Here is a 72,089-nt window from a genome sequence, read left to right on the forward strand (position 1 = left end):
GGAGGTGGTCAAAGAGCCAGCCACTGAGTTCATGTCAGAGACAGTCCCTGTTCCCATTACTAAAGAACCCACTTGGATACTGAGCTGCCATGGGCTACATCTGAGCAGGGGTTCTAGGTTATATCCATGAATGGTCCTTGGTTGGAGTATCAGTCTCAGAAAAGACCCCTGTGCCTGGATTTTTTGGTTCTGTTGCTCTCCTTGTGGATCTCTTGTCCTCTTCATGTCTTACTATCTCCCCCTTCTTTCAAGATTCCCTGCACTGTGCCCAAAGATTGGTTTTGAGTCACAGCATCTGCTTTGATACCCTGCTGGGTAGACTCTTTCAGTGTCCCTCTGTAGTAGGCTCCTGTCCTGTTTCCTGTTTACTCCCTCTTCCACTGTCTATCCCATTTGTCTTTCTGAGTGAGGATTGATCATCTTACCCAGGGTCCTCCTTCTTGTTTAGCTTCTTTAGGTGTACAGATTTTAGTATGATTATCCTATATTATATGCCTAATATCCACTTATAAGTGAGTATATGCCCTGTGTGTCTTTCTGCTTCTGGGATACCTCACTCAAGATGATATTTTCTGGATCCCATCATTTGCCTGCAAATCTCATGATTTCCTTGTTTTTAATTGCTAGGTAGTATTCCACGGTATAAATATACCACAACATTTGTGCCTATTCCTCAGTTGAGGGATATATGGGTTGTTTCCAGGTTCTGAATATTATGAATAAAGCTGCTAGGATCGTGGCTGAGCAAATGTCCTTGTGTACTTGAGCATATATTGGATATATGCCTAGGAGTGGTATAGCTGGATCTTGAAGAAGCATTATTCCTAATTGTCTGAGAAAGTGCCAGCTTGATTTCCAAAATGGTTATAAGTTTACATTCCCACCAGCAATGGAGGAGGGTTCCCCTTTTTCCACATCCTCTCCAGCATGTATTGTCACTTAACCATTCTAATGGGTGTAAGGTGAAATCTCAGGATCATTTTGATTTGTATTTCCCTGATGACTAAGGACTTTGAGCATTTCTTTTTTTAAATTAAACTTTTATTTTTTATATTAGTTACAGTTTTTTTTCATTTTGTATCACAGCTGTAGCCTTCTCCCTCATTCCTTCCCCATCCCACCCTCACTCCCTCATCTTTTCCCATGCCTTTCTCCAAATCCACTGATAAGGGAAGTCCTCTTCCCCTTCCCTCTGACCCCAACATATCAGGTCTGATCAGTACTGGCAGCATTGTCTTCCTCTGTGACCTGGCAAGACTGCTTCCCCCTCAGGGGGAGGTGATCAAAGAGCCAGCCACTAAGTTCACATCAGAGACAGTCCCTGTTCCCCTTACTAGGGAACCCACTTGGATACTGAGCTGCCATGGGCTACATCTGTACAGGGGTTCTAAGTTATCTCCATGAATGATCATTGGTTGGAGTATCAGTCTCATAAAAGACCCCTGTGTCCAGAAATTTTGGATCTGTTGCTCTCCCCGTGGAGCTCTTGTCCTCTCCAGGTCTTAGTATCTCCCCCTTCTTTCCTAAGATTCACTGCACTCTGCCCAAGATGCTGAGACTCATAATCAAATGTTGAGCATTTCTTTAAGTGTTTCTCTGCAATTCGGTATTCCTCAAATGAGAAGTCTCTGTTTAGCTCCGTACTGCATTTTTTGATTGGATTACTTGATTTGTTGCTTTTTAACTTCTTGAGTTCTTTTATATATTCTGGATATTAGCCCTCTGTCAGATATAGGTTTGGTGAAGATTCTTTCCCAGTCTGTAGGCTGTCGTTTGTTCTGATTACAGTGTCCTTTGCTTTACAGAAGCTTTTCAGTTTCATGAGGTCCCATTTATTGATTGCTGATCTTAAAGGCTGTGCTGTTGGTGTTCTCAAGTTCTGTGTTTTGTAAGAAAGCAGGCTGAACAAGCCCTCAGTGGTAAACCAGAAAGCAGAACCCCTCCGTTAATTCTTGCCTCCAGGATCCTGCCTTGTTTGAGTTTCTGTCTTGACTGCTGGTAAACTATTATGTGGAAGTGTTAGTAAAATAAACCCTTTCCTCCTCAAATTTATTTTGGTTAAAGTATTTCATCACAGCAATAGTAACCCTAACTAAGACACCCAAAATATTATTGTTCTATGTCCCTACTTTTGGGTTCTAATATATGTGCTATGTTAATAAGCATAAAGGCTCATTCTATAATAAATGGAAAGATACCATCCAGTGCCTGCTATGAATCAGTTTCATTAAGCATATAATGCCTTTAAGGTTACTATAGATACAATGGATATCTATATTAATAATATATATACTATATAATACTAATAGCTAGAATAGCTAAATATAATAAATATAATAGCTAAAATGGAAATTTAAAGCTCAGTGAGCCCTGGCTTCAAAATGTATTTGTATTGGTTCCATTATCTGTTCTCTTTCTATTGTATGCTATCTTAATTAGTTACCCATACTGTGTAACACAATTTACATATTAACAAAGATTAACAATGCCTAAACTAAAGGAAATGACCACAACACAGAGGCATAGTGGCTGGTTGTTGGTAGGACTGCTTTTAGAGTTGCTCCAATTTTGGAATATTTTACCACTTAGGCTGTCAGCACATAGGATCACTTATTGTTGTAGTTATTTTTACTGTGATAAGGGAAGAGGGTTGTAATTTAAGCAATGAGAGTGATGTGTTTAACTGAGTAGACCTTAAAAAAGTTTATATCAAAGTATAATGTGATTAAGTAAAACACATCTTGACTTCTTAGATAAAGGCTGAACTACTTGGGTTTTGTTTTATGTAGATAAAATACTAGCTGTAGAAGTCTTATATATGCTTATATATTTCTGCTGAGGAATATGTGGGGGATTTCAAAAGCTTCAGACTCATGTCTTAAAATAGGGGATAGAATTGATACTTTAAAAATCAATCATGTTGCTAATATATGCCAAAATGGCAAAGACACATGATCTTCTTAGCACATGCTTTGCAAAGTCTCAGCACTGTTGCTAGTAGATTCTGTGTGGTACAGGCACTGTGGCTAACACTGGAGTGGTTTTCTCACCTCTGATACACAATAGAATGATTGCAACAACTAACACTAAATTTCACGATACTGCACATTCTTAGCTTGTAACTTTGTGAGGTTCCATTTCTGTGGTACTGGATACTGAACTGGGGACTTTGTACATGTTCTACTGACTGAGCTGCATTCTTATTGACTATCATGTTTATTATTTTTTAATGTCGAAAACCAATGCAGCAGGTATAGAGAATATTGTCACACTACTTAATATCTCCAGGTCTCTTTGAACAGTTCCTTAAGTATTATTCCCTGTTGGTTCATTGTTGGAAGCATTTTCTTCAGTGTACCTAATGATTCCTGTACTAGATTAGATCTTGGCCCATCTCACCTGGCCACTTGAAGGTATAAAGGATTGTGGAATGAGACCATATCTTTTCACCTGTCAATTTTACAGGTAAGTAATGCCAGTGGAAATCTCAAGTCTCCTTTATTTCTTTAAAGATAAGTGAACAACAGATATTTGTGGCAGCCTTGCTGTAAGTTGAGCTTATACTTGTACTCAGTGAAAGTAACTGTTATTATGTAAGGTAAGTACCAAATAGTAGTTTGCCTCTTCATTAATTTTCCCATCACATTCTTAGCCTGTAGATTTCAAGTCTTGAAAGAATCTGTGTCTCGAATGGCATCAAACAGTAAATGATTATTCTCATTTAAATTTGAGAGCCTACGTAAAGTTTCATCATACAAAGTAAATGTAATTGTAACAAAAAGTAATCATTCTAACATTTTATATAGGTTTTTTAGTGAGAATCCAGTTAATTTTGTAAACACAGACAAATCATATACTAGCTAGCCGTATTCCTAGGCTTTTTGTGATCAAAATTTGCCAGCACTTCCCAATTTTGTGTTTTGTTTTTTGAGACAGTCTTACTCTGTAATCAAAGATGACTTCAAACCTGTGTCAATCCAGTCTCAGCCTCCCAAGTGTAGGGATTATTTTTTGAGACAGGGTTTTATGTGTAGGCTTGGCTCTCCTGGGCTTGCTTTGTAGACCTTTCTACCCACTCGACTTTAAGATCTTTCTCAAAAAACAACCCAAAATCCCAATACAGCAAAACACTCAAAATCTAGAAAACAAAATACAGCATCACCCCCCAAAACAAACATCAAACACACAACCAAACACCCCACCAAAATATAACCAAATATAAGTACACACAAAAAAACTGTGCATTCCATTATTTGTTGGTCAACTACTCCTGAACATGAGGCCTGCCCTGGAGTGGTTGATATACCCAGTGTCACTTTATTGGTGAAAAGTGATTTTTTTTTCTCTCTCTCATCAGTTATAAGTGACAGTTCTGTTGTTATAACAATGAAATTGGACAATAGAAACCAAAAGAAGGAAAAGAGTCCAGGAGAAGGCACAAGAATCAGAGACCCAGTCATTCACACACTCAGAAATCCAACAAAAACACTAAACTCAAAGCTATAATTTAACCACAGAAGACCTGGTGCAGATCTGTGCCTGCTGCTTCAGACTCTGAGTTTGTGAGTGTGTGTGTGTGTGTGTGTGTCTGTGTGTGTGTGTGTGTGTGTGTGTGGGTGTGTATCCTATTGATTTAGAGGGCCTTGTTTTCTTGGTGTCTTCCATCCTGTGTAACTCTTACACTATGCTTCCTCCTCTTTTAGGTAGGTCCATGAGCCCTTAGGGAGGGTTTTGATCTAGACTTCCATTTATGGCTGAGTGGTCAAAAGTCTTTCACTCTCTAAGTGATGTCTGTATTTGTTCCTATCTGCTGCAGGGAGAAGTTTCTCTGATGATGGCTGAAGAAGACACTAATCTGCTTCCCTGACAGGAGTTGATAGTTCTAAAACATCAGAGGTTTCTTAAAATTATTTAGGTAACACACACACACACACACACACACAGCACTTTAATCCAGATTAAGTTCTGGTGCTGGAACTTTTGTAGCTTCTGAGGGGGGTGGTGTAGCAGATGAGTCTAGCTTTTCAGATGAGAAGCTAGTGTCTAATTTAAAATAAAAATATATCCCACCAGGAAATAAAAGGTGCAAAAAAGATGACTCAGTTAATTGCTATCTGGAAGTAACTGGGCCAAAGAAGCCAAAAGATATATTTATGGGTAGCTAAGGAGAGATGTGTGAAAAGTTGTTTTTGCAAACAAGAATGAGGCAGACCACTTGGTAAGCACTGGTAAATGATCATGTAAGAGGAGTCAATGACAAAAATGGTATACTCTTGGAATCAAATTAGAAGCCACACTCTTAGAAGGGAAGGAAAGAATAATGTTAACCAATTGTCAGGTACTTGTTTTGATTTATATGCACTAAGAGGAATGTGGGAGACATCCTACTGTGAGCTACTTGAGGACATGTACTATGTTTTTCTTCTCTCTAACCTAAGTGCCAATTGTTTTATCTGACATACAATAGAGGTCATTAGTAGCTGGAATAATGATAATAATATTTAACAGGTTTAAATGTCTTCTCAATCTCATAGCTAAAAGCTCTTGAGCATCTGTTAGGTTTCAGGCAAACTGGATATGTCATCTTCTTTATATTCACAGAAAAAAATAAGTAAAACTGCCAAGGGCTTGCCTTCATTTGATCTAGAAAAGGAGAATTGAGCACTGGCTTTATCTGTGTAGCAATTTCTGACTTGGACAGAAGATACCTAGATTATCTACTTTCCAATTTTTAAGAAATATTTTCTCTATGGTTTTCATGGCTGGTTTTAAATTTCTGGGCTCAATAAATTTTCCCAAATGCTGAACTACAGTCATGTGCCATTGAACCTGGCTAGATCATTTCAGCACCAGAGTACAATTATTTTGGATGGATGGATGAATAACTCATGATGATCCATATTCTGGGCCCAGAAACCTGAACAGCAGACCATCCAAACAAGATATTTCTAAAGCATACTAACAAATGAAGACTAGAAGCCCAGAAACATGCAATTTCAGCTAGAATTAGATTTCTTTGAATTTAAGATAGAGATAAAATTAGGCAAAGTAGAGGAAGTAACTATACATAGCAAACAGAAAGATAAAAACATTATTACATCAAGTAGGTTGTATATGTTCAGAATAAAAATTGAGTTACGTGTAGTATTGCTGTGCTTTGAGGACTCCACCCTTTTCTCTATCATAGCGTGTACTTTTGTAGTGCTATGATAAAATACTTGACATGAATAATTTAAGTCTGGAATAATTTGCCTATGGTTCCAGAGAACTAAGTGAGGTACGAGAGTGTGGAGGAGTAATGCTGATTACTTTATGGTGGATGGGAAATGCGGTGTGAGATGGTGAGGAATATGGAGAGGTGGAGGAAGAAAGGGAGACTGAAAGGGAGAGAGAGAAAATGAGAATATTTGACTTGGAATTAGATGTACCTTTCATAAGCATATGTCTAGTGACTTACTTTGTTTAAATTGGCTCCATGTCTTAACATTTCTACCTTTTCCAAAAATTGCACCACCAGATGGGCACCAAGCATTCAACACAGGAGCCTGAATGTAGCTGTCTGTTTACATCATACTGTGAGCTACTTGAGGACAGGTACTGTTTTTCTTCTTTCAAACTTGACAACCAACTATTGTATCTGACATACAACAGAAGGTTATTAGTAGATGGAAAAAAAAATATTTAACAGGTTTAAACAAATAGCCCTAGCATTCTTGTGTCTGCTTTCTCTCTTTGAAGAGAACATTTCAAAATTATTAACCTTATAAATAAATTTAGGTGTTAATGAAAGGAGGTACTCTCTCTCTTTTTAAAAGACTATTTTTTTTTCTTATTCTTGTAAAGGAAGTACAAAAGAATGTGCCAAGAGAATGTGTAAACTCACCACATCATAACATAGTCACAGGAGAATTCACACTTTTTAGATAAGCTGGTAGAAGAACAAAGATAGTTTTGAAAGGTTAGAGAAAAAGATTATGAAATGTCATATCTACTCTACAGAACTGACCACCCTTGGCATCATTCTTTTAATCTACCTGGGCTCCAAAATAGCCTAGGGCATTTGGAATGTAGACAATTAGCACCTCAGACAGAGCATCCACATGCAAACTCCTGTCACTTCTCAGAGATCTCAGGAGGTGTCAAGTTTAGATAAGAAGACCTTTTCAACCTTGGCTGACAGTTTTCCTAGCTTTCAATGTTTTTGTGTTTGATTTAAATGGCATCTATATTCAAAAAGTTTTCTTTAAAACATAAAGCTCTCTTCCTCTGCTATGATTTTTATTTCTTAGATTTTTTAAAAAAAAACGAGAACATATTGAGATTCCAAGATTTTGTTTCTTCCACAGAAATGAGCTACCCCTCTGTTATTCTCAACTTTAATTAATTAATTAATTAATTAATGCTTTTGTTTAGAGCACAGACCTTTAAGGCCGGAAATGACTACTTAGGGGTCATCTGGCTCAATTTCATTTGACAGATGGAGAAAATAAGGCTCAGAGAGAGGAAGCAATTTAGTGGTAAAAGGTGGAGTACAATTCAGATCTCATAATTATTTCACTCACTAGTGCTCTTTCCAATTCACATTGCTGTTTCTAAGGGGAGCCAAAGGCATGTAAAAGCATTGTGTGTGTGTGTGTGTGTGTGTGTGAGAGAGAGAGAGAGAGAGAGAGAGAGAGAGAATGAGAGAGAGACAAAGACAGACAGAGACAGAAAGAAGGAGAATTTCAGATTGTTTTCTTGACAGCTTTAATTTCAGCCGTTTATTCATTCACTAAAATGTATATATTTAGCATCCACTGTGTGTCAGTCACTGAGGATACAGTAATAAAAAAAGCTGTTATGGTCAAGTGGCAGAAACAGTCAATAAACAAGCAAATTCTTCTTCTCAAAAGTGGTAGTCCATTCCTTCATCTATTAGCACCTCTATTATCTTCCCCTTTCCATTATATGATCTTTGTTTTTTTGTATTGTGGGTACAGGGTATTAATAGTTATTTAAAAATGATGCCACATACACAACAGGTATTATATGAAAGGTTTATTGAATGGAGGTGGAGAGATAGAGAGCAAAAGGAAAGAGAGACATGGTGGGGGGAGGGGACACTCCAACAGAGAAAGGAGAGAAAGCAAGAGAGGGGGAGGGCCAGAGAGGGGTTGTAGTGGATAGATTACTGTGTACCTGGCCCAGATGATGTCATAGGATGCAGGTACTGACATAGGACATTGTCAGGACCCTAATGGTCCCTAAGCAAAGGCCAGTTGAATTTCCTGCACAATATAACAAAGGGACAGAGAAGGGAGAAAGCTGTTTCATTTCCTCTGTTTTCTACACCTCAAGCTCTGTGTGAAGTCTGAATTTGCCAAAGTCAGATTTAGTGCCTGTGTAGCAGGAGAGTGAAGATGTAAGTACTTTTCATCAACACTGCACTAGTGGGCTGGTCACCTGTCAGCTTGCTTGTAAGGTGACAATAAGGTCCTGGATGTGAGAGTTGTACCATTAGCTTATAATTTAACTGTTCTTTCTTTTTTATGATTTTAGTTGGGCTGAACCTTACTGTACCTGTCTGCTTTGACAAGTGTGCTATTTTAGCCATGCAGAATAAAAGAGAAAAAAAAAGAATGTATGGTATGCTTACACTGTCAGATCCAGGTAACTCTGTTCCTAAGTTTGCAGATGTTCAGAGACTGAAAAAAAAAAAAAGTTAGGTTTTATTTTTTAACCAATGTAACACTGAATGTTCCAGCAGTTACACGATAGGTGGGGTGCTGACTCAATAAAAGAGGATTCCCCTTCCCTTTCATATTTGATATGAATGCCATAATTGTAATTAACTTCCAAAGTAGTAACTATTCTCAAATACAGGGTTCTGGTTAAGTTAACTTCTGATGTCTTTAACATTGATGTAGGCATTTATGTATGCGAATAGAAGTTATAGTTATCAACAGTTGCACAATAATATAAAATAGATTTTGTATCTAAAACATTTGGGCTTACCTCTATCACCATAGGGCACATAGATGTTCACATACAACACCGATGGACATACCAAATTGGACAGAAAAAGCCCATGAGATGGCAACTCCACTTGAAGAACTTAGGTGGCTGAGTAAAGCTGAGAGTAGAGGAAGTGGTCTCCCCAGGGAAGAGTACACTAATTGGTTGTCTGATGCCAAATGGCCATCCCTGAAAACATACATACGTATTTGTATTTGCATTATACACACTTAACAGGTTGTGTTTAGGAATCATACACATATACATATATGCATGCAATAACAATGTTGAAGGAGAGCAGGGAGGATTATATGGGAAGGTTTCAGAGGTGAAAACAGTAAGAATAAATGCTGTAATTATATTGTAATCTTAATAATTTAAACAAAAGCAGCACCAAAAAAGGATTTGTTCTTCCTAAACTCTTCAGCTAGATTTATGTGAAATGTTTTTTTTTAAACACAATTACATTTTTTGTGACTAAACTGATATGTTTGGATCTTAGACAAAATATTAAGGTAAAAATTAATATTTGCAGGGCCTAAACTTATTCAAGGAGTTGACATATGGCTTAGTGGTAGATGACTTCATCTGTGAGGTCCTGGATTCTGTCATCTTGAAGAAAAAAAAAATGCTTGTTCAGCAAGATCTATTCCCAAAGTCCATAAATAGTTTAACAGTACTTGGTGATGCTATAGAAGCCTCATGGCAATGTTCTGCTGTGATTTTGTAGTTTTAGTGTTTTTATTCATTTTTCAGTCCGTCATTTTCTGTTCCTCATGATGACATGTACCATTTGCTTCTATCACCAATTCTTTTGTATACTAGTCAAGCCAAGTCATTGCTGATGGCAGGTTACAGGAACTACACAAGAACAAAAGCACTATCAAGTTTCTCATCTTTGTGCAAGGTCGGTCTGCATTGCTGGCACAGCTCAACTATAACAAGTGTTCATCTTTGCAGTGTGCCCCCTCCCCCACCGTGAACCATGTGTTGGAGAGCAGGCGATCAAACTCCATGACAAGTCTGAAGCTGCTAAAATGCTGAGTTGGCCTTAGTTGAAGTGTGAGAAGAGGTTTTAAGACAGGTAGACAACATCCTGTTGTTGGGTGCTCATCTCTTTTCTTTTTTTTTTTTTCATACTGGCTGCCCTGGGAGTCAGGTGGCTGATTGTGCCAAGCAGCAGCAGCAGCAACAACAACAACAACAGTAACAGCAGCAGCAGCAGCAGCAGCACTAGCAGCAGTAATCTTTCCCTTTTGCCAACTTTCTTCTGAGACCATCAAAGAGTCCACTAGGCATGGATTCAGTGACTGTGTACCACGGAAAAATCAGCAGAGAAACCGGGGAGAAGCTCTTACTTGCAACAGGGCTGGATGGAAGCTACCTGTTGCGAGACAGCGAGAGTGTCCCTGGAGTGTACTGCCTGTGTGTTTTGTGAGTACATCTGCTGCGAGACTGCGAAAGTGTCCCTGGCATGTACTGCCTGTGTGTGTTGTGAGTACATTGTGGTAGTGGTAGGCTGGTAGCACGTATAGCCTGACCTCGCAGGGAGGGCTGGAAGGAATGCAGGGGGTTACAGCTTTTGGCAAAGGTTCTCAGGGACACAGGCAACAGGAACTCTGAGTACTCTTCCATCTCTCACGCATGGTCCCAACCTTCCCCAGACTCAGCCCAGGGCTGTGTTGTGCAGTACTTGGGTGTACGTTCCTCACCAGGGATTTCATCTATTGGGTTTAAACAGTGTATTTGGGGAAACTTTACTGAATAGCCTTTAGAGTGGAAAACCATGGCCTAGAATTTACCGTTAATTTAAGAAAGAGCCATGCTCTGGGCTTCTGCTCTGATTTCAAGTAGACACCAGGATGGTGAAGCCCTGAGAAGTTGGGCTATTCATATTCTGGGCCATGAGTTAAGGAAAAGGAAGAACTCTCTCTATATAATTTTCCACAAACGTGTTTGGAAGTGGTACACCAAAAGAAAAGCATCTAGAAAGTGCTTGGAGAAGTGGCCAACCAGGACATGGAATTCATCATTTTAAGAATGCAGCACAAGAGAAGGCAGAAGCAAGCAGACCTGTGTGAGTAACACGTAGCTAGCCTCGTTTACATAGCCAGTCACCATGCCAGCCAAGGCTACACAGTAAGATCATATTAAACATCATCATCATCGTCAACAACAACAACAACAACAACACAAAAAGCAGTACAATATTGAGGAGGATGCGTGTGAAAGAATACAGATGGCTTTCTGGAGCTGATGAGTTACTTTGCTTTATGAGAGGGGTCAGGAGTTTTAAAACGTGGGATGTCTAATGAAAGATAGGGCTGGCAACAGTTTTAAAGAGCACAGAAAGAAAACACCATTGTGATGATTCCACTCTGCTCTTTGCCTAGACTGTTCTTAGCCTCTTGCTTCATTTTGAACCAGATGCAGCTGCATCTTGGTTCGCAATCTCCCCTGCGCAAGTAGATCTGAGATTGAATCCTACTGTAGTTAAGACTGTAAATTTGTTATCTCAGTAAACCAATCTTGTAGCCTTTGAGTTTAAATTAATTCCATATTGCAAGGGACTGTGACGATTAAACACTTCCATGCATTAAAAAAAAAAGTGAGCGTTGGGCTTGACACTCTGCAAAAAGTTCAGCAAGGTTGGCTTATTATTAATCTCTTTTTTGGACAATTTATTTCAGTACTCATAGAGGCATTCTACAGAAGGACTTATTTCAAGCATTACTGTAAGCAGGATAGGAAAAAAACCTCTCAAAAAAAACCTCACTCTAGCACAGTAAAGTCTACATTGAAACAAAACTAAGAAAAATGCTTGGTAGTGAGTTCTGAACATGATGATAACACTGCAAAATTTTGAAGTGCTTTCTGGGTCAGAAAATAAAGATTAAATAGAGGACTGTGTTAAAGGATCGTCATTGTATATTGATTTTAAAAAATGCCCTAAGTTTATTTGTGGCAGTTTTCAAATTATGCTAAATACATTCATCATAAAGGTTTCAAGAAAAATATGTGGAAAATAATTTTTCAGTTTTGGGGACAGAACCCAAAATTTTGTATGTGCCTGAAAAAAAAATTTTTTTTTTCTTTCTGAGCTAGCTCTGGGCTTGGACCTTTATGTTCCCAAATGAAACCTTAGGAAGGGCAAGAAAAGTCAACGAGGATCCTTAGGCTTTTTTCTTGCTGAAAGATGAAGGATGGTGAGTGAAACAGATTGCTCTGGGCAAACTGATAATGGAGGTAGCATGCTCCTTAACCTAAAGGGAAAAAAACTGAAGGTTCAAATGAAGCCTGTATAGGGGAGCAAGAGTGGGAGACAGTATACCTAAGACTTTTACACACCACCTGGTTATTCCTGAAGGTTACCAACAAGGCTGTTCCCTACTTACGAGTTTTACATATTCTGTTCAACATACATCCCGTGATCATTCTAAAAAAAATGTAAGTGCCCTCTCTTTGATGCTATCCCATTACTTTTATTCAAGGAACTTTAAACTTACTAATACTAGCTTGTTTACTTACATATGCATTCTACCACAAAAAAATACCTTCTTGAAGAAAAAAAAATCTTCTGCAGTACCAGGAATGTATCCTGGTACATAATAGACATTCAGCAAACAATTTGGAATTAAACGAACTGTTCAGACATAGTGTACTCTACCACAAAGTACACTGGACTGACAAGAGGCCAGGGTGTGGGCTCTAGGGAGTCATTCAAATTCTTTGGGGCTTAACTTTACATGCATATAAAACAGAAGCTTGTTTTCTCTGTTACAAAAGATTTCTTTAAGTGTAATCTTGAAGAAAAGAAACTTTAAGGTTTTGGGCATGTAGGCTGGAAACATGTAAGGAAATTCTCAGCATTCTAGTTTTCACTGAAGGTGAATGCCTTATAAATGTAATTTTTATGTTTGTTGTTGTTGACTAATTTCTCTATGAAAACATATTCTTATGAAAATAGAAAAGTAGAGAATTGTCCTCCCTTTAGAATGATGCCCTGCCCTATGGATTTTCAGAGTTATGGCCAGACTATGGTAGAGACAATACCTCCCCCCGCTTTTGCCTTTGATCAGTTCTTCTTCTTCTTCTTCTTCTTCCTCTTCCTCTTCCTCTTCCTCCTCCTCCTCCTCCTCCTCCTCCTCCTCCTCCTCCTCCTCCTCCTCTTCTTCTTCTTCTTCTTCTTCTTCTTCTTCTTCTTCTTCTTCTTCTTCTTCTTCTTTTTAGAGCCAAGTTTCCCTTTTGATACACACAAACATTTCATTCTCTCTTACTGGCACTATGTGGTACTTGCAAAATGTTATTTGCAACAAACCATACACTCCTAATTTAAATTACTAAGTTGCATGATATAGAGGAGAAAAAAGTAAAATCCTATATGCATGAAAAAACATACAATAATTGCATTTTACTCAGTGCCACTTTGTTCTATCTTGTGTTCATTCTCACTAACCAAGAATGTTTGCTTGAACTCTAGTTTATCTATTTTTATTGCATGCCTCAAACTATGTATGCTTCGAATTGTATTTTCAAACTTTATGTGCCTCTTTTTCAGATTAAATCTCAGGCATGGCTCTCACACAGGACCTTTTCTCCTGCTAGATTTTAGAAAACAGAATGTTTTAAACATAGTAAAAGTTTTCTATCTATAAGATTCTACTCTTCATTTACAAAAAGAAGCTTTTCTTCCAATTATTTTTCCTAAATAAAATTAGAATTAAAAGTCTGTCACAATAGTCCCTTACACTTATTTGTGATATAAAATTTAAAAACAGATAATGTAATTGAAGAGAAATCTATAATATTATGACTTAAAGACAAATGGAATTGAAAAATTATTTTTAATATTATGACTTAAGTTTTCAGTAAAGTTTCCTCTACATTTTAATAAAATGAATAATTTTTAACATGTACATCTATAATTTCCACATAGTATAGAATATCTGACTTATATGTAATATTTTAACAAATAAATTAAAGGCATTATGTTATAATGGGTATATTTCAGCTCACCTAAGTTGTAAATGAACCATTTTTTTTTTTTTTTTACTAATCTCTTATTTTATTTTTTAACGACTAATTTTGGTTTTGGATAATTTCATACATGTACATCAACCTCTTTTTTTGACACCTGAATCATTCAGTATTTTAAATTATAAATTCTACATATAAATGATCACCATATATTTTGCCTAAATGAATATTCAAGTTTATATGTGTATTTTTCCTTAACAATGAGTATTATTGTTAAAAATAATTCCCTTTGAAATTTGATATCTATTTTTATTATATTTACACTCTATTTTAGATTTTGTTAGTGTTATTGAATGTTTTTATGTGGTTGGCAAACTATTTTCCTATTTGAACTGGCTATTTACACACTTTTATCATTTAATGATTTGTCTTATTGATTTTCATACACACATGTACACACACATACACACATATGGACACACACACAGACTTGGACAGATTATATATGTTGCAGATTTCTTTTTTCAGTTTGGTCTTTTTTATTTAATAATTTTAGTATTAAAATGCAACACACAACTTCATGTTTGATTTCTTCCTTTGCTTTCCAGCTTAGAAAAATCTTTTTTCATTCAGAGATGCACAAAACTTCACTTTTTTGTTTTAAATATGTGGTTTTATTAATTTATATTGTATTCAAATTTTATTTTTATGTGCAGAAAAGATCTAATTTGATTTGTTTCCAGGCTGTTGTCAATTGTCCAACCTAGTTCACGAAATAGAACTGTCATTTTTCATTTGTTAGGGCACTTTATCAAAAACTAAAAGAACTGAATAGTTATATTATTGTTCCTGAATTATTTGGTTCAATTGATCCATTTGTGCTTATATTAATTGAATTAATATATTATAATCTTCAAATATACTCAAGAATTATTAGGTATTCTTATCTACTGGTTCTTTGTGATGAAATCTAAAATAATCATGTTAAATTGGATTAAATTACTGTCAATAATAATTTAAGGAAAATTGTCATCTTTAAGGAAATAACTTTTCAAAGATATGGTGTAAGATTTTATTCTCTTTTGTTTTCTGCGTATATCAAGTGTCTTTCATTGAAGTACATATTATACCCTCATACTTTTTCACTTTTAAATTCAATGGAAATAGCCACTAGGTAATATCTCATCATTCTCTGGGATTGTCTCATAAGAGGAAATTTAATTAAAATATTTAAAAAATCTTGAAAAAAAGCATATTTCTACAATTAGCATCCCTTTGTACATAGCTGTCTTTATGATTCTCTGATGAAAGTCTTGGAAGAAGAAATACATTTATAATTCTTTAGCTTTGAGGACACAGAATAATATAATTTGTCATATGTCTTTGGATAAAAGAGTTATGTTTGTGTACTTTTTCAAGGGGTGAAATTGATGATTACATTTCTCCTCTGATAGCACCTTCCAGGACTGTGTATTAGCCCACATTGTTGAGCTTCCAGGTCTGTAGTAGTTGATTTGCTGTGTTCTGTTCCTCAAGTATGGGATGTCTTCAACAGAAGGGTCTTACTGTTAAGTTTTTGAAGGCAACCAAGAGCATTAGCAATAGCCTGTTATGTTGGTCTGTGGGACCTCACTGGCCAACAACTCCAAAAGACATAATCCATTCCTGGTAGTAGGCATTTCATTTGATAACATATGATGTCTAGTTGCTGCCATGTTATAGAGTATTTTAACTCTTTTTATATATGCATATATGATTTTATTTTAGGAAAAATTTACATCAGTAGGCATTACATATGACTATTTTGAGAGGTCTTTAGTGTTATTTATGCCTCCATATATTCCGTCTTCCACTCTGCCATCCCACTTATTCCAATTTAACCCTACCTATTCCAATATTTCCTTTTGATTCTTTATACCTGTGCATTCTATCTCTACTTCTTTGAAAGCAGTCACCCACCCATGGTCTCTTAGTAACTCCCTGACCTATGTGAGTATTCCAAATGAAACACACATATCTCAAGATTCAAAGCTAACAATATCAAATGGGAGAACACATGTGTTTTTTGCCTTTCTGGGTCTGGGTTAGGTCACTCAGAATGGCTGTATCCAGTTCCATCAATTTACCTGCAAATTTCATAAATTCATTTTTGTTAATAGCTGAATATAATTCCATTGGTAAACATATCACATTTTTTTATCCATTCATCAGTTTATGGACAGTTTATGGCTCTTTCTGTTTCCTAGCTATTGTGAATAGAGCAGCAATGAAAATGGATGAGAAAATATCTTTATAGTTCTTTGGACCAGAAATAAAATGGCCACCATACAACTGAATTCAAGAAATGGAGGAGATATAGTACAATAAAATTTCAAAGCATCAGCTGTAATAGCAAGGAACAATGTAGCAAAGATGAATGTGACAATGAATTTAATATTATAGAATTTAATGAGAAATCACATTTTAGTACACCATTTTAGATTTCTTGTTTGTGTGTATGGTATGTTTGTGTGTGAGTACATGCATGCTGCAGTATAAGTCAGAGGACAGCTTGGTGAGGTTGCTTCTCTCTTTATCCCATGTGGGTCTCAGACTTTAAAGTATCTTTACCCATTGAGACATCTTGCTCACCCAGTCATCTAGTTTTAAAATTCTACTGGGAATGTTTATTGATGCCACATCTTCATAATATTCTCAGTCACTGAAATGATTTGGTATTATCTGTAGAATTTATTAATAGTACAATGAGCCCAAAAGCCATGCTGGTATTAAGTTTGTTACATATCAACCAGAAAATTGGTAAATATGGTAAATTCTGACTCTGGTTAACAATGTAAAATTGAAGCCTCAAGGTTAGTCTGAAGTTGCCATTTAATTTAAACATAGAGGATATCTGTGTTGACTTGTTAACCCCTTTCCTCCATCCCACACATCTGGGGCTTTCCTCAACTGCTTTTTCAACAGACAGTTGTAACTCTTTGTCTTTACAGACTTATCCTTTTTGTTGAGAATTATACTTCTGAGATGACCTTTAAGACTAAACTTTTAATTCATTTCTACTAATCTAAGAAATGCACCACACAATGGGGATTGAGTCAATATCTTCCTGCAAGATCCTCTGAGTACTCAGTGCAACTCTTCCTCTTATATAGTAAGTTTACCTTGTTCAAGTCCCTCAAATTTTCTTTTGCCCTGGATTAGCAAGTCATGGTGGTAAGAATAAGATCACTATACTATTTTACCATTAGTCTGGATATTGAATGCCTTTAGACTGTACTGGAAATTCATAAGAAAGGAGTCTGGACAACAGAAAATTCATAAGTTCTAGAAGGAGAACACAGTTTTAATAATGAAGGCTTTGTATGTATGGGACAGTTACTATGGATGTTTAAAATTTAGTTACAGTGCTTGTGAGGTGAGGTAGGAGGATCACCATGAGTTTGAAGTCAGTGTGGCCTGTATAATGAGTTCCAAACCAGCCTGAAAAAATTACCAAAAGTCTCTCAAAATCTGTTCCATAATTATGTCTTAAATGTACATAGCATTCTGTAGTCGAAAACATGGGAACTAGCTTACTTTATTTGCAATATGATGTAGAAGTCAGATGTACTTAATAGCTTTTCTTTTGAGAAGTCCCTTAACTGGCATCTAGAAAGTTAATATGGTTTTATTGGTTTTAAGCGAAGTCCTACCCACCATATTGACTCATTGAGAAAATAAGAAATAAGCTGAATGGCTTTGCACTTGCCCATTGCTAGTCTGAACACATTTTAAAAGCATAGGGGGACTGCTTTAGATGAAATAATTTCAAATTTTCGTATCAGCAATGACTAAAAACACACTTTTTACATGTTACTCATTAAAGCAAATTAAAAGCAACAATCTAAAACACTGCACTCTTGTCAATTCTAAATCCCGGGTTTATCACCAATTCTAAAAAGCACCTCAATTTTAAAAAATAATTACATTTTTTTTTCTGATTTGTGATTTACAAAGGTACAGCCTTCTCGGCTTCTGTGAATTGAATATATTTAGATTTGACTCATAAGTGAGATCTTGCATTATTTGTCTTTCTGTGCCAGGGTTATTTCATTTAGCCAGGGTTGTCCTCCAGGTTCATCCCTATTGTCAAAAATAGATAACAGTTTTTGTTAAGTTTGAATGGTATTCCATTATATGTATATTTCAGGTTTTGTTTTTCTATCATTAATAGTTAGTGCATATTGTACAAAATAATGGGTTCATTATAATATTTTCTTACATATAGAGTATATTTTGATCATATTTATCCCATTATCCTCCTTTTTCTTCTCTCCTTCTGGTCATTTTCTTTTCTCAATTTATTTTCTATTTCCATGTTTCTTTGTTTGTTTTAAAATTTAGTTTTCTCATATGAGGGACAGTATGTATATATCACAGTTTCTTCATCTATAATTCATCCACTCTTGCATACTAAGGTTGATTTTTGTTTAATACTTTATATTACAAATAGTGCTACATTGAACATGAGAGTACAGACTCTGACATAATGACCTCATTTGGATATAGAGCCAGCCATTCTATTGCTGAGTCATGCAGTATTTTATTTTTATTTTTTGTGATGACCTTCTTTCTGCTTTCCATAATCATTCTACTAATTTACATTCCCACTAACAGTGTACAAGTGTTCTCTTTCTCCACATCCTCACAATGCTTATCTTTTATATTTTTGATAAGAGCCACTTGAATAGGTAGGATTTCAATTTGCATTTTCCAATGATTAAATTTTTCATACATTTTTGGTTATTTTGTGTATATTCTTTGTGAAAAATCTGTTCAGGCTCTTTGCCCATTTTCAATCAATTTGTTTTCAAATCTTAGGCATTACGAATACTACCCCCTGTCAGGTTGATGGGTTGCTAATGCCTTTTCTCATTCAGCAAGAATGCTTCCAATTCAATTGATTATTTTTATGCTTGTGAAGAATTATTTTATCTTTATGTAATTTTTATTTCTACTTTAATCACATACATTTTTGAGGACACATCTAAAATCTATTCTCTTATTTTGAGTAATTATTACTTGTTTGGGATAAGGCAGGTTATTTTTATTTTACCTATTATTAAATACTCACTTGTGTTTTTCTTTGACTTATTTCCCCGGAGTGTGTGAATACAGATAAGTTTATTTGGTAAAAGATATGTACAGTTTTATGGCTTTTATTGACACATTACTTTTTTCCATAACAGTGATTTCCCACAGACATCATATATGTGGCTTTAAAAAGGCATACTACATTGTTAGGGAGCTGACTCATTGGTTAAAAGCATTTGCTGTTCGTCCACAGGATTTGAGTTTGGTTCCCAGCACCTATATCAGGTGGCTTACAAATGCTGTGACCTTTGGAATGCAATTTGAGTTGTTTTTCTTTTGATTTCTCCATGAGAATTGTCTATGGAGGATGATTTATTTCAAAGTTCTGTGACTGAAAAGCAGATATCACACACTGTTGGTTAATTTGAGAGGAAAGTTTGTTCATTCAGAATTCAAGGGCTTGGGGTGGGGAGTGTTGGTAATATTAGATGTCTTAATCATGAGGAAATGTATGTGCCATTGACACCAGCTTGTTTGGAGACCGAAGAAGGTAAGAGCTTTTGAAGTGGTACTCGGGTTCCTGCTGCTTAACAGAAAGTGAGATAAGATCAGGTTCGTTAGGAAACAATTTTCAAAACATACTCATTTATTTTGACTAAATGAAGCTGAATTATGGAAAGAAGACATCTCCATTGTACAATTTTGATGTCCATTGCTTTAGAATCTGGAAAAGGGTTGCTTACCATTTTGCTTAAATGATTGAGATTTTATTTTTTTGTGTTTTTACATGTACATATGCATATGTGCATATGTGTTTGTGTACAAGTGCTTGTAGGTATGTGCACATTTGTGTGGAAGCCAGAGAACAACTTCAGGTGTTCTACCTCAGTTGTTCATCTTGACTTTTTGAGATGGGTGCTCTCACTTTTCTTTAGCTCACCAACCCCAATAGGCTGCCTGGCCTGTGAGCCCCAGGGATTTGCCTGCTCCTGCCTCTCCAATAAAGAGACTCCAGGTGCATACCATCATGCATGGAATGGATTCAGAGGATTGAATTCAGGTCTTCTTGTTTTCAGGCATACACTTTACCAACTGCGTTATCTTCCATGTTCTATTTTTGAGATTTTTAAGCACATCACCCTTAAAGTTACTGTAAATTATTAATATTGATTGCTTCCCAAAGAGAAAAATAGAACTCAGGGCCCTGCTTCCATCTCCATTTTCCTGGATGGATTTAAGAAAGTCTCTTAAATACGTTTCAAGTTCCCATGGTGAAAAACAGAAATCATAACTTTTGTCTTGTTCCCTGGAGAGTACTTATTGAAACTGGTATAATTTAAAGATTTCATTTACTTAAAAATAAGAGCTTAACAGTAAAATAGTTTGTTTATTCACCATATCACATAAGCACACAGTAAGTTATTTTATGGATAATTCAAGTATTTTGATAAATCTACATTATAAAATTAAAGCATTTGTTTTGTGATCCACCAACGCTTAAATTGACTCTGTTCAATTTCCCAAGTCAAATGAACCCGATTAGAGTGTTTTAAATGTCTTTTGTAGTTCACTAGGTAATTAGTACTGATGGATATCAATTAAAAGTATAATAATTTAATTCAAATATTTAAAAGCTTTTTAATTCTAAACAGACTTAGTATGAATGTGGCCAATGAACTAAGCATAGCCTTCTCTTTGAAAGATTTTAGTATCATTTGCTCTTTTAAGTTTAAACACAATGATTAAAGCAGACTTTAATATATTTCCTAATCAAAAAATATATATATATTTCCTAATCAAGGATACCTATTGATCCAACCTTGTGCCCAAGAACAGCAACAGAAAGTATATTAAATGAGACAATGATAATTTATATTCAAATCCAAAAGATGTTTGAAAATTTAAGATGAAGGTAACCTTACTCTTATATATTAAGAAAATATTTATTAAGGAAATTATGAGAGATTAGAGAGATGCTCACTGGTTAAGAGCACTGGCTCTTCTTCCAGAGGACCTGGGCTTGGTTCCCAGAAGTCATATGGTGGATCACAACTGTCTGTAACTCCAGTTCCAGGGGAGCCAATTCTCTCTTTTGGTCTCCATGGTCACTGCACATACCTAGCTCACAGACATACATGCAGGCACAAAGATCAAACATAAAATAAAATAAAATAAAATAAAATAAAATAAAATAAAATAAAATAAAATAAAATAAAATAAAATAAAATAAAATAAAATAAAATATGTTTATAAGAAAGAAAGTAATGATCACCAGGAAAATTAATCTGAAAATCCCAAGATTATTCCATCACTACAGTAAAAATAAATAATAAAAAGTTATAAAACAGTAAAGATAAGGAGTACTAATGAGGATGTGAGAAGGGGAAACATTACACTCTGTTTACAGAAATGTATGTTAGTACAATCATTACTGAAAATAGCACAGAAGTCTTAAAAAAAACCTAGATCTACCACATTATTCATTTATTTTCTCCTGAGTATATATCCAAAGAAATGAAAGAGATATATGAACTGTTGTCAAAGAGATAGATGAACTCTTGGATTCATTGCAACAGTACTTACAAAGGCTAAGAAATGGAAATAGCATGAGAATCCATCAGTTGAGGAATGAGCAAAGAAAATGGAGACATAAGCAGGATGAAATTCTGTTCAATCATAAAGGGAATGAAATCTTGTCATTTGCAAAAATGTATATATAATTAGAAACCATTATACAAAATGAAATAGTGCAGATACAGAAAGGCATGTAGCACATGTTTTTATTCATATGTGGAAAATAAGAAAATTGCTTCTACGGAGACTGTGAGTAGTATGGTGGTTGCCAGTGGCTGGTGAAAGTAGGAGGGGTGTAGGATGGGGGATGGCACAACAGTTTGTACTAAGTGGTATTCTAGTTAGCTTTCAGTTGCTATGATAAACACAATGATAACAAGAAACTTGTGAGAAAAGAGTTTATTTCATCTTCCAGCTTAAAGTTCATTATTAGGAGAAGTTAGGGCCAGAACTCGAGGCAGAAAGAGGCAGGAACTAAAGTAGACACAATGAAGGAATGCTGCTTACTGGCTAGTTCTCCATGGTTTGCTCTGTTTGCTTTTGAAATAAAACCCACACAGGGGTGGCAGCAACAGCAGTGGGCTAGGCACTTCCAAATCAATAATAAATCAAGAAAATGCCTGCATAGACTTGACTACAGGCCAGTCTGATAGAGTCATTTTCATAATTGAGGCTTCCTCTTCTCAAATGACTCTAGCTTGTATCAAGTTGAGAAAAAAACAACAACAAAACAGAACAGTTAAGTAAGAACAAGACTTTCAGATTTGTTTATGCACACTTCAGATGATAATAGATGATGATAATAATAATGAATTGTACATTAAAAACTTTACAGCTGCAGTACTTGGGAGACCAGGTCCAGCCCCTTGTCTTGTCAGCATAGTAGATCTGGTTCTGGTAGTGGGGGCATGAGAGCAGGAAAATTAGTCCTCCAACTCACCTGAGCAAGGCAGGAGAGCCCATGCATGGGCTGACCTACTAAGCTTCTACCCAGGCCCAGATTCAGAGCTCTGAGTTGACCAACTCCAGCATCCAAGCCATCTGTGAACTGCTAGAGTACATGAAAGGCCCAGTCCTGTATATGGGATCTCCAATGGCACAGGCATCAACAGTATATCTGAGAGAAGTCCAATGAATATTTGCAAGTAAAGCTGTTTGGGCAAAGGGTATACCCCCTTGAAATACCATGACACACTGCAGCTTCCATGGCAAGATGTATTTATTTTATGTTAATTTTTGTTTTCTTTTAGGGAGAGTTAGCAGAGTCCAAGGGTAAATACTTATATCTACCCTTGGATGGGGATGGGGAGAGGGGTGGGATTGGGATACATGATGTGAGATTCACAAAGAATCAATACAAATTTTAATTTAAAAACCTAGGCACATTTCTGATCACATCCCAAATAAATGATAAATGTTTAGGTAAATATATTTGTCCTGATTGAAAAATATACAATATATATGTGAATCAAAACACCAAAGTAATTGAATATTCATTACTTTTACTTTTTGTGTACTAGTTAAAATAAATTTAATTGATAACGCATTTAAAAATTTATTAAGCAAATTAAGTATTATTGTCATGAGAATTAAAGTTTAACAAATCTATATCCATTATATTGTGTAAATCAAATAAGCGTAATCCAAACAGCATTTTTACTGCTTGGATCTCTGGCCTGTTTTGGTTATTTTACTTCTCAATATTTCAGTTTCCTCATTTATAACATAAACTTTATCATATGAATGTCATACAACATTTTGAGGGTCCAAAGGATATAAGGCATGCACTATGGAGTAAATTATTCTTCTAAAATTCATATATTAAAGCCCTTACCTTAAAATGTCTCTACATATTAAGAACGTCTTTAAAATTAAATGAATTCATAAGGATGGAATCATAATCTGATAAATTTGGTGACTTTATAAGAAGAGGAAGGACAAGTGCATAAACAAAAGGCCTTGTAAGAAGAGACAATTAACATGGCAGTCAATAAGCCAAGAAAAGAGACCCCAGAATGTAATTTACCATGGTGACATATTGAACTTGGACTCACAGCCTGTAAAATTGTGAGAAATAAATGTCTGCTGTTTAAATCAAAACCATCCAACTGTGGCTTGTTGCTACAACAACTTTAGTAAACTAAGACAGAGGCTAAGAAGTCAGGTGTTTCTGTAACATAGTCAAAAACCTGTGAAAATGGTTTTGGATGTAGGAGGCTGGAGGAATTTTGAAGTTAATGTTATTCTGGCTCTCCAAATTGTCATGAATTGAATGTTGGTAAACTTAAAGAACTGCAGGCAACTAACTAACACTGAAAATAGGAGTAATACTCTTCCCCAGGGAAGACATACAAATTGGTTATTCAATCCCAAATGATCAACTCTGAAAAATATACATATAAGCAACATCATATGAACTGAACAAGATATATTTAGGAATAAATATGTATATACATATATGTTTGTAATAACAATTAATGAAAACAAGAGGCATGAACTTGAAGCAGAGTAAGTGGGGTTTCTGGAAGGGTATGAAGTTAGGAAAGGAAGAAGATAAATGATGCAATTATAGTATATCAAAATTAAAATAAATCAAAAAAATAAAAAGTTGAGGGTGTTGAATGTTTTTTTCTGTTGAACAGTCTCAGATGGGAAATGAGGAGACAGTTACTGGAAATTGGAAGATATATGATCATTGTTCTAAAGTAGCCAAGAGTTTGGCTAAGCAGTATTGTAGTTTTGTGGAAGACAGAATCTGTGAACAATAAAAGTGGTTATTTAGCTTATATTTCTTTTAAAAGTATCTCTTCTATTTTGAAATCATACCATAATATTACAGTTATCCATTCCTCCAAACCCTCCCATGTACTCTTCCTTTTTCTCTTTCAGATCCATAGCCTTTCCCCCATTAACTGTTGAGATATATATATCTATGTCTATGTCTACATCTATATTCTTAAAGACATAAATAAAATCTGCCCATTTTGTGTAGTGTGCAGGAGAAATTGTATTCTTCAGGGAAGAGCATAATAGTTGGTTTTCGAATACTAACTGATCAACCCTGAAAACATATACATACAAGTAACATTATATTCCTTTAAAAAATTTCCTCTGGGAGAAGGACACTGGTGGGGAAGATGAGGGTAGGATTGGGTAGGGAGAAGGGAGGGAGGTACAGGGGGGATACAAAGTGAATAAACTGTACTTAATAAAAATAAAACATAAAAAATGTCTTTTCCTGCTGATGACCTGACCCATTCTATGCAAGCAATCTCTCTTAAAGCTGTATCTCCACCTCTAGCCCAGCTGTGGAGATTTTTAAACAAAAGTTTGAATGAATGGATTGTTTGTACCAGATTGCTTATCTATAGTAACACACAAAAGAAAAAATGAATTTAATGTGAAATAATTTAAACAAGCAGAAAATATGCAGTCATCAGGGGCCAGGAATAGAATGGTATTGTCTAAATTGTGTGCACCCAAATAAGTTTAAAACTTATCCCCAATATGACCATATTTGAATATAAGATCTCTAGAGGGTAAGAAAGTTTAACTGATGTCATAAAAGAGGAGTCTGCATTCAGGTGTGGTTGTGCGTGCCCACAATCCTGAAGCTCAGGAGGTTGAGGCAGGAAGATCATGGGTTCCAAACTAACCCAGGGTTACATACAACATGTCTCGAGTAAATAAATAAGTAAATAAATAAATACATGTTGAGCCAGATCTGGTATGGTTGATGGCTTAACAACAACAGCAAGAGGAAACATTTTCTGGTGTTCATGAGTTAAAACCCAAGAATGAAACTTCTCTTGTTTGTACCTTGTCCTTGGAGTTAACATCCAAAAATGTGAGAAATAGCCTCTTTCATTTAAGATATTCAGTCTATGGTATCGTTTGTAGTGGCTGAAGAGAACAATATCACATTTAAAAGCCTTGGCATAACAAAACTATAGTCCAAGTGGATCAAAGACCTCAACATAAAACCAGATACTCTAAATCTGTTAGAAGAAAAAATGGGGAACAGCCTAGAACTCATTGGCACAGGAGACAACTTCCTGAACAGAACACCAACAGCACAGGTTCTAAGAGCAACAATCAATAAATGGGACCTCATGAAACTGAAAAGCTTCTGTAAAGCAAAGGACACCATCATCAAAACAAAACGACTGCCTAAAGATTGGGAAAGAATCTTCACTAACCCTTTATCTGACAGAGGACTAATATCCAGTATATACAAAGAACTAAAGAAGCTGAAAAGCAGCAAACCAAGTAATCCAATTAAAAAATGGGGAACAGACCTAAACAGAGAATTCTCTGTAGAGGAATATAGAATGGCAGAGAAACACTTAAAGAAATGCTCAACCTCATTAGCCATCAGGGAAATGCAAATCAAAACGACCCTGAGATTTCACCTCACACCCATCAGAATGGCCAAGATGAAAAACTCAAGGAACAACACATGCTGGAGAGGTTGTGGAGAAAGGGAAACCCTCCTCCACTGCTGGTGGGAATGTAAACTGGTACAACCACTTTGGAAATCTATCTGGCGCTTTCTCAGACAATTAGGACTAGTGCTTCCTCAAGACCCAGCTATATACCACTGCTAGGTATATACCCAAACTTTGCTCAAGTACACAAAAGGGATACTTGCTCAACCATGTTTATAGCAGCTTTATTTGTAATAGCCAGAACCTGGAAACAACCCAGATGTCCATCAACGGAGGAATGGATAGAGAAATTGTGGTATTTTTACACAATAGAATACTACTCAGCAATCAAAAAGGAGGAAATCATGAAATTTGTAGGCAAATGATGGGATCTAGAGAAGATCATTCTGAATGAAATATCCCAGAAGAAGAAAGACAAAGACGGTATATACTCACTTATATAGACCTATAAGATATGATAAACATAATGAAAGCTATACACCTAAAAAAGATAATCAAGAGAGCAGACATGGGGTAAGATGATCAATCCTCATTTAGAAAGAAAGATGGGATGTGCATTGAACGTATGACAGGAGTCTACTGAGGGCATCTGAAAGACTCAGTGTTTTCAAAGCAGATACAAAGACTCATGACCAAACCTTTGGCAGAGTACAGGGAATCATATGAAAGAAGGGGAGTTAGTATGATGGGGAAAGGATAGGAGTTCCACAAGGACCAAACATATCTGGGCACAGAGTCTTTTCTGAGACTGACATTCAACCAAGGACCATGTATGGATATAACCTAGAACCTCTGCTCGGATGTAGCCTATGGTAGCTCAGTAGCCAATTGGTTTCCCATAGTGAGGGGAACAAGGACTATTCCTAACAGGAACTCAATGGCTGGCTCTTTGACCTCCCCACCCCCCAAGGGAGGAGCAGTCCTGTTAGGCCACAGAGGAGGGCTTTGCAGCCATCCTTGAAGATACCTGATTAAACAGGATTGGATGAATGGGGAGGAGGTCCCCCCTATCAGTGGACTTGGAAAGGGGCACGGTGGAGATGAAGGAGGGAGGGTAAGATTGGGAGGCAATGAGGGAGAGGGATGCAGTTGGGATACAGAGTTAATAAAATGTAACTGATAAGAAAAAATAAAATTAAAAAAATACTTCTTATGAAAAAAAAATAATGTTAACAATTTCAAAAAAAAAAAAAAGCCTTGGCATAGAGTGGAATTCATCTAAACAGTCTCACAACACCTACGAATCAATCAAGTAATGGGGTAAATATTTACCACATTTTGAAACGGCAAACTGCTTTGAAGTATTAGCTAATTTTTTCTCTCATTAATTTTATAATTTTAATTTAGTGTGACTTTCCATAGTTATGGCATACATTGGGATATTTCAGCACATGTATACAATCTTTAATGATCAGATTAGGGTAACTGACATTTTAATCATCTCATATCTTTATCATTTCTCTGTGTTGGTAATGCTCTGAATCCTCTTCCCTAGCAATTTTGAAATACACAATTAGTTGTTGTCAGCCATAGTTAGCCCATTGCCATGTAGAACATTACAATTGATTCCTCCTGTCCATCATCATCCCATTTCAATTAACCATCTGAATCCTCCACACTTTTCAGAATCTGCTAACCACTATTCTTTTGGTTTTACAATTAGGTTACTCATCGTATATTATATGCGAGTGTTTTGCAAGCATGTATGTATGTGTACCATGCACTTGCTTGGTGTTCACAGTGGTCAAAAAAGGGTTATGAGATTCCTTGGAATGGGAGTCACAGATGGTTGTGAACTTCTGTGGATGCTGGGAATTGGGCCTGGGTCGTCTGCTAGAGTAACAAGTGCTTTTTAGCTTTTTAGTTATTTCTCTAGCTCCATAGTAACCCCCATTCTATACTGTATTTCTTTTAGGTCAACATTTAAAAATTCTCATGTAAGGGAAAATAGATACTTTCTGTTTTTCTGTGTTTGAACTATTTAGCATTCTGTCCTCCAGTTCTATTTATGTTGTTGCAAATAGCAGAATTTAATTATTTCAAAGGCTAGGTAACATTCCATAGAGCAGTACTACTTTTAAAAATTCAATTACTATTACTAGTATATTGCAATATTATAGAGTTGTATAGTATAATGTATTACTATTTATTACAATAGTAGCATCATGAGACTACTTATATTTCCTAGCACGATATACTTACATTACTTTAATAATTAATATCATCAGTGTTACTGTTAATTTAATTGGGCCTTATTTCAGTCAACTATTTTTAGCTTAAGACTCTATGTACACTTAAAAACAGCAAGACTCTAGTTTGTTAAAGGTGTTAAATAATTTATGGTATTTTTTGTCAGTGATAGCAGGTCTATCGTAACTTTTCATCCAGTCTCCCTAGTAGACAAATCCTTAAGTATCTTAACATACACAGTTAAGAAAACAATCACTGGAAACTGATTTGGCTGAAATAAAATAAAAGCAAACTAAATCCAATAGCTTTGCTGTTTGTACATGTACATCCAGTATTTGTAACTTCTATAGGTAAAAGTAAGTTCAAGTTTAGAACATTTATTATTCTTTTGGAAACTATTAGTAATGGAAATATACTCTTTCACAGGTATCAAGGTTACATCTATACATATCGAGTGTCCCAGACAGACACAGGTTCTTGGAGTGCTGAGGTACAGCTCTTTTATTTACTTTTACTTCTCTGAATATCAGAAAAGTGCTTGAAATTTAGGTTGGTGAAATCTTCTCAACAATATGATTATATGTCATCCAGTGACAAGTTACCAGGCACAGAGTTTGAACAAAGAGGCATTTCCAATCACTTGGGCAATTTATGCTGCTCTGTGTGCAGCATAAATTATAGCTCTCTAAAGAGCTATATTAGAGGCCTCTAGATAGCTGGAATAGAGAAGAGGGGAAATTGTAGGTTTATTTAATTAAATAATTTTCCGAGAATTTCATACATATATGCACAATGAATTCCTACCTACTATTGTAGTGTTTTAAAGGGATATTTTATAGAATAATAGTCCTCTTCAAACTTGGGACTCCCTAGGAAGGGAGTTGCAGAAGGAGAGGAGGAGGTAAGTGCATGCATTTCTGGGTACCTATCTTGGCTTCAATAGGCAAGATCCCTTTAGTTTTCCTTATGAACTAAGACTTGGAATAAGATTTATTCAGAATGAAGGTTTCTTCTGGCTTCTGTGTCAGTCCAAGAAATGAGTCAAATCTTTCTACAGATCAAGCTGCTATAGAACAGCCCATTTCCTGTTTTCACCCTCTTCTGATGTCTGTCCACTTGCCTTTCTGAGTGACCCAGGGTCCTCCTTCTTGCTTAGCTTCTTCAGGTGTACAAATTTTTAGTATGTTTATCCTATATTATATGTCTAATAGCCACTTATAAGTGAGTATATACCATGTGTGTCTTTCTGCTTCTGGGATACCTCACTAAGGATGATCTTTTCTAGTTCCCACCACTGTGTTGAAAATTTTATGATTTCGTTGATTTTAATTGCTGAGTAGTATTCCATTGTGTAAATGTACCACAATTTCTGTATCTATTCTTTAGTTGAGGGACATTTGGGTTGCTTCCATGTTCTGGCTATTACAAATAAAGCTGCTACGAACATGGTTGAGCAAATGTCCTTGTTGTGTACTTAAGCATATTTGCCCAGGAGTGGTATGTCTGGATCTTTAGGTAGCAGTATTCCTAATTGTCTGAGAAAGTGCCAGATTGATTTCCAAAGTGGTTGTACAAGTTTACATTCCCACCAGCAATGGAGGAGGTTTCCCCTTTCTCCACATCCTCTCCAGCATGTGTTGTCACTTGAGTTTTTGATCCTATCCATTCTGATGGGTGTAAGGTGAAATCTCAGGGGCATTTTGATTTGCATTTCCCTGATAGCTATGGATGTTGAGCGTTTAAGTGTTTCTCTACCATTCGATATTCTTATACTGAGAATTCTCTGTTTAACTCTGTACCTCAGTTTTTAATTGGATTATTTGACTTGTTGCTTTTTAAATTCTTGAGTTCTTTATGTATTCTGGATATTAGCCCTCTGTCAGACATAGGGTTGATGAAGACCCTTTCCCAGTCTGTAGGCTGTTGTTTTGTTTTGATGACAGTGTCCTTTGCTTTACAAAAGCTTTTCAGTTTCATGAGGTCCCATTTATTGATTGTTGATCTTAGAGCCTATGCTGTTGGTGTTTTGTTCAGGAAATTGTCTCATGTGCCAATGAGTTCAAGATTATTTCCCCCTTTTTCTTCTAACAGATTTAGTGTGTCTGGTTTTATGTTGAGGTCTTTTATCCACTTGGACTTTAGTTTTGTGCAGGGTGATAAAAATGGGTCTATTTGCATTTTTCTACATGTCGACAACCAGTTAGACTAGCACCATATGTTGAAGACACTCTCTTCTTTTTATTGTATGGTTTTTGCTTCTTTGTCAAAAATCAAGTATATGTAGGTGTGTGGGTTTATTTCTGGGTCTTCTATTCAATTCCACCATTCTGTTACTATGCAAGTACCATGCAGTTATTATTAGTATTGCTCTGTAGTACAGTTTGAGATCAGGCATGAAGATACCTCCAGATGATCTGATGTTGAACAGAATTCTTTTGGCAATTCTGTGTTTTTTGTTTTTTCATATGAAGTTGAGAATTTTTCTTTCTAGGTCTGTAAAGAATTGTGTTGATATTTTGATGGAAATTGAACTGAATCTGTAGATTGCTTTTGGTAGGATGGCCAATTTCACTTTGTTAAAATCCTACTGATCCATGAGCACTGGAGATCTTTCCATCTTCTAATATCTTCTTCAATTTCATTCTTCAGAGACTTGAAGTTTGTTTTTTTTTTTTTTCAAACAGGTCTTTTACTTGCTTAGTTAGACTCACATCAAGGCACTTCATGATATTTGTGGCTATTGTGAAGGGTGAAGTTTCCCTAATTTCTTTCTTAACCCTTTTGTCTTTTGTATACAGAAGGGCTACTGATTTTTTTGAGTTAATTTTGTATCCAGCCACTTTGCTGAAGGTGTTTATCAGCTAAGAGTTCTCTGGTTGAATTTTTGGAGTCACTCATGTATACTATTATGTCATCTGCAAATAATGATACTTTAACTTCTTCCTTTCTGATTTGTATCCCCTTGGTCTGCCTTAGTTGTGTTATTGCTCTAGCTAGGACTTCAAGTACTATGTTGAAGAGATATGGAGAGAATGGACAGCCTTGCCTTGTCCCTGGTTTCAGTGGGTGTGATTTAAGTTTCTTCCTGTTTATTTCCATGTTGGCTAAGGCTTGCTGTATATTGTCTTTACTATGTTTAGGTATGTGCCTTGTATTCCTGATCTCTACAAGACTTTAAACATGAGTGGGTGTTGGTTTTTGTCAAATGATTTTTCGCCTTCTAGGGAGATATTCATGTGGCTTTTCTCCTTCAATTTGTTTACATTGTGGATGACACTGATGGATTACTATATATCGAATCACCCTTGCACTCCTGGGATGAAGCCCACTTGGTCATGGTGGATGATAGATTTTATATGTTCTTGGATTCAGTTTGCAAGTATTTTATTGAATATTCTTGCATTAACGTTCATAAGAGAGATAGGTCTGAAGTTTTTTTTTTTTTTTGGGTCTGTGTGGTTTAGGTATCAAGGTGACTGTGGCTTCATAGAATGAGTTTGGTAATGTTCCTTCTGTTTCTATTTTGTGGAATAGTTTGAAAAGAATTAGAGTTAGCTCTTCTTTGAAGGTATAATAGAATTTTGCACTAAAACCATGTGGTCCTGGCTTTTTTTTTTTTTTTTTTTGGCAGGGAGACTTTTGATGACTGCTTCTATTTCCTTTGGGGATATAGGAATATTCAGTCTATTTACCTTATCTTGATTTAATTTTGTTAAATGGAATCTATCTAAAAATTCTACATTTCATTTAGATTTTCAAATTTTGTGGCATAGCTTTTTGTAGTAAAATCTAATGATTTTATTTCCTCAGTGTCTGTTTTGTCCCCCTTTTCATTTCTGATTTTGCTGATTTGGATAGTGTCTCTCTGCCTTTCCATTAGTTTGGCTAAGGGTTTGTCTATTTTATTGATTTTTTAAATAACCAGCTCTTGGTCTCATTGATTCTTTAAATTGGTTTCTTTGTTTCTAATTCATTGATTTCAGCTCTGAGTTTGATTATTTCCAGTCATCTACTCTTCTTGGGTGTGTTTGCTTCTTTTTTTCTAGGGATCTTATGTGTGCTGATAATTTGCTTGTGTGAGATATCTTAAACTTTTTTCTGGAAGCACTTAGTGCAATGAACTTTCCTCTTAGCACTGCTTTCAGTGTGTCCCATAAGTTTGGGTAAGTTGTGCCTCCACTTTCATTGAATTTTAGGAAGTCTCTAATTTCTTTTTTCATTTCTTCCTTGACTAAGCTGTCATTGAGTAGAGAGTTGCTTAGTTTCCATGTATATGCAAGCTTTTTGCTATTTGTGTTGTTGTTGAGGTCTAGTTTTATGCAATGATGATCTGATAGGATATGAGAATATATTTCAATCTTTCTGTATCTGTCCAGGCTTGCTCTGTGCCTGAATATATGGTCAGTTTTTGAGAGGGATCCATGAGGTGCTGAAAAGAAGGTATATTCTTTGAGTTTGGGTGAAAAGTTCTGTAGACATCTATTAGGTCCATTTGATTTCGGACCACTGTAAGTGTCATTTTTTCCTTATTTGGCTTCTGTGTAGGTGCTTTGTCCCTTGGTGAGAATGGAGTGTTGAAGTCTCCCACTATTAATGTGTTGGGATCAATTTGTGAATTAAGTTTTAACAATGTTTCATTTACAAATATAGGTGCTCTTGTATTTGGGACATAGATGTTCAGTATTTTGATGTTCTCCTGCTGGATGTTTACTTGGATGAGAATGAAGTGCCTCTCCTCATATTTTTTGAGTAATTTTGGTTCAAAGTCTGTTTTATTAGATATTAGGATAGCTATCCCAGCTTGTTTTTGGTGTCCGTTTGCTTGAAAAACATTTTTTCCAGCCCTTTACTCTGAGGTTGTGTTTATCTTAGTTGTAAGGGTATGTTTCTTGAATGCCGCAGAATGTTGGATCCTGTTTCCACAACCATTCTGTTAGTCTATATCTTTTTATTGGAGATTTGAGTCCATTGATGTTGATAGATAATAATGACCAGGGAAGGTCAGTTACTTTTCTTGTTGAGTTGGTGGTGTTACTGTGTTTAAATCCTTGTTTTCTTTTATTTTTATTTTTTGTTGTTGTGATGTTATCTATATACTGTGTTTTCTTGGGTGTATTTGTTTTTGTTGGATTGGGGTTTTCCTTGTATTCGGGTTGGGTTGCTGTGTTGATACTATTTAGTTTAGTCATGTAGTATATTGTTTTTTCCATTTATGTTGATAGATACTTTGTTGGGTATAGTAGTCTGGGCTGACATCTTCTGTGGTCCTTTAGAGTCTGCATGACATCTTCTTTGGCCCTTCTGGCTTTCATAGTTTCTGTTGAGAAGTCTGGTGTGATTCTAATAGGTTTACCTTTGTATGTTACTTGGCCTTTTTCCCTTGCTGCTTTTAATATTTTTTCTTTGCTCTTTAGATTTAGTGTTTTGACTATTATGTGCCATGAGGAATATCTTTTCTGGTCTTGTCTATTTGGTGTTCTGTAGGCCTCTTGTATGTTTATGGACATCTCTTTGTTTAAGTTGGGAGAATTTTCTTTTATGATTTTCTTCAAAATATTTTCTGGACCTTGGAGCCTGGAATCTTCTTTTCCATCTATTCATATTATTTTTAGATGTCATCTTTTCTTGGCATCCTTGATTTCTTGGAAGTTTTGTGTTTGGAACTTTTCTGACTTTATTTTTTCTTTGAGAGATATATCAATTTCTGCAATTGTATCTTTATCACCTGACATTCTCTCTTCCACTTCTTGTATTCTATTGGTGATGCTTACCTTTGTGGTTCCTGATGTTTTCTCTGATGTTCTCCAGCTCCAGGGTTTTCTCTGTTTATGTTTTCTTTATTCTTTCTGTTTTTATGTCTTTCACCATTTCCTTCATCTATTTGAATGTGAATTCCTGTCTTTCCATGATGGCCTCTACTTTTGCTGTTGTTGTAGTTTATTTTCTCTCTATATGTCACTAATTGTCCCTCTACTTGTTTCTCTATTTGTTTGGCTGTAGTTGCCTGTATTTCTTTGAGAGTTTTGTTCGTTTCCTTTTTATGTGCCTCTAATATCTGGTTAAGCTCAGAGTTGAGATCATTTTCCTATGTTTCTGACAGATTAGCATGTTCATTGATTTTTGGGGTTGCTGGTGAAGCCATAATGTCTTGATTTTTTTTAATTTGTTCTTTAACCTAGCTCTAGCCATCTCCTTATCCATACCTTGGCTGTTTTTTTTTCCTGGAGTCTGTACTTCTGACTGACTCTGTTTTTCTCTGGTGTCTGGAGTATTCTTCAGGAAGATGAGAGAGGTCCACAGGTTTGAGGGTAGATGTTGATGTTTCAGTTTTAGCTAAGGTAGGAAGGTCGCAGGCATAGGTGCATAAGTGTGGGTGAACAAACAAGGGCATGTGCATGGAAGTGTGCCTTGAAGAACAGGGTTCTAGAATGTGTAGATGTCTGGAATGTGGGACTTAAGCACAGGAGCGGGTATGGGTGCTGGCTCTGTTGGCCGGCGCAATGCACATGTGTAGGTAATCTGAATACCATGGTGGCCTACAGGCCTATTGTACTGTCCTCCTGGTATGCAGATCTGTCTGGACTCTAGGAATTCTTTGCCTGGACTCCACTGGTAGAACCACAGAACACTGGCTTCAATGTTAGAATGCTGTCCAAAGAATCCCTATGTTGCCCACAGTGGGGGTGTGGGTAGGAAGGATATAATGTCTGGCTGCTAGGGCAGAGGGACCCTGGATCTGGGGTTCTGCATGCACTCACTTGAAGGCACACTCATTCTCTAGCAGGCCTAATCGAAAAGCACAGGGGTTCCCCCTGTCTTGTACTCTCAGATTTGGGCCTGCAGAGGCAAATGAGAATGTAGGAGATCAGTCAGCTCAGTGGTGTCCACTGTTTGTTCGCTGGGTAGAGAGATCCTTACTTAGGGTAGCCACTTCTTAGACAAGGAGGTCAGGAGGCATCTGTTGGGCTAGCTGTCACCTTTCCACCCAGGAGGCAGGTACAGTGACCTGCTGGGAGGCCCTGGGAAGCCAGTAAAGCTGGCTGCAGACCTGAGTCTTCCCTACAGGGTCCTGCTGGGAGGCCTGTACAACTGTCTGCTGCTGCCACTGAGGAACTCGGAGACCTACCTCTGCTGTCTCAGTTACTGAGAAAGGAGGCCCATGCTTGGACCAACAGGTACTGCAGACCACCTCTGCAAAGGAGGGAGGCCTGTGCTTGGGCCAGAGGTTGAATATTCGCCACTCCCTGGAGACTTCTGTGGGTTAGCTGGATCCAAATGGTCTCAGCTCATGGGTTGTCTCCTCTAGCCCAGGAATTTTCAATGTTGATGTTCTGGCTTCAGTTGCCCCTCCACTCAACAATTTCAGAGTTTTGGATCCTGTGGCCCTCAGATATTGTGTGCGCTGGTCAAAGACATCTTGGATCTTATTATCAACTTCTATTAGTAACTAAATTTGTGCATTTATAGCATTATAAAGTCTACAAAAAAAGTCTTACAAATTTATCATTAAAAAGCACAGTACAAATTATAAGCATTTGAATTGCCAAAATGAATTAGAATACATTTAAGAACATTATTATCCACTTGGACACTGAACTGCCATGGGCTACATCTGTGCAGGGGTTCTAGGTTATCTCCACGAATAGTCCTTGGTTGGAGTATGAGTCTCTGGGAAGTTCCCTGTGTTCAAATTATCTTGTTCTGTTGCTCTCCTTGTGGAATTCCTGTCCCCTCCAGCTCTTACTATTTCCCACTTCTTACATAAAATTCCATTCTCTCTGCCCATCAGTTGTCCATCAGGCTCAGCATCTGCTTTGACAGTCTATACTGCAGAGGCTTTCAGAGGCCCTCTGTGGCAGGTTCCAAGTGGGTTTAGTAATGGGAAGAGGGACTGCCTCTGACATAATCTGATTGGCCTGCTCTTTGATCACCTCCCCCTGAGGGGGGAGCAGCCTTACCAGGCCACAGTAGAGGACAATGCAGCCACTTTTGATGAGAACTGATAGACTAAGATCAGAAAGGAGAGGAGATCCTCCCCTATCAGTGGACTTGGGGAGTGGCATGCATGCAGAAAGGGGAGGGAGGGTGGGATCGGCAGGGGAGGAGGGAGGGGCTTATGGGGGGATACAAAATGAATAAAGTGTAATTAATAAAAAATTAAAAAAAAGAAAATTATAAAAAAAAGAACATTATTATCTTATTAGCTGGTTAATTTTATATTTTACGTTTTATTTTTAACTTTTTAAAATAGGATTAGGGATGAAACCTTGAGTCTCATGCATACTAGGCAGTTGCCATACCACTGAATAATATCCCCAACTATTTTTGTTATTTAATTGCCACATATTTACTTTATATAATAACGTGTTTCATAAGACAAGTATATAATGTTCTTTGATCATGTTCCTCCATATGATACTATATCCCTCTCTGGCCATATTGTACTTTATGTCAGGATAATGAATACTGTGATACTATCCAAGGAAAAATCAGTATCAATTCTAGTGACAACTATACTTCTTAAAAATCTATTATTGCAAATAAATAAGCAATTTTATTTATCAGGAAGAAGAGTTATGTATAGCTGATATATGAATTTGTGTAGGAGTTGTCCATAAATAATCTTTTTCCCTCAAGTAATATTCTTTTTTCCTTTTTTTTAAATTTATTTTTTATATTAATTACAGTTTATTGACTTTGTATCCCAGCTGTGGCCCCCTCCCTCATTCCTTCCCAATCCCAGCCTCCCTCCTTTATCTCCTCCCATTCCCCTCTCCATCCCCCCTTTCATCTGACCCTAGCTTATCATTTCTCATCAGGACTGGCTGCATTGTCTTCCTCTGTGACCTGGCAAGGCTGCTCCCACCTCAGGGGAGGTGGTCAAAGAGCCCACCACTGAGTTCATGTCAGAGATAGTCCCTGTTCCCATTACTAGGGAACTCACTTGAATACTGAGCTGCCAAGGGGTACATCTGAGCAAGGGTTCTAGGTAATATCCATGAATGGTCCTTGGTTGGAGTTTCAGTCTCAGAAAAGACCCCTGTGCCCAAAATATTCTTTTATTTTCAAGAAATATTCTTTTATTTTTAATTTTAAAAAGATGTTTTATTACATAAGAAGGCAGAGTCCTTCTACATCAGGAGTGGGTCCTAAAACATATGGTAAAAAAAAGCTGCCAGACTGCAGGATTTTCTTTTCTTTTTTTTAAATTTAATTTTATTTATATACTTATTTATTACAATTTATTCACTTTATATCCCTGCTGCATCCTCTCATTGTCTCCTCCAAGTCCCACCCACCGTTCCTCTTCTCCCTCTATGTCTTTTTTCCTAGTCCCCTGATAGGGAAGGACCTCGTCCCTTTCTATCTGACTCTAGCCTATCAGGTCTCATCAGGACTGGCTGCATTGTCTTCCTCTGTGGCCTGGGAAGGCTGCACCTTCTGGGGGAGGTGATCAAAGAGCCAGCCACTGAGTTCATGTCAGAGGCAGTCCCTGTACTCCTTACTAGGGAACTCACTTAGAAACTGAGCAGCCAATGGGCTTCCTTTGAACAGGGGGTCTAGGTCCTCTCCATGCATGGTCCTTATTTAGAGTATCAGTCTCTGCAGACAACATGGGCCCAGGTAGTTTATTTAGATTTGTTGTTTTCCTTGTGGAGTTCCTGACCCCTCCACATCTTTCTATCTCCCTCTTCTTCCATAAGGATTCCGGCACTCTGCCCAAAGTTTGGCTATGAATCTCAGTATCTCTTTCTATACCCTGGTAGGTAATGTCTTTCAGAGTAAGCTGAGCAATTAAAATATTTTAATGGAGAGTCTTTGATTTTTTTGTGATTTAAGAAATTAGTTCTTTGAATATTTTGTATGATATGTTTTGATCATATTCACCTTTGTCCTCCAACTTCTCCCAGATCCATTCCTCCCTCTTTATCCACACAACTTTGTTTAATCCTATTTTTTCCTAAATATGTCAAAGCAATTTGTGCTATCCAAATATTCTTGCATGTGTGGCTTTCCACTGAAGCATGATTGACTTATCACTGTTTATTCTCTTAAAGAAAACTGGCTTTCCTTCTGGTAGCTGTCAGTTACCAATAGCTCCTTTGCTAGAAGTGGACTTTGTGCATACTTCCACTCTTCATGCTGAGATTTGGTCTGACTTAGGCTTGCACAGGTCTTATGTATGCTGTTATAACCACCATGAGCTCATACGTGAAGATTTCCTGCTGTGTCTGGAATACACTGTTTCCTTGTAATCATCCACCACTTCTGGCCTTTATATTCTTTTCACCCCTCTTCCTCAATGATCCCAAGCCTTGGGAGGAAGGGATGGGGTATGGATTCTTACACACATTTTATAATTTTTCTTTGATTTTTACATATATTATGTCACATTGTTATATGTTTGTAATCATTTTAAAAGAAGATAGATTATTGAGTATAAATATCCCTTACGTTATCTGATTTGATCCTCCTTGTTATAATAATATTGGAATTATTTGCACCATGAGAGCAGATGATTGGCATGAATTATCTTCAAATGTGAAAGAGGCAAAAACCTCTTTGTTTTATGAAATTAATATTGCATTTTTTCTTTCTACAAAATTTGCCTTCTTGTTAAGGTGAATATCAAACCAATGCATATTCTCTGAGCTCATATTGCCTGACTAGAAAAAAATTTCTTTAGTCATTGAAGACAAGCTGTGATTCTAAACATACTTCCATGGATTAAGAGGTGGCAATGTAGGAAACACACAGATATGAACAAGAACTGAATTCACTAACAGGATAGTGTTGCCAGTAATGCCTTTTTGTGTGTGATAAATGTCTTTCCAAAGTTCAGTAAGTGAAATAATTGCACTACTTTTAGGAAACACCATGTTAGTTCACCACATTATAAGCAAAAGTCATGTCAGTAGCATTCTATTCTCTGTTCATAGATTATGTTTGGAAGCTAGGTAAGTTTAAGACATGTTTTAAGATGTGAGATCACATCGAGGCTTGAATCTATTGAATTATAAGACAACTATGCATCTTTTTAATTTTAGGTAGACCACTGCTAAAGATATTAACTCAGTCCTTGGAGACTAAAATTATTATAATTTGTTGATTATCATTTATTAATATGTAGTTTGTCAACAGTGTGTTGTCAAAAGCATACTATTATCTTACTGCCAATTTCTGTGCTTTCAGATTTTTCTGCATAGTTGGTCATAAGGAGATCCTTAGCTATAAGCAAATTACTTTTTAGCCTAAGCAAAGCATCATAAATTAGGTCAGTCATTTGCTAAATAAAAGTTTCACCTCTAGTACAAATTGCTTCTATATGTCCAGTTCTATTAGTCTTCTCTGTCAGCATGGATAATCAAATGTTAACTATCAGTCCTTATAGAAATTATGCTTCTGTTGAAAATATGTTTATAAGCCACAAGAAAGAGTCTAAATGAAGTGTGGTTTGAAATGGTTCTCCTCTGGGGAAATATGTAGTTTCTCCTCTGGCTGATGACGTCAGCTTTGCAAGAAACTTCTTGTGTCTATTCTTAATCTGAAAAGAATGCAGAGACAATTCTGCTGCTTCTAATCATATGTGTGACCTTACATACACATCCTATGCAAAAATTTTCATTTACAGGTTTTTATCTGTGAAATGAGAATAATTGAAAGACTGTTGTATATCGACCAATCTCTGAGGAAATAATGAAGGTTAAAGATAAGAAAGTGTTTTGAAAAACCAAAAGATGCCCCAAGAAAGACCTTAGAAAGTATTTTGTACCCATTGTGTGCCTTTGTAATTTGAAGTCTGTCTTGGAGCGAAAGAGCTAATTGGGTCTCTGACTGTTTTCTGTCTGTTGAAAGTGTACAGGTGGACTCTAATTTACAGCTATCAAGAACATCTACAGGAAAACTACTTACTACAAAGTAGGCAATGACTGAGAGTGGCTGTGGATAGTCTTTTATGTCTAGTTTACAGTCTAGTTGACAGAAGTCTGTGTGCCAGCCTTCACGATTTCTCATTCAATGCTAAAAACCAAGCAGTTTCCATCTGAAAAAATCTTCCAGATGGAATATCTGAAAACAACTTTCTAAAAATAAATAAGTAAATAAAAGAAACAAAAGTAGTCATTATTCAATTGTTCATAGCAATACTATTTTATTTTATGTAAAATGACAGTTTTAAGCTGGTGCCTAAAGCTTGGCTCATAAGCTTTGTGGGGAATGTTGATTTCTTTGTGAGAGCACAGATGTCACAGAAAGAACACATTCCTAAAAACCACCTGCAAATGCGATCTCTTAAAAAACAAACAAACAAACAAACAAACAAAAAACTAGCACATATATAAATAAGGGTGGCCTTCTATAGTCTTTCATTTCCATGTCAGAGAAGAAAACTTGTCACTGTGTAGTGCTGAGTGTGAGAACGATTTGGGGAAGGAACATAAAATTTACATTAAGGATGTGTCAGTATGCTTTTTTTTTTCTATTCTTTTTTTTCAAGTTTATTATGACATAATTTATTTTAATACATTTCCTTTTATGTTATTATCATTTATTACAATTTATTCAATTTGTATCCCAGCTGTGCCCCCCCCTTGTGTCCCACCCCTAGTCCACTGATTGGGGAGGTCCTCCTCCCCTTCTGTTTGACCCTTACCTATCAGGTCTCATCATGACAGGTTGCATTGTCTTCCTCTGTGAACTGGTGAGGCTGCAGCCCCCAGTTCACCTCCCCAGTTCCCAGGGGGAGGTGATCAGAGAGCTTGCCATTGAGTTCATGCCAGAGAGAGTCCCTGTTCCCCTTATTAGGGACCCCACTTGGAGACTGAGTCTATGGACTACATCTGAGCCCATAGATCCTCTCCATGCATTATCTTGGTTGGGGTATCATTCTTTTCAGGGCCTCCAGGGCTCAGTATTTATGGCTCTGTTGGTCTCCTATTGGAGCTCCTCTCCCCTACAGGTCTTTCTGTCTCCCCCTCCTTTCCTAAGATTCCCTGCACTCTGCCCAAAGTTAGACTATGAGTCTCAGCCTCTACTTTGATACTTCGATCAATAAAGTCTTTCAGAGGCTGTCTGTGGTAGGCTCCTGTCCTGTTCCCTGTCTTCTCCTGCTTCTGATGTCTGTGGTGCTTGTCCATCTGAATGAGGATTGAGCATATTTCCTAGGGTCTTCCTTGTTGTTTAGCTTCTTTAGAAGTATAGATTTTAAAAGGTTTATACTACATTATGTGGCTAATATCCACTTATGGGTGAGTATATACCATGTGTGTCTTTCTGCTTCTGGGTTACCTCACTCAAGATGATCATTTCTAGCTCCCACCATTTGCCTGCAAATTTCATGATTTCCTTGTTTTTAATAGCTGAGTAGTATTCCTTTGTGTAAATGTACCACAAATTCTGTATCCATTCCTCCCATGAGGGACAAATATGTTGTTTCCACCTTCTGGATATTACAAATAGAGCTGCTTTGAGCATGGTTGAGTAAATGTCTTTGCTGTATACTTGAGCATATTTTGGATCTATGCCTAGGAGTGGTATAGCTGGATCTTGAGGTAGCAATATTCCTGTTTTTTTGAGAAAGCACCAGATTGACTTCCAAAGTGGTTGTACAAGTTTACACTCCCACTAGCAATGGAGGAGGGTTCCCCTTTCTCCACAACCTCTCCAGCATGTGTTGTCACTTGAGTTTTTAATCTTAGCCTTTCTGATGGGTGTAAGGGTTGTTTTGATTTGCATCTCGTTGATGACTAAGGATGTTGAACATTTCTTTTAGTGTTTCTTTGCTGTTCGATATTCCTCTATTGAGAATTCTCCATTTAGCTCTGTATCCCATTTTTAATTGGGTTACTTGGTTTGTTGATTTTTAACTTCTTTAGTTCTTAATGTATTCTGGATATTAGCCCTCTGTCAGATATAGGGTTGGTTAAAATCATTTCCAAATCTGTAACATGTGGTTTTATTCTGTTGCCAGTGTCTTTTGCTTTACAGAAGCTTTTCATTTTCTTGGGGTCCCATTTATTGATTGTTGATCTTAGAGCCTATGTTGTTAGTGTTCTGTTCAGGGAGTTGTCTACTGTGCCAATGAGTTCAAGGACATGCACCACTTTTCTTTTTTCCTGACAGGTTTAGTGTGTCTGGTTTTATGTTGAGGTCATTGATCTGCTTAAACTTTAGTTTTGTGCAGGGTGATAAATATAGATTGATTTGCATTTTTCTACATGTAGACATTAGACCAGCATCATTGGTTAAAAATGCTATCTTTTTTTCCATTGTATGGTTTTTGCTTCTTTGTCAAAAAATCGAATATCCATAGGTGTGTGGGTTTATTTCTGGGTCTTCTATTTGATTCCATTGATCCACTATTCTGTTTCTATGCCAGTACCATGCACTTTTGATTACTGTTGCTCTATAGTACAACTTGAGATCAGGCATGGAGATACCTCCAGAAGATCTGTACATGATTGTTTTAGCAATTATGGTTTTTTTTTCCATATGAATTTGAGAATTTTTTAAAAATTTTTCTTTAACTTTTATTAATTACACTTTATTCATTTTGTATCCCCCCCATAAACCCCTCCTTCCTCTTCTCCTGATCCCACCCTCCCTCCCCTTTCTGCATGCATGCCCCTCCCCAAGTCCACTGATAGGGGAGGTCCTCCTCTCCTTCTTTCTGATTTTAGTCTATCAGTTCTCATCAGAAGTGGCTGCATTGTCATCTTCTGTGGCCTGGTAAAGCTGCTCCTCCCTCAGGGGGAGGTGATCAAAGAGCAGGCCAATCAGATTATGTCAGAGGCAGTCCCTCTTCCTATTATTATGTAACCCACTTGGACACTGAACTGCCATAGGCTACATCTGTACAGGGGTTCTAGGTTATCTCCATGAATAGTCCTTGGTTGGAGTATGAGTCTCTGGGAAGTTCCCTGTGTTCAAATTTTCTTGTTCTGTTGCTCTCCTTGTGGAGTTCCTGTCCTCTCCAGCTCTTGCTATTTCCCACTTCTTACCTAAAATTCCATTCACTTTGCCCGACAGTTGACCATCTTTCAAAATTTGTAAAGAATTGTGTAGGTATTTTGATGGGAATTGCATTGAATCTGTAGATTGCTTTTGGTAGGATGGCCATTTTCACTATGTTAATTCTACTGATCCATGAGGATGGGAGAGCTTTCCATCTTCTGATATCTTCTTCAATTTATTCTTCAGAGACTTGAAATTTCTGTCATACAAGTCTTACACATGCTTGGTTAGAGTCAAAACAAGGTACTTTATGTTATTTGTGGCTATTGTAAAGGGTGTGGTTTCCTTAATTCCTATCTCAGCCCTTTTGTCTTTTGTGTATCGAAAAGCTACTGATTTTTTGAGTTAATGTTGTATCCAGCCATTTTGCTGAAGGTATTGATCACCCGAAGGAATTATCTATCTAGTAGAATTCTTGGGGTCACTCATGTATACTATTATATCAACTGTGAATAGTGATCCTTTGACTTCTTCTTTTCCATTGATCTCCTTTAGTCGTGTTATGCCTTTAGCTAGGACTGCAAGTACTTTGTTGAAGAGAGAAGGAGAGAGTGGGCAGCCTTACCTTGTCTGTGATTTTAGTGGGACTGATTTAAGTTTCTGTCCATTTAGTTTGATGTTGGCTATAAGCTTGCTGTTTATTGCCTTTACTATGTTTAGGTATGTGCCCTGTTTCCCTGATTTCTCCAAGATTTTAAACATGAACAGGTGTTGGATTTTGTCAAATGCTTTTTCAGCATCTAAGGAGATGATCATGTGTTTTTTTTCTCCTTCATTTTGTTTATATGGTGGATGACATTGATGGTTTTCCATATATTGAATTACCCTTGCATGCCTGGGATGAAGCCTACTTGGTCATGGTGGATGATATCTTTTATGTGTTCTTGTATTCGCTTTACAAGTATTTATTGGGTACTTTTGCATCAGTGTTCATAAGAGAGGTAGGAATGAACTTCTCCTTTTGTATGTGTGTGTGTGGTTAGGTATCAAGGTGATTGTGGCTTCATAGAATGAGTTTGGTGATGTTCCTTCTGTTTCTTTTTGTGGAATAGTTTGAAGAGAATTGGAGTTAGCTCTTCTTTGAAGGTCTGGTAGAATTCTGCACTGAAACCATCAGGCCTTGGGCTTTTTTTAGCAGGGAGAATTTTGATAACTGCTTCTATTTCCTTGGGGGATATAGGACTGTTTAATCTATCTACCCAATCTTGGTAAATGGAATCTATCAAGAAAATAGTCCATTTCATTTAGATTTTCAAATTTTGTGGCATATAAGCTTTTGAAGCAAGACCTATTGAATCTTTGAATTTCCACAGTGTCTGACGTTATATCCCCCTTTTCCTTTCTGATTTTGCTGATTTGGATAGTTTCTCTCTGCCTTTTAGTTAGTTTGGCTAAGGGCTTGTCTATCTTTTTTATTTTCACAAAGAACCAACTCTTGGTTTAATTGATTATTTGAATTAATTGATTATTGAATCAATTATTTGTTTCTAATTTACTGATTTCTGCCCTGAACTTGAGTATTTCCAGCTGTCTACTTCTCTTTGGTTTGTCTGCTTCTTTTTTTCTAGCACTTTCAGGTGTGGCATTAAATTGCTTGTATGAGATGTCTCAAAACTTTTCTGAAGGCGCTTAGTGCTATGAACATTCCACTTAGCACTGTTCTCATTGTGTCCCATAAATTTGAGTAAGTTGTGCCTTCCTTTTCATTGAATTTCTGGAAGTCTCTAATTTCTTTTTTTATTTTTATTTCTTCCCTGATCCAGCTGTCATTGAGTAGAGCATTGTTTAGTTTCCATGCATGTGTTGGCATTTTGTTATTTCTGTTGTTGAGGTCTAGTTTTGGGACATGGTGGTCTGATAAGACAGAAGTGATTATTTCAATATTTTTGTATCTGTTGAGGCTTGCTTTGTATCTAACTCTTTGTTTGTTCAATTTTGGAGAAAGTTCTGTGGAGTAATGAGAAGGAGGTATACTCTTTTGAGTTTGGGTAAATGGTTCTGTAGACATCTATAAGGTCCATTTGATTTAGGGCCTCTGTGAGTGTCATTATTTCCCTATTTAACTTCTGTTTGATGATCTGTCCCTTGGTGAGAGTGGAGTGTTGAAGTCTCCCACTATTAACGTGTTGAGATTGATGTGTGATTTGAGCTTTAATAATGTTTCATTTATGAATCAGTTGCTCTTGTATTTGGGGCATAGATATTCAGAATTGTAATGTCCACTTGATGGATTTTTTTTTATTAGAATGAAGTGTCTCTCCTCACTTTTTTTGATTAATTATCATTGAAAGTCTTTTTATTAGATATTAGGTTAGCTACTCCAGCTTGTTTTCTGGGTCCGTTTGCTTGAAAAACTTTTTTCCAGACCTTTACTCTGAGGACGTGTCTTTCGTTTTTACAAAGGTGTGTTTCTTGGATGCAGCAGAATGTTGGATCCTGATTCCATAACCATTCTGTGTCTTTTTATTGGAGAGTTGAGCCCATTAATGTTGATAGATAACACTGACCAATGGATGTTAGTTCCTTTCATTGTGGAATTAGAGGTGATAGTGTGTTTGTGTGCATGTTTTCTTTTATTTTTGTTGTAAGTTTATCTATGTTCTGTGTTTTCTTGGCTGCAGTTGATTTCATTAGATTGGAGTTTTTCCTCTAGTAACTTCTGTAGGTCTGGGTTGCTGCATAGATGTTGCTTAAGTTTAGTTTTTTCATGGAATATTTTTTTTTCATCTATGTTGATTGAAAACTTTGCTGGGTATGGTAGTCTGTGTTCTCTTAGAGTTTTCATGACATCTGCCCATGCCCTTAGGTCTTTCAAAGTTTTTGTAGAGAAGTCTGGTGTGATTCTGATAGGTCTAACTTTGTATGTTACTTGGTCTTTTTCCCTTGCTGCTTTTAATATTTTTTCTTTTTCTGTAGATTTAGTGTTTTGACTATTATGGGCCATGAGGAGTTTATTTTCTGGTATAGTCTGTTTGGTGTTCTGTAGGCCTCTTGTATGTTTATGGACATCTCTATAAGTTGGGAAAATTTTCTTCTATGATTTTCTTGAAAAATATTTTCTGGACCTTGGAGCCTGGAATATTCTTTTTTGTTTTTTCCTATTATTTTTAAGTTTTTTTTTTTCATGGTGTCTTTGATTTCTTGAATGTTTTATGTTTTGAACTTTTCCAATTTTATTTTTTCTTTGAGAGATACATCCAACATCCATTTCTGCACTTTTAATTTCAGTGGTTGAGATTCTCTCTTCCAGCTCTTGTATTCTGTTGGTGATGCTTACCTTTGAGGTTCCTGATCTTTTCTCTAAGTTCTCCAGCTCCAGGCTTTTCTCTGTTTCTGTTTTCTTTATTGATTCTAATTCTGTTTTCAGTCCTTGCACCATTTCCTTCAACTTTGAATGTGGATTCCTGTCTTTCCATGATGACATCTATTTTTTACTCATTTCCTCTTTATTTGCCTCTATTTGTGTGGTTAATTCTTTGAGAGCTTTGCTCATTTTCTCTTTATGTGCCTTTAATAACCTGGTAAGTACAGCTTTAAAATAATTTTCCTGTGTTTCCAATGAGTTAAAGTATCTATTGCTTTTAGGGGTTGCTGGTTTTTGTTGGATGTGTTTTTATGCCTACCTCTAGACATTTCATGGTCAGTAGGATTTGTTAATCTTTTCTGGAGCCTGTACTGCAGACTGGGCCCTTCTGTCTCTAGAATCTGGAGTATTCTTCAGGAAGATGAGAGAGGTCTACTGGTTTGAGAGTGGGTGTTGGTGTTTCAGTTGTAGCTAAGGGAGGAATGTCACTGGCACAAGTGAGGGAGTGCAGAAGTGTTTGTGGAGGTGTGTCCTTCTGGAAGGGTGGAGTGTGAGGGAGAAGCACAAGCAAGTCCAGGTTGTGGTGCAGATGTGGTTTGCATGGATGCAGTGTGCATGTGTAAGTGCCCTGAATGGCTCAGTGGCCCACTGTCTTGGTATTGTGCTCTAAGTGCTCAGATCTGCCTGAGCTGCACCATCTTGGCTCTAGGAATTGTTTGCCTGGACTCCACTGGGAGACCCACAGAACAGGGGCTTCACTGTTGAGAATGCTGTCCTAGAGATCCCTATGTTGCCCACAGCAGGGGTGTGGGAGGGATTGGATGTCTGTCTGCTAGCTTAGATGGACCCCTTATCTGGGGCTCTGTATGTCTTCTCTCACAGAAACACTCACTAGCAGGAGTGTGTAGAAAGTGTAAAGACCCGGGTGCACTCACTAAAGCTAAGGGCCTGTGAACTCACTCACAGGCTTAAGTGGTAAGCTCAGGGAGCCCAGAGTTCTCTACTCTTGGATTTGGGTCCCCTGTTTGGTCCTTAGAATAAAGAAACACCCTGTACCTGGGGTTATGTGTTCCTAGTTGGAAAACGCAGTCTATAGTTCGCCACTCTCAGAAGCCAGAGACATCCATGGGGGGCCTGGATCCAATCTGTCCAGCTCACGGTTGTCCCCTCTAGCCCAGAAGCTACAAAGTTGATACTCTTTCTTCAGCTGCCCATCCACTAACCAGTTTTGGATCGTCTGCCCTTCAGAAACAGTGCACACTGGTCTCTGACACCTTGGAGCCTCCAAGTCAGTATGTTTTAAGAGGTAAAAGTATATCTATTAGTCTCAGATAAGACCCGTACATCCAGATATTTTGGTTATGTTGATTTTCTTGTGGAGCTCCAGACCATTCTTTCTATCTCCTCCTTCTTTTATAAGATTCCCTGAACTCTGCCCAAAGTTTGGCTATGAGTTTCAACATCCACTTTAATACCCTGCTGGGTAGAGTCTTTAAGAGTATAAGTGATAGGCAGCTATGCATTTACATGTATTTTTTGTCTTTTGTATTAATTAATTCAATTTACATCTGGGCCATAGGCCCCTACTTATTCTCCTCCCATTCCCACCCTCCCTCCAGCATCCTCTTTCCCTTATCTCTCAGAATAAGGCAGCCCCCCCTTACCCTGACACCCCAGCTCATCTGTTCACATGAGGACTGGGTTCATCTTCTCTTGTGGCCTGGTAGGAAAGTCCCATCAGGGAATGTGATTAAAAAAAAAGCAGGCAACATAGTCCATGTCAGAGATATACCCCACTCCCCTAACTACTGGGTAGACATGAAGCCGAAGATGCTCATGGGACTTATCTTCTTGGGGTCTGTGCATGTTTGTCTATCCTGTACTATGTGACTGAAATCTGCTTATAAGTGAGTATATAACATGTGTGCCTTTTTGGGTCTGTGTTACCTCAATCAGGATGATCTTTACTAGTTCCTTCCATTTGCATGCAAATTTCATGATTTCCTTGTCTTTAACTTAACAGTCAGCTTTTAATTTCTGTGTAATAGTTTATGTTGTAAAATGATGATAGGGGACAGGTTGTTTGTTTGTTGTTGTTTTGGTTCCTCAGCCTTTTTATTAATGACATGTAGGACATAAGTTTTTTTTTTATGTTTAACTGCATCTCCTCTGTTGCTGAATTCATTGTGGGTAATGGCCTGTACACCCTTGGAGGTTCAGGATGTATGATGGGTAGCAGTCAGAAAGGGCAGGGCTGCGTGCAAGAACTTGTACAAACTAATGCTACCCTTGGGAGTACTGAAATGACAGCTCATTAGCTCCTCTTGCAGAGAAATTCAGTCAGGCAAAGTAAGTTCTTTTGGATATTATTTTTCTTTCTTCCTTATGTTTTCAAATATTTGAGCAAGTTACACAAATCTTACCTCTCTCACCACCCTCTCACATCTAATAGGTCTTTTAAAAAGTATTACAAGGCAGATAAATAATGTTTTGGTCTTTTATTTTTCCAGACGGCACCTGGGGTACATAAAAGATTTTTCCGGAAAATAAAAAATCTCATTTCAGCATTTCAGAAGCCAGATCAAGGCATTGTAATACCTCTGCAGTATCCAGTTGAGAAGTCCTCATCTAGGAGTACACAAGGTACCACAGGTGTGCCTAACTGCTCAGTTTTGAAAGAGTTGGAAAGTTTAGGATTAGGTGGTCAACATATTCATGACCACATCATAAACAGGAGGAGTCACAAGAAAAATGCAGCAAGGAGGTAGCTGTAGCCAGCAAATCAGATGAGAGGTAACTATGTGAAGGTGTATGATAAGCTCTAATAGACACTTTTAACAAAACTTTAGAACTATAGAAAGTTTATGAGTCTAGGATTTTTAACCTCTTTATTTTTATTTTATTCTCCTTACTGCTTTTTGTGTAGATAGTAAGCACCATTTTACTTCAGTAATCTGTGCACATATAATTTGAAAGAGAGGATAGTTCAAGGAATATGTGGGATATCTCTTTTTGCTAATTAAACAAACTCCTTTGCCCTTCTGGCACAGAAAGGCTAATGCTAGCTTAGTTCTTATGATCCTTACTTCTGAACTGATGGTGTTTGAATGAGTGAATAAAATTTTACAGTAGCAAAGGAAATCAAATTAGCAAACTTGCTTGTTTTACTGGCATGCATTATTCTCTTGAGCAAAGCTATTTTTAGTGAATGTGTTGAGCTAAAGACTAAACAACAGCCAACGATGTCTCTAGTGTTCTTTTATGAAAATGGTTAATATTTTGTTTTGTCTGAGATGAACCTTGATTGATAGAGTTAATATATATGATAAAATGAGATTTTTTAACTCTTATGACAGAGAACCAGGCTCAGGCATAAATTGATAGGCTCAAATGTGTATTAAATTAACAAATAGTTAGCCTTTGAAATCATCATAATAATGTAAATAGAACTTTAATTTAGAAAGCAGCCAACTTTCCTTCCTGTAGAGTAGTCTATTCTTTATGACAGAGTTTTAAATAATAGCTGCTCAGGGCATAGCACTGGGGTGAATATTACAAATTTGAGTTAAACTATTATTTTAATACTGTACAAATTTGTCTTGATTTTTGCTATTCTTTTTCTTTAGGGAGAAAAGAGTCTGATGTCTGCCTGAAAGCACCATGAGGAAGAATAACTCATCCTGTACTTTATTGTCAATAATTTAAGTATATGCCAAGTCTTGTATATTGTAGACAACACAGTTCACTGAGTTGCAAATGCCTTTTAAACATGATGTTAGTCCTGTAATAGAACCATCTTGCTGGTGTCAAAGCTGAAATTGGATGTGGTAGGCAACAAGTGGTTTAAAGTGAGGATTGGAAGACAAAATCCCTTAAGGTATTTTTAGCTACTGCATTTACAAATGAGAAACAATTTAAAAGCACAATGAAGACTTTACAAAAGATTGATGTCAACTCTTGCCAAATGTAAATAAAAATAATCTTCATTTTTTTTTTTGGTCAAAAGCAAAATTTTTGTGTATTTGTTTTTTTTTTTATTTATTTTTTCATTTTTGTGTATTTGATAGCTACTGATTTGCAAGCATCTTGCTTGACTTCCTGGCTAGCTGACTGGTGTGGAAATCTAGTAACTATGGTGCCTGCGGCTTTTTTGGGGTTTTATGAAGTTCTGTGCTAAAAGAAGTATCAGATAAAGAGAAAAGGGTATTTGTTTAAATTTAAAATTGACCTTCTTGCCTATAGTTATTCTGCCAAGACAGTTAAATCTTTGGACCAGTGGGGTGTGGTAGGGCATACTTTTCATTCCAACACTTGAGAGGTGGATGCAGGGCGATCAGGAGTTTAATATCATTTGGCTACAGGACACACTGCTTCAAAAACAACAAAGCTCACAAACCAATTGGAATGTACAAGCCTGTGTTTGACAATAAGCTCCAAATGTTTATTGCATTTGATGATACAGATTTTGAGATTATGTTAGAGATCTGATGAAATGATGAAACACATTTTTCTTTTCACACATCTCTGCCCTAGTTGTTTCTAGTACAAGCAAAAATTTATTTGGAAGGGAACCTTCTTTGGCTGCATCTCATGACCAGCTGAGTTGTAATTAGATAACCTCACAAAAGCTTGTGGTTTCATTAACTTTCACCGATTCTGAGTAATTGAAACGTAAGTAAGAACTGGATTGTATGCAGCATTGTCTTCTCACATTTATATTTTCATGGCTTTTTATGATTGATGGTTTGCCAAGTTACTTCAGGGCTCACAGAATTCATTCACTCAATGAACATAATAGGACACTGGAGGCAGAGAAGTAGAAACACTGTTTTTTTTGCCTTCAGGCAGTTCACTGTCCATTTGGACAGGAAAACAATAAAAGCAATAAAAACAATAAAAAGAAAATTTTAGAAACAATGATGACTATAAAAGTTGATATGTACGATGTAGGTAGATTTGTATTTAGTGTTATGATGAATCAGCACAACACTCTGGTCCATAATCTAACACATCCAATAAAACTAACACATGAGAACTCTGGGCTTTTCCTGAATGTTGTGATCTTGGTTAAGAGTGAATAGATGGCTGAGAAACAGAGCTATTCCATGCATACTTGAGTATTTAACATGGATGATTTGAGGGTGGAAAGATGGAGTATGGCAACAGTGATGCACTGTGAGCAGCTTACTAATTGTTGAAATAACATCATTAACTTGCAAGGAAATTAAGCAGTTTACTTTCAAGATAAAACAAAATACATATATTTAAGTACTTTATTTAAAGATAGGATATAGTGTAGTCTAGGCTGATCTCCAATTTGCTGTGTATCTGAGAATGACCTTCAAGTTCTGATCCTTCTGTTTTCAGCTGCTGAATGCTTATATTACAGGCATATACCATATCTGATTTATGCAGCACCATGTCTTTAACCCAGGGCTTTGTGTGTGCTGGATAAGCACTCTACCAAGCAAATTACATCCTAAGTCCCTAAAAATATTTTAAAAATTATTTGTTTAAATTTAGATTTCAATGAATGTTTTTAACTCTCTGAAATTTGTTCATTCTAGAATAACTGAATATATGAGTGATATTTATGTATTCCTATATAAGATTCTTTTGAAAAATGTTTTCTAAAATCATTAGTGGCCTTTCACTTATAATAAAGTATTTGAAAGTTTTATATACTTATTTGTTTTTAAATAGTCATCTAAAATACAGAGACAGTCTGGTCTATGTAGTGAGTTTCAGCTCAGCAAGGGCTACGTAGAAAGACCCTGTCCCTGTCTCAAAAACAAACAAACAAATAAAAAATATAGAGACAGATACTGTCGCTAAATTAAAGCATTTACAAAGACTTCCTTACCTTATTGGAATGATTTCCTGGAAAAGTTTAGAACTTTTCTGATTTTATTATTGTCAAACTTTTCAGCCATGTGCTTCTGTCCATCGTCTCTGGCTAGATTTTACTCATCAAGTTGATTCCATTTTGTTTCTTTCATAACATGAGTAACTTTGTTATTACTCATTATGTAATAGGGTAAATTTTACAGAAAGATCATATCCTTGTTACATCTAAAATACTGTGGTAAGAGGAGGACTTTGCAGCCAGTCCTGAAGATACTTGATAAAACAGGGTCAGATGAAAGGAGAGGAGGTCCTCCCCTATCAGTGGACTTGGAAAGGGACAGGAGGAGATGAGGGAGGGAGGGAAGGTTTGGGAGGGAATGAGGGAGTGGAATACAGTTGGGATACAGAGTAAATAAAATGTAGCTAATAATAAAATAAAATAAAATACTGTGGTAATCGGGTACACCTGTAAGATGCTAAGTCAAGGTAGAAAAAAAGAAGCACATGCTGAATGAAAATGAAGATATGATTACTCCTAGGTTTGGTTGAGGAGGGCAGTTTTATTGTAGATATGAGGGCAAGAACAGCCAGAGGCACCTGGAAGAGTCCAGACTGAACAGTGCCATGAGAAAAGGGAAGAGAAAAGAAGAGGGGAGAGAGAGAGAGAGAGAGAGAGAGAGAGAGAGAGAGAGAGAGAGAGAATGAGAAGAAGAAGAGAGAGGAGAGAGTCAAGAGGGCAAAAAAGCCAAGGTCAAGCCAGCCAGGAGCCAAGAGACTAAGAGAAGAAGCCCAAGAGAGCATTATCAAAATAGCTGAGGTTATATAGGACAGAAAGTAGGAGGACAGAAGCCCAGTCCCTCAGCTGGAGAGTTTTAGGGTAGGGTGCTAGGAGAGAAGAGCTGGATGGAGCCACAGGTACTGAATGAGACTTTTCCATGATTTCTTTAGGACCTGACACAGGCATTTCCAAGAATATACCATATACCTCTTTTTTTTTTTTTCTGGGAATAGCTTAAGCTTTATTTATTGCTTGGATTTGAGCTCTTCCAGTTAGAATTTTGTTGAGTGCTTTTTTCTTACATTGTGTGCATAGCTTTTCTTTCATTTTTCAGAATGTAGGCTTTCAATTATCCTAATGTTTTATTATTATTTTCCCACAACCCCCCAGATTTTAATGTCTCTAGCTTAATCCATTTTCTGGTGTCTTCTAAAATCTTCGAGACTCTGTAGTGTTCTCGTGAGGATTCCATGAAGACAAGGCAATTGGAATTATAGTTTGCAGCCTCCCCTACCATCTGACCCTAGCCTCTCAAGTCTTACCCAGGACTACCTGGATCTACTTTCTCTGTGGCCTCGTAATGCCGCATCACCAAGGGGAAATGATCAAAGAACAAGCAACCAAGTTCATGTCAGAGACAACCCCTGCGCCCCTTACTTGGAGATTCACATGGAGACTGAGCTGCCTATGGGCTACATCTGATCAGGGGGTCTAGGTCCTCTCCATACATGGTGAATATACTTCTTTTTAAAAAGTATGTCAGCAAGATCACAATACATAGGTCAGCTTATCAAATACTTGTCCGTTTCTTCAGAAATTTGTTCTTAGAAGCATAGGTCAGTAGGAGACAAGCTTAGGCAATTGTCTGACTGTGACAGGCAAAGAACCTTATGGCAGTTCACAGCTAGAATAAATCTACAAAGGATATGTCTGAGGAAGCCACCTGGTATAAATAAAGGGCTGGATAGAAGGTAATCTTTCTTTAGATAGAATGGATAATTTAAAAATGTGAGAACCATTTTAAAATCTGTTATGAATGTTATGACATTAGGCTACGTTTTATTTGATTCAATTTATTGAGCTCAGAATCCAAGGTCTATTAATAATAAAACCCAGATTTGCCCTTGAGTGTTTCAAGGTTACATGAAAACTGGTTTTCTTGTTAGGGTGCTATAAATTCAACTGTGTTACCTGTGTTTGCCCTTGCAGGAAATGAGATTTTATTATTTTTCAGTTTGCAGCTAGGGGTAAAGTTAAACTACCCTAGTTTGGAGATTTTTATAATTTGGGGTCAGTGGCTAAATTTGTACTAAAAGGCTATGTGTACGTTCCTGTTCTTGTGTGCATAGTTGTGGATGCCACAGGATAACCTCTCATAACCTTCTTCAGCACTGTCTACCTATTTTTTTTTCTGGAGACAGCCTTTCTTTCTGGCCTGGAGCTCACCAAGTAGGCTGTGCTGTCTGGTCAGGGAGCCCCAGGAATCTGATGTCTTTGCTTCCCTTGCAATGTTGGGCTTGCAAGTATGTGCTACCATGCTGCTATAAGAAACAAAGCAAGCAAACAAACAAACAAAAACAACCAAGTATTCCTATTAATTCTTTGAGAATTTCATTTAATGTGTTTAAACATATTCACCCTCCCTTCTCAAACTCCTTTCATAACCACACTTTCCACTCTCCTACTCCTTCCTATCCAATTATGAGATTTTTTTTTGTTTCTTTTTTCTTTCCCCACCTAGTCCAGCATGTGTTTTCTAGCCAGTCTTGGGAATGAGTCCTGCCTTAAATTTCCAGCCTTCCCCACCCCTATGTGTGTTGAGGGGATCAAATCCAGAGCCTCATGCTTTCACAGAAAATATTTTACTGACTTTGGTTTTTAAAATGAATGTTCTGATGTAACAAATGTGACAAATCGGCTAGATAGACCCCATCAACAAAACACACAGACACACACAGACACACACACACACACACACACACACACACACACACACACACACACCTTGATGCTCCTCCTCAACCCTTAAAATTAAATTACCTTCTCACAAGAAAGTATGTGGTGATGTCACAATTTGTACTGGAGTGAGAGCAGGAATGCATGAGACCCGTATTTTTTTTTCCAGCATTGTCACTCATAGTCCATGTGACCTTAGTAGCCAAGTCAATGTAATACCTTTATGGCACTTACCAAGTAGGAATAATTAAATCTTATTCATCTCACTGGATTATTGAAACACTATAATTACATGACTTTAAGGATGTAATAGTACAAAATATCTGCATACATATTTAAATATTAAAAAGTAAAGGTGAACAATGAAGGAATATAGAAAAAGCTCTTATTTCCTGTATACGTTTTAAAAAATAGGGGATCCTGCTTTTTTTTTTTTAATATGAGAGTCATGTAGAACATAGGATTTGAAAAACATCCTCAGGTGAAACCAAAAAATTCTCTCCATTGTATTAACATTTTGTTACAAGGCAAGGATATTTTCTGCTTCCTCCATCATTTCGTGTCCATGTGTATGTTAGGTCCAAACTGGGCTCCCTAAGTGTCAGCACCACTGACAATGTCTAAATTAAGGTCTGCCTTCAGCTCGATCTGGATTCTGAGTAAACAGAAGGTTTGATGGCAAAACCTAAAATTTAGGCTTTTGAGCTTAAAATTGGCATTCCTTAGAAACTAGTGAAGTGTGGGTTTCTGTTTGTATGGAAGAGCCATACTTGCCCTTACAGCTGATTACCTTGGGTAATGGAACATCTGGTTTCCATGCTAGCCAACTCCCCAACCTCTCACCTGGACCCATCTGATTCAAAAATCTCCCTCACCACTTCTCTAACCCCCAGGCTCCTTTCCACCACAACACCCATCTTTTTAAAACTGACAAGGCCTTTTCTGCCCTTTGTTATTCTTTCTGTCTCTCAAGTGATAGCTATGACAGCCTTAATTTTTTTTTTCAAATAAACCTTTCTTTCCATTCATGGAGTGGTCCAGTTTAGTGGTTTCTTTTTTTTTATAGTATATATTGTATATACAGCGTCCTATATATGTATATATAATATGTAGTCCTATACGTATATGTATAATATAATGCCATATATGCCAGTGAGAGATCATATACAGTCAACCAGTAGAAAAAGCAGCAGGGCATTTTGAAGTGCTGTAAATGACAAATTTCAGTAAGGAATGTTGTACAGTATATGGATCCCATTGTTGTCAAGTCAAACATTTGAAGACCTATTGGCCAGATTTCCAAGTCTCATTTAGAAATGTCTTTGTATGAAAAATAAGTGACAAATGCCAATTGTCATAGCCTGTTGTAAAAGTTCTATGTGGAACTGCTGTTTCTTTTTATTGTCTGTCATGATTGTCACTCCTATCTCCAAACATCCTCTTTTTTGGCAATGCATTAAGACACCCTGGTCTTCTTGCTCTCCATCACCAGATGTCCTTTTTATAATTTATTTTTCTTTATTGCTGAGGAAGGCACCACAAAAAGAGAGCAAGCCTTTTAAAAAACTATAATCTGGAGTCATTTAAATTCACTGCAGCCACTCTTCTTTGTTTATTAGGTGGTCATTTGTGTCACCAATTCTTTTGTATGAAAAATAAAAATGAAAAGACTTCCGCCTGGGATTAGTGCCTTTCTGACTGCTACACCTACATTTTCAAAATAATGTGGTCTTTTGTTCCCTGCCAAGGAACCACTTTTCCTATCTCAGTTGACCAGACTGACTTGAGGATGCAGTTTGGCGCATGAATAAAATGGGACACAACGTTCATTGCAATTTTATTTTTTAAAAATGAAATATTCAAAGTACTTTTCTTTCAAATATTGACACATAATGTTTAACTTTAAGTATTTACAGCACGTTGTTGTGATGCTCTTGTAGAAAAATGCATGCTTCTGGCCTGAAAGCCAGAGCAAAATGCAAAGGACCATTGAACTGCAGCCAGAGAACACGAACCTGTACAGTATCCAGTCACTTTTCAGCACAGGAGAGCAGGAATACAAAATTGGAACCTATTATTTCCTAGCAACATGGCTCAGGCCATTATAACACAATTTTTAGTATGATTAGAACTTCTAACTGTTGTTACATAGAAACTGAAAATCTTGGCATACACTGTAAACGTCTTTACTTTTCATGTGAAAGTAAGCAGCTAAAAAGAGTACTTTTCTGACATAAATGCTGCACTTCTCTTTTTCACTCTTTCTCTTACTTATACTTTTGCCAGAAGAACAGTAAAGATTTTGACACTGTCATGATTCATACACGTAAAATATTTTCAAGGACACAATCTGATATACTAACATTTATTTAAGAGGTTAAAGTCCACCACTAAATCTAAGGAAAGATTTTTAACTGCTAAACACATTTCCTTTGACAAATAATGTAAGATGACAACTGCCAAGACAAAATCCACAGCAAGTTTAACTCTAAGTATGTTCAGTTACTGTTACGAAGCAATTTCTTCTTATACACAGTAGTATATTTGGTCCTTAGCAGCTTTCACATGAAGGAAACATTGAAATAAGTCACTGTTTTGTTGTTGAATTAGTTCTGTTTTTGTTTTGTTTTTCTTTCTTTTTTTGCCATTTTGCTCTTTTTTTTTTTTTCCCAGAATAAAGAACTCTACAGAAGGCTGTGGAAGAGCAGTCTGAGATCTGAAATACTAGGCAGGTTGCTATGTATATGAGTTCCTCAAGAAAACAAGAATGATGCATCCAATCTGTAACCATATTTCCCTATAAGCTATAATATACTCCATTCTCTCCAATTTTTCTTTAAATACTTATTGATTATACTTCTGCTTTCATTGCAATTGAACTAAATTGCCCTTAACACAAATCTGCAGAAATGCAAAAACTTTGCCTGGACTCTCAGGTAAAGTTGCTTTGGGAACAGGTCTAGTGGGAAATAAAGATTAAAAAAATTCCAGAAATAAGTGATGGGATGCCTGTCAACAATAACGAAATTAAAAATCTAATGAAAATTATAACAGAATTTTATACCTATGTTGGTAGTATGTGAATTCCAAATTATACATTTGTCAAGTTTGGTATATTTGGTTGTGTTGTATATATAATGTTATATATATATATATATGCAGTCTATAGATTATAGATCTCCTAGATGAACTGACAATAAATGTCACTCTTATTTTATGGATTACTTTGTTGGGTTAAAAATAAAACATGTACTTATTTCTATGACAAGTGTTTTGCTGATAGAATGAATTGAACTTTATTTCTCTTTCATTGCAAAACTGTACTTCCAGTCAACAATGATTAGAGTGACAACTACAAATAGATGCATTTAACTATCTCTTAAACTTTGAACTTTTCAGCTCATGTGCATCTCTACTGCTACAGTAAAACAAATTAAAACTAAAAAAGCACAAATTGGCCTAAGGAAAAGAAGCAATTACAGAGTATTTCCTGCATTTCTCCCAGAATATTCTTCACAGGAGCGTCTAAATACAATTTTGTCATGTTAGCCTACTTGAGTGGTATATAGCTCTGTTGTGTGAGCCATCTGCCTTTTGTGCGTGAGAAATTTCATGCATTTTCTCTTCAAAGCTGCAGTGTCATCAGGAAACACGAATTGTTTTGCATTTAAACTTCAGAACTAAAACTCATTGAAAGCATTCTTTCTATCCTGCTAACAAAAAGCAATATTCTTAATATTTCCATGTTCTTATTACGAAATGCCAAAATGTTTCCCTTAGATTTGCACCTTCTTAGTGCTAAAAACCGTTTGGTTTTGCTTTTCCTCTTGAAAATGTTAGGAGTAGTAAAGAGAAAAATAATAGTTCAAGGTAGTATTAAAACCACAGCTGTAAGTGATAAAAAGTGCCTTTCCTGAATATAATACAAATATAACTTTAGGTAACCAAAGGCACAAACTAACTAAATATACATATTACAAACTAGAATTGCACACTTCAATGTAATTACTATGAAGGAATAGCTCTAAATATTTATTTCTAATGGATGTTTAAAACAGTTTGAAAATGATACATCACTAGTGACTTGCAAAAGAGTGCAATCACTAAAAAATAGAAGCAAAATAGACACCAATATTGACACATTGGGTTAGTGATAAAAATACACCACATTTAAGAATGCACTTTTATATACAGGTAACAAATTATTTTCCCATTGACTTAAAAGGTCAGAGGTTCTAGGAATTTAAGGTCTATTTTTAGGTTGGTGTGGAGGTATTCAAATTTTCAACAAGTTTTGGAAACTTTTCACTATTCCATAGTGAATAAATACTCTACTGATAACACAAATCTAATTCAGGAAAAACCCTGTACTGGGATTTTAGTCTGGGTTAGCAATATATTGAGCTGGTATGTTTACAATTACAAAGACAAATGATGAGTTCATCATGAATTCTCTTTCTCTCTTCTTCCCCCCCATTTTCAGAGCATGTATAAATGTGTGATGATCTGAACCTCAAGTTTTTAAAAATGAAATATTTTTAACACCCCCTCCCCTACTATTTGCTGCGGTCATTTCCCTCGTCCTCATTCTTCTCTGTATAATAAGAGTCAGATTCTTAAAAAAAAATCATAACATGAGCCTGGATTCTGAATTTGCATATTTCCAATGAAACTGTCATCACAATGGAAGACAATGACCCCATATTGCATTTAGGTCTTAGCTGGAAAGAATCTAAATGGAGAGTCCATCATAAATTCTCCTTTACACATATCAAATGTTTGCTGGGTGATGCAGGGGTAGAAGCAGGCTCATAGGAATTTTCTTCTGGGCACATTTTGGTGTCATGAATTTTCATTTGAGGCAACTTGCAATTACACAGCATTTTATAAACTGCCTCTTTGTTAATGGACACAAATCTCTCAGCTCACCAAGTGGCTTCTTTACTGCAGGATTCATAAGAGATTAAAAAAAAACCTACAGTATATATTAGCATTAACCTTGGCCTTTCTATAAATTTGGAGTGATTATGGAACAAACAACCCCTCCTGAAAATAGTTCTTTTCCTGGGTGGAAAAATGATTAAATAAAATAAATGGATTACCTCACTCAGGATGATCTTTTCTAGTTTCCAACATTTGCCTGCAAATTTCATGATTTCCTTGTTTTTAATTGCTGAGTAGTATTCCATTGTGTAAATGTACCAAAATTTCTGTATCCATTCCTAATTTGAGGGACATCTGGGCTGTTTCCAGATGATGGCTATTACAAATAAAGCAGCTACGAACATGGTTGAACAAATGTCCTTGTTGTATACTTGAGCATATTTTGGACATATGCCTAGGAGTGGTATGTCTGGATCCTGAGGTAGCACTATTCCTAATTGTCTGAGAAAGTGCCAGATTGATTTCCAAAGTGGCTGTACAAGTTTACATTCCCACCAGCAATGGAGGAGGGTTCCCCTTTCTCCACAACCTCTCCAGCATGTGTTGTCACTTGAGTTTTTGATCTTAGCCATTCTGATGGGTGTAAGGTGAAATCTCAGGGTGGTTTTGATTTGCATTTCTCTGATGACTAAGGACACTGAGTGAGGTATCCCAGAAGCAGAAAGACACACCTGATATGTACTCACTTATAAGTGGATATTAGACATATAATATGGGATAAACATACTAAAATCTAAAGAAGATAAACAAGAAGGAGGACCCTGGATAGATGATCAACCCTCATTCAGAAAGGCAAAAGGGATGGACATTGGAAGAGGAAGAAAACAGGGAACAGGACAGGAACCTACCACAGAGGACCTCTTTTCTCTGCCCAGTAGGGTATCAAAGCGGATGCTGAGATTCATAACCAAACTTTGGGCAGTGTGAGGGAATCTTATGAAAGAATAGACCTGGTGTAGACAGGAGCTCCACAAGGAGAACAACAGAACCAAAAAATCTGGGCACAGGGCTCTTTCCTGAGACTGATACTCCAACCAAGGACCATGCATGGATATAACCTAGAACCCCTGCACATATGTAGCCCATGGCAGCTCAAAGTCCAAGTTGGGTCCCTAGTAAGGGGAACAGGGACTGTCTCTGAGATAAACTCAGTGTCTGGCTCTTTGATCACCTCCCCATGAAGGGTGAGCAGCCTTACCAGGCCACAGAGGAAGGCAATGCAGCCTGTCCTGATGAGACTGAATAGGCTAGGGTCAGAGGAAAGGGGAAGGGGACTTCACCTATCAGTGGACTTCAGGAAGGGGAGGGAGAAAATGAGGGAGGGAGCGGGAGAGGACTAGGGGGCCTACAGCTGGGATAGAAAATAAATAAACTGTAATCAATAAAAAGTAAATAAATAAAAAAGAAAAGAAAAGAAAAGAAATGGATTAAAGACAGAGAACTAAAATAACCACATAAACTACCGTAGTAAAAATCTAGTCTACCCCTCTGTAATTAGTTGAAATGCATTAAGTTGGAAAGGATTCACTTAACTCAATTCTGTGCATATGACTGGGAGAGATTCAATACAAAATTGTACGTTTGAAAGATGAATTTAAAATGATGAGACAGCAATTATTATGTTGGTTTTCATTTCTTTTGCACTTTAATAAAAGGTGTACTGTTTCTAGGTTTTGGCTCTTAAGAATTTCTGCAGCAGTAATTAATATGTTTACCAACATTACAGGCACATACACCTGCTAAAGCCTCTTCTATTGTACCAGAATCATACTTTTTAGTATATTACCTTTCATGGGCACAGATCATTGGGTTAGTATATAAATACTTTATTACTAATGTGAAATTATGCCCAATGCACACCCTATATATAAATGAGAAATTCCTACCCAGGTTAATAAAAGCTATGTTTACATGATGCCAATACAGCTGGGCAAATGGATAGAAAATTGAGTCAAAACAGGTTATATGAGAGAGGATACACTGACCAGCTGCTTTGGTATCATGTACACACAAGTGAAACAGCAGCTCTTGAGCCTGCTTCTTGCACCCACAGCAAAGTATGGTAGACTGAAGCCAGTAACCACACGCCAAAACACAGCACAACAACATGGCATTTACTTTTTAACAAGCAAGGAGGAAAAATCAGGGAAGGAGGGAAAACAGGTTCTGACTCCAGGAGATGGTGTTTGAAGACGTTTTAGATTTTCTTTTAAGTTCCCCATCTGGACAATGTAAAGGGGCTGGCAGTCTTTTGAGTTGCAAGGTTCACATAGTATTACACCACATTTTCAAGCAGCCTGTAAGTTCTGCCAACAGTTACATGTGAAACTTGGTGTCACAATAGAAATTGAGAGCCTTGGGTGCTTTTTATGTAGTTGAACATATGCATGGCTCAATAAATTGAAAGTGGTGCTTTTTGAAATCATTTGTTTTAGCTGTTTAAGTTAAGCTTGTGTTCTTTTAAATACTGCCACACAAGAACTAAAAATCTCTGTCATTTCTTAAAGAGTTTAAACAAACAATATTAAAATACCATCTTCTGTCACATTGAAAGGCAGTTGGATATGTTTTTCCTCCATATTTACATATACAGAGTTCTGATCTAGAAAACCAATACAATAAACCATTTGTTTTTTAAAACAGGCAGTCTTTGGTGACGCGAAGGCAGAGATTTCTTTTGTTACCTCCTGCCTATTTCACTCTGTCTCATAAAGTGAATATTATTGGCACTGTCTGAAAGTTCTAAATACTGCTCAACAGACAAGACAAAATACCCATCATACCCTTGCACCCTCCCGGTGCTCAAAAGCTGCTGCTTTTCCCCCTCTGTCCAAGCCCTAATCCCTTCTTCCCCTTCCTGTAGCCTTCTCTGCTCCTGAGTCCAGGCCTGAGCCACTGCACGCTGTCTGGCCATTTCCAGCACGTGGTTCTTTTCCTCTTCAACAGTCGTTCCATACCGGATATTGAAGCACAGAGCCCCGTGCTGCAGTTGAATGTCTGCAAACCGTCTAGTCCTCCCATTCAACACGGAAGTCATCTGAGACACAGTGACATTAACACCATTCTCCAGAATCCGCCTCCCCCCAGTATTACCAATGAGCACCAGGTCTTCCTCCAGAGACCCGAGCTTAATGAAATAGTGAGTGTCCCTCCCTTCTATAGTAAAATGCAGGTTTTCCAAGTAATGAGCATTGTTGAGAATGGCAGCAAGACGTCTGCTATCTTCATTGGCTACTCCTATAATATCAGCTGTCACTATGCCCTCCTTAACGGCAAATTTTATACCTTTGCCAAAGACAGAAGGGACAGCAGCAAACCTTGGCTGTTTCCCTCCTTCAAGGCACCGCCCCTCATTGTACTGAGGAGTCATAGGAAGCTGATCCAAGGAAATGAAATTCCTGAGCTGTTTCTGGAGCTCACACTGAATGCCCAGGATCATCTAGGAAAGAAGGTACAGTACAGGGTTAGATATCAGCTGTATCTGGTAATTATTGGAAAGGAAAGGCTAGCAAAGGTGATTCTTTCTTTAAGTTGTCACTTAGTCACTATCAAAAAACCCCTCTGTAATATGTACATCAAAGACTGGGAAAACAGAAGGCTAACGTGTAACTGATTTCTCAGTTGTCTTACATTGTGTTTTAGTTGAATGTAAGAAAATATGTTCAAACATGGTATTCCACAATTTCAGAACTACAAGAAACTTTTTTTTTTCAGCACTTATTTATGACAACCACTTTTGGAAAATGAATTCCCATTCAACAGGAATACATTTGATTTTGACCAAATTCACTCCTTCTTGCTTCCAATTTCTTCCAGTTACTTCTCTCTGCATCACACTCACAACTTGTATCCTCTTATATTTGGATATTGCATTGAGTCCAGTTAGTCCAACTGGTGTTGCACACATGCATGAAGGTATAGGGCTGTCCACTGTAGCATAGGCAACTCACCACAGGCCCCATCCTTGAGAAAAACTTTCTTTCTTTTCCCTGGCAGTCATTGAGTCCCTATAGCTTCTCAACTAGGATTGGGGCCTTGTGAGCCCCACCTCAATGCTAGAGAATTGACTAGATTGATCTTGCATAGGTCTGGTATAGACAACCAGAGTTGTTGAGAGTTTGTGAATGTAACTGCCTAACATTTCCAGAATATATCTCTTCTTCTTGTGATCTTTGTACCTTTCTTCTGTGATGTTCCTTCAGCTTTGGAGGGAGGGGCATAGAAGGAACTTTAAATAGGCTAGCTCCCTCAAAAATCACAGATCTTATACTCAACAATGTACATAACACAAATTAGATGTTATTACTGCATGTAGAGTGACACATTTATATACTTTGAGATTGAAAAAATGCGTAAAACATAGTTCCTGTTTTAAATCACTTATGATCTTATACATAACTGAAAAAAAATCTATGAAAAATATGAAAGACTTTTGCTGATCTTTTTACACATACTTATTTCTTTTCTTATTTGGGCAACTTTCAAACTTGCTAAGAAACAAAGAGAAAAGACTAATAACCCTCCTAGTATCCAATAATTTTTTAATATTTTGACAGTCTTTTAAAAACAGCATTTAGTTATAAGAACCATGTATGTACCATATATGTTTATGAAAGACATAACTCTAGAATATGTATCTACTTAGCATCTACTTTGATCCCCTGTTGAGTGGAGCCTTTCAGAGAACCCTCCCATCCTGATTTCTGTCTTCCACTGCTTCTGGTATCTATCTTGTTTGCCATTCTCAATGAGGTTTAAGCATTCTTCCTATGGTCCTCCTTCTTTCTTTTAAATTTTATTTATTTTTTATTTTTTATTAGTTACACTTTATTCACTTTGTATCCGCCATCAGCCCCTCCCTCCTCCCCTCCTGATCCTACTCTCCCACCCCCTTCTTCACACATGCCCCTCCCCAAGTACACTGATAGGGGAGGTCTTTCTCTCCTTCCTTCTGATCTTTGTCTATCAGATCACAACAGGAGTGGCTGCATTGTCATCTTCTGTGGCCTGGTAAAGCTGCTTCCCTCTCAGGGGGAGGTGAACAAAGAGCAGGCCAATCAGATTATGTCAGAGGCAGTCCCTCTTCCCATTACTATGGAACCCACTTGGACACTAAACTGCCATGGGCTACATCTATGCAGAGGTTCTAGGTTATCTCCATGCATGGCACTTGGTTGGAATATGAGTCTCTGGGAAGACCCCTGTGTTCAAATTTCTGGTTCTGTTGCTCTCCTTGTGGAGTTCCTGTCCTCTCCAGTTCTTACTATTTCCTACTTCTTACATAAGATTCCATGCACTCTGCCCAACAGTTGGCCATAAGTCTTAGCATTTGCTTTGATAGTCTGCAGGGCAGAGCCTTTCAGAGACCCTGTTTGTAGCAGCTTTATTTGTAATAGCCAGAAGCTGGAAACAGCCCAGATGCCCCTCAACTGAAGAATGGATACAGAAATTGTGGTACATCTACACAATGGAATACTATTCAGCAATGAAAAATAAGGAAATCATGAAATTTGCAGGTAAATGGTGGGACCTGGAAAGGATCATCCTGAGTGAGCTGTCCCAGAAGCAGAAAGGCACACATGGTATATACTCACTCATATAGACATGTAATATAGGATAAACTTACTAAAATCTGTACATCTAAGGAGACTAATCAAGAGAAAGGACCCTGACTAAAATGCTCAATCCCCATCCCGAAAGGCAAAGAGGAAGGTCATCAGAGGATGAAGAAAACAGGAAACAAGCTAGAAACCCGGTCCTCCTTCTTTAGGTCTGTAGATGTTAGTATGGCTATCCTATATTATATAGCTAATATCCCCTTATAAGTGAGTGTATACTATGACTGTCTTTCTGTTTTTGGGTTACCTCACTCAGATGATCTTTTATACTTCCATCCATTTGCCTGCAAATTTTATGATTTCCTTGTTTTTAATAGCTGAGTAGTATTCCATTGTGTAAATGTGCCACAGTTTCTGCATCCATTCCTCTGTTGAGGGACATCTAGGTTTCCAGCTTCTGGCTATTAGAATTAAAGCTGCTATGAACATAGTTGAGCAAATGTCCCTGTTATATGGTGGGGCATCGTTTGGGTATATACCCAGGAGTGGTATAGCTGGATCTTGAGATAGTGCTTTTCCCATTTTTGTAGAAAGGGCTAGATTGATTTCCAAAGTGATTGTACAAGTATGCACTCCCACCAGCAATGGAGGAGGGTTCCCCTTTCTCCACATCCTCTTCAGCATGTGTTGTCACTTGAGTTTTTGATCTTAGCCATTCTGGTCAGTGTAAGATGGAATCTCAGAGTTGTTTTGATATGCATTTCTCTAATGACTAAGGATGTTGAACATTTCTTTAAATGTTTCTCTACCATTTGATATTCCTCTGTTGAGAATTCTGTTTAGCTCTCTACCCCATTTTTAATTGGATTATTTGGTTTGTTATCTATCTACTTAGAATTTAATTTCCCTTAATAATTTTTGACCCAAATATTAAGCTTTTCTACCCGAATTTCAGTTTTATTTGCTTCCTTTTCCTTTTTATTTGTATCTTATTGTCCTCATGAAATCATCTGCAAACTCTTGCTTGCTTCAGTGTTCACAGTTTTTCAAGGCTTTATCCCTATAAAATGTAATATCTTTGTTTATTATACCTGTATATGTTTTTCCTTATCAAAAGTTTTATTATATTATTTTTATGTTCTAAAGGCATCATCTTTTAAATTATTGGCAGTTTAAAAATCTAATGCTTTCATATCTTAGTACAAAACTTTTCTTTATATAGAATCCATTATTGCTGTTGCTAGCTGATTTCAGAATTTAAGATGTTCAGTTCCTTTTTGCAGTGATCAAGTAAAAAAGTAATCTTCTAGTTTTTTTTTTTCTTCAAGCTCCCTTTCCTGATCCTTTTCTCATGGAAGGCTCCTTATAAATCATCCAAAAAGCCCCTCAAAGAAATAATATAAAGTATAGAATACTTTTTTTTCATAAGATATTCTTTTGTTTTTTGATTTTTTTCATTAGCTAAAATTTATACTAACCTTTCCAGGATCCCACTCTTGGGTTTTTGTGTGAAGCTGAAGAAGCTCGTAAGTTAATTCCAAGTTTTCTAAGTCTGGTTTGGGAAATCCAGGTAGCACGTTATGTAACTGGAAACCAAAAAGCTCCAACCAACTGCCAATGTCTGTGAGACAGAAAATTTAAAAGAAAAAATAAATGTTCAAAAACCATTTTCAAAATTGAAATATATGCTTCTTCTGTCAATGTTTAAACAATGGGAATATCAAGTAACCATTCCCCCGTATTTGATCCACTGTAAAACAATGTTCTTTCCCTTATGTAGAGAAATCTATTGACCTGTGGACAATCCCAGGAATAGGCTTAGTTCACTGTAATGAAACTCATAATACAGTACTGGTTTTAATACCACATGGATTGTGACACTGGATTTATTTCATGCAACATAATCCTGATTGTTTTAAGAGAGTGCTTTGGTAAGCTTTTAGGGATAAAGCATCAAAAGAGCTTAAAGGGAAAGAACAATGAACTAGAATGCAAAGGCACCATATGTGATGAAAAGTTACATCCTTTTCTTAGTCTAGAATATGAAGAGGGAAAATTTCTACAAAGGTATTAAGATTATACAATAATATGGCCAGCAGTAAGTTAGGTCAAGTTCAGTTTAATTGTATTTCATTTAAATACCTGTGGTATACTTTGCAACATCTTGAATTTTGCCAACTGGGTAGTTATTCTCAAAGGAGTAGAGGTTGAATGGTTTGGGAAGAAGGTTCAACTGTTTCCATATGTGATGATTAGGTGTTGTCCATCTGCCAGCAACAACATCATAATCCCTTTGCCCTAGATGCACTAATTTAGTAAGAAAATCATAGAGTCCTCCATGAAAACCAATGATGACCTGAAAGTCAGGGTAAGTATCATGGTAGATGTCACCATAAGGTGTATACAAAATCTCTTTTATGACCTGACCTCGACTGCTGAACACAGCTAGTGGAGTGCCTGTATTATCACAGGCTACATAATATTCTTCACCACTGCTTAGCTCCATGGCAATAAGGTGACCTTGGAGATCATAATAAAGAGATGTAATCTCTGAGCTTGTGTGGTTGTACAGATGAGTAACTCTTATAGGGTTAGCAAGGTCTGCATAAAAGAATTGGAGATGCTGTCCTAGGCTAGACTTACTGGCAACACGTCGCCCAAGCCCATCATAGTAATACTGTACAGTCCAGCCAGAAACTTTATTGTAGGCTTTCTGCAGCAGACCATTGGAATTATACTCAAATATATCATTTCCCCTCTGTCTCAGAAAACCATCTTCATCCATTTTATACTGAATTTCTCCTAGTCTAGTGATGCGATCTCGGAGGTCATATCGGAGAGGAGTAAGACGAGCACTATTCCCGTGGCTCAAAAGATTAAGGTTTCCATTTAGATCATAACTATAGCGCCACTGAGTTTTGTCATTGACAGAAACAGTTTGAAGTTGCCCATCAGCATCATATTCATAGAAGTACCTTGTGATATTGGCATCTACTCCTACTCTTATATCACATATGACCATCCGGCCCATATTATCATACTGAATAGTCATCCAGTAGGCAATTGCCTTTAAGATTTCATATTGGACTTCAATGACTTGTCCATTGGCACTGAAGATCTTGGTGTGCTTCATCACTGTCGTAGTTATAACCTGGTTTAAATCATAATTAATTACACTGAATTTCCCAAATTGTTCTGTTCTACCAGAAACATCAACATATCGGTATAGATCTATGGGTAAAGGGGTCTCATTGATTACAGCTTGCATGCTGGTGACACGAAAGTTGTTGTAACTGTAGTCAAACCGTGCATTCACAAGACCTTCTTCACTGAATCGGAAAATCTGACGTCCAATAAGAGGTCCTGTAGGAACCAAAATACAAATGAGAAAAGGGCCATCTGATAAACGAGGAATATTCACAGATTTTTTTAAATTAAGTATGATATTTTTATATTAAAAAATCATATTCTACTACAGATTGGTCTGTGATGTCTGATGCCTGGGCATATCAGTGTGTGCCTGTGTGAGTGCATGCACGTGTGTGCATGTATGTGTGTTTATAATATTAGTCACTAGACATGAAAAATATTGCATGGCATAATTTAAGAACAATTTAATTATAGAGACTATCAAAGCAATAAGCCATCCAGCAGCCTAGAGGGAAGAAATTGATATTATGTACATGCTTTCTTGCTATCATTACTGGCAAAATGTGTTCATTTTCTTTAACCTTTGCTACAAAGTCAGATGGTCAGATTTTCACAATGTCTAACATTCACATAACTGGCTTTGGGCATGTTATGAATCCAAAGGCTGAAATAAATCCCAGAGTTGTGAGTTTTGTCATCAACTGAGGCTTATAAAGGTTATTCAGGGCTTGAGTTTGTTCCTGAGCTTCATGTCTTATACATAGATCTTTGGGAAGATACAGAGGTGTATATGAACAAGTATAAGGTTAAGATAAGTACTGAAGTTGTAATTGTTTTGAAAGATGATAGAGACCAAAATATATTGTATGCTGCTAAGATATCAGCTTTCAGGTAGAACATAACATGTTTTAAATTTAGAGTGGAAAATAGTATGATAAACTTGTTTAGTCAAACATGAGTTAGCATGAGAGGCTAGCACTTATTTTATGAATGTGATAATAAAGAATATAAAAATATGGTTGTTGAAGTATAATTTCACACACTATCATAACAAACCTGTTTGCCTGTATCTGATTGTGCAGATGAATCCGTCATGCATCAGGTGTATTGTCTTAATCACTCCAGAAGACTCTTCGTATGTTAATGTGACCTGAGTGGTGTCATAGAGAATCTCAGATAGTCTTGCTTGCTTTGTGTACTTGTATAAAACTCTGCGCCCAGTCCCTAGATGCAGAGTCTGTAGCAGTCTGCCATCTCGACTGTAGTCTTGGATGAAAGAAGTGCTACTGTCTGGTGGAGTGTAGATATTACGGTAGTAGCCCACTGAAAGCATGGTTTGCAAGCTGTGGCGCACCATGCTAGGCATTGTGACTGACAGCAGACAATCTGACTGGTCATATTCAAAGATGTAACGCCGCTGGCTGTGTAAGAGAAGCATCACAGACTGAAACGAGACAAAATCAAAGTGCTGTAATTTGTACCACTAATGTTAAAGAGATTAAAAGAAATACATGTTCATCCATTTACCACAAATTTATCTAGTAATTACTATGTGCCAGTGGCTGCGGCAGATCCTGGTGGATATAGTAGTACAGAATAATGTTATTTACCTTTATGTAATTTGCAGTTTAATGGAAGAGAAAGACAAGTAACCAAGTTATTATAGTGCAGTGTGGAATGAGTTAAAATAGAGGATGTATAAATGACTTCAGGATAGTAGAGGAAGAATGGTTACCCCAGTCTTATGAGGTCAGAGAAAACTTCTTGGGGAAAGTACTTTCAAGCTGAGACCTAAATGATGACAAGGGCTGGCCAGGAAAAGTTAGGGAGATGACTAGTTCAGAAAGAAAGAGTACATCTGGCAAGGAATGCAGCTAGGAGGGTCTGAGTATTAAGGAAGCCTATGAAAGTGGCCTTTTCCCATAGACTGAAAGAAATTTTGTATGACCAGAATGTGTGTAGTTTCGGGGTAGTGAAACTGAATGGTAAGAGTGAAGCTGAATTTAGAAAATGCAGTGAGTTTTTGAGACTTGAACCCATTTGAAATAGGGGAGCCATTGTCAAGTTTTAAGGAATTTGGAGAATGGACACTTCAGGTGGGGAAAACAGGTTGTTATCTTAGAAAGGACACTTCTGTTTTATATGGGGATGGATTGGAGGGAGATAATGGGAGGACAGGGCATATCAAGTATTAACTTTGAGCCACCAAAATGTATTCATTTTATATAGTCAAAGTCTTCTTGAAAAGATGCACATTGAATATTATTGTACATGCTTTGCCATATATACTTTAACTCTTCATGTTTCAGTCTGATTTATGTTTTAATATTAAGGGAGTGAGGCCTTAAAAGTGAAGAATTTTATACCTTCCCAACACACAATAGATTTGTATTTTAGGATCAGTTATTTGTTAAAGTATAACACCTTGTATGTAATTGGTGTTTAATAAATATTTGTTGATATTACTATAATACTAAAATATTACTGTAATACTATATACTATAATACTAAAATATAGTAATATCAACAAATACTTATTAAACACCCATTACATTAGCTAGGCCTGATGTTACAGGCTACTCAGGAGGCTGAGGGAAGAAGAGGTACAAGGTCAAGGCTTGCTTAGGATACAGAGTGAGTTTAAGGCCAGTCAAAGCTACAAGAAAGTCTCTGACTCAAAATAAATTATTTTTAAAGGATTGAGAATATAGCTTACTGATAAGAGTACATGCCGAGCATGCATGAGGTTGTAAAGTCAATACCCAGCACCACAGAAAAAGAAAATCAGTATCAATTTATATATCCATTAAAACAGGCACTGCTTTAGGAAAGACTCTAATTCACCAGTACCTAAAATTCATTTTAAAAAATAATTTATTTATTTTATTTGCATGTATGTGCTAACGGCACAAATGTGGAAGACATGATTAGAAATTTCCAGAATGCAATTGCTTTGCTATCAAAATACAGTTTAGACCAATTTGGATGCTTTTTCAGCTTGGATTGGTATTATTATCAGTTTGTTCCAAAACAATGCTTTTGAGACTATCCAGTGTCCACTGCGCTACTGCAGGATAAAAAGCTATTCCTTTTTAGTTCGAATAATATAGTTGGGGGCTTGTGTTTTTGCTAGATTATTATACTATAAAAGATATCTCTGTGAAGGAAAATAAAAGGGAACAATCATGGCTGTATACTTATTTGAACAAGACTAGAAACGAAAGTAAAAAAATTTGAAAAGATACAGCATTCAAATGACCACCACCAGATGGCAGTGCAGGGCT

At 36.9% G+C, this 72,089-nt stretch overlaps 2 protein-coding genes across 3 annotated transcripts in view; one reads left to right on the plus strand and one right to left on the minus strand.

Moving 5' to 3' along the window:
* Nucleotides 1-10,291: 10,291 nt before the first annotated feature.
* On the plus strand, nucleotides 10,292-50,236 carry Sh2d1a (SH2 domain containing 1A). 2 transcript variants are annotated; one of them, XM_055612191.1, is made up of 4 exons: nucleotides 10,292-10,428; nucleotides 28,683-28,746; nucleotides 49,083-49,224; nucleotides 50,199-50,236. In XM_055612191.1, exons 1-4 carry the CDS (start codon nucleotides 10,292-10,294, stop codon nucleotides 50,234-50,236), a joined length of 381 nt encoding a protein of 126 aa, XP_055468166.1. The 2 variants fall into 2 exon arrangements, with proteins under 2 accessions (XP_055468166.1, XP_055468167.1); XM_055612192.1 differs by having other exon boundaries at nucleotides 49,083-49,215.
* Nucleotides 50,237-62,591: 12,355 nt separating this feature from the next.
* The window catches only part of Tenm1 (teneurin transmembrane protein 1), a 1,167,432-nt gene continuing 1,157,934 nt past the window's right edge, over nucleotides 62,592-72,089 (minus strand). The window contains exons 30-33 of the mRNA XM_055612144.1: nucleotides 69,862-70,249; nucleotides 67,798-69,018; nucleotides 67,134-67,276; nucleotides 62,592-63,536 (exon numbers count right to left, since the gene is read on the minus strand). Coding sequence (XP_055468119.1) covers nucleotides 62,778-63,536; nucleotides 67,134-67,276; nucleotides 67,798-69,018; nucleotides 69,862-70,249 — 2,511 coding nt within the window. The 3' untranslated portion in view covers nucleotides 62,592-62,777. The remainder of the gene's footprint in view (nucleotides 63,537-67,133; nucleotides 67,277-67,797; nucleotides 69,019-69,861; nucleotides 70,250-72,089) is intronic.

This window comes from Psammomys obesus, unplaced genomic scaffold (genome assembly GCF_907164565.1).
Source record: "Psammomys obesus unplaced genomic scaffold, mPsaObe1.curated_primary_1811, whole genome shotgun sequence".
Taxonomy (NCBI): Eukaryota; Metazoa; Chordata; class Mammalia; order Rodentia; family Muridae; genus Psammomys; species Psammomys obesus.

Bases quoted from the DNA above. Each gene is read 5' to 3' on its own strand.
- Sh2d1a (XM_055612191.1), top strand. From the start codon at position 10,292: ATGGATTCAGTGACTGTGTACCACGGAAAAATCAGCAGAGAAACCGGG. The intron at 28,747-49,082 runs GTACAGCTCTTT...TTATTTTTCCAG, and splicing joins CAGGTTCTTGGAGTGCTGAG to ACGGCACCTGGGGTACATAA. The intron at 49,225-50,198 runs GTGTGCCTAACT...CTTTTTCTTTAG, and splicing joins GAGTACACAAGGTACCACAG to GGAGAAAAGAGTCTGATGTC.